Here is a 72,089-nt window from a genome sequence, read left to right as displayed (position 1 = left end):
TCTTTGTCTGGTTTTGGAATCAGGGTGATATTGGCCTTATAGAATGAGTTTGGAAGTACTCTCTCTTTTTTGATTTCTTGAAATAAATTGAAGAATATTGGTATTAGTTCTTCTTTGAAGGTCTGATAGAACTCAGCTATGTATCCATTTCGTCCTGGGCTTTTCTTGTTTGGTAGTCTTTTGAAGGCTTCTTCTATTTTCTCATTTGATATTGGTCTGTTTACGTTGTGTATATCTTCCTGACTCAATCTGGGCAGATCATATGACTTAAGAAATATATCAATGCCTTCACTGACTTCTATTATATTAGAGTATAAGGTTTCAAAATAATATCTAGTTATTCTCTGTATTTCTGTAGTGTCTGTTGTGTTATTGCCTTTTTCATCACATATGCTGGTGATTTGAGCTCTCTCTTTCTTTCTCTTCATTAGCATAGCTAAGGATCTGTCAATTTTATTCATTTTTTCAAAAAACCAACTTATTTTGTCAATTTTTTCAATTGTTTCATTTATTTTGATTTCAGCTCTGATTTTAATTATTTCTTGGCTTCTACTTCTTATGATGCTGATGTTTTCTTCTTTTTCTAGGGCTTTGAGATGTAGTGTGTGGTCATTTATTTGTTGAGTTTTTCTTCTTTTAAGGAATGAACTCCATGCAATGAATTTTCCTTTTAGTACTGTTTTCATATTGTCCCAGAGATTTGTATGTTTTGTGTCTGTGTTCTCATTTACCTCTAAGATTTTTTAATCTCCTCCTTGATGTCTTCTGTAACCCATTGTTCATTCAGTAGCATATTGTTCTGGCTCCATGTGGTGCAGAAATTTTATTTTTTATTTTGTCATTGATTTCCCACTTCATTCCATTATGATCTGATAAAATGCATGGTAATATCTCTACTCCTTCATATTTGCTAAGAGTTGCCCTGTGGCATAGTATGTGGTCTATTTTTGAGAAGGATCCATGTGGTGCTGAGAAGAAAATGTATCTACTTGATGCTGGTTGGTATATTTCCATATATGTCAGTTAAGTCTAAGTTATTAATTGTGTTATTGGGTTCTATTGTTTCTTTATTAAACTTTTGTTTGGAAGATCTGTCCAGTGGTAAGAGAGGTGTGTTAAAGGCACACATGATTATTGTGTTGTGGTCAATTTGACTCTTGAACTTGAGAAGTTCCCTTGAGTAGTATGTAATGTCCATCTTTATCCCATTTGATTAACTTTGGCTTGAAGTCTGTTTTATTTGATATGAGTATGGAGATTCCTTCTTGCTTCTGCAGTCCATGTGAGTGGTTTTTCCAAACCTTTCCCCTTCAGTCTGTGTATGTCTTTTCCTATCAGATGAGTTTCCTGGAGGAGAATATTGTTGGATATTTTTTAAAAAATACAATCTGCTAGCCTATGTCTTTTGATTAGTGAGTTTAAGCCATTAATATTTAGAATTACTATTGAGACATGGTTTGTATTTCCAGCAACATTTGTTTATTTTTGTTATTTTACTTCAACTGATTTTCTTCTTTGATTAGTTTTTCCTTTAGGTTACTACCTACCATCTGCTGATTTTCATTGTTGTTTTTCATTTCCCCTTCATGAAATATTTTGCCAAGGATGTTTTACATTGCCAGGTTTCTAGCTTTAAATTCTTTTAACTTTTGTTTATTGTGGAAAGTTTTTATTTCATCTTGAAATCTGAAGTTAATTTTACTGGATAAAAGATTCTTGGTTGGCACCCATTATCTTTCAGAACTTGCTATATATTGTTCCAGGATCTTCTAACCTTCAGAATCTGTATTGAAAATCTGCCTTTATCCTAATTGGTTTACCCATATATGTAATCTGTTTCCCTTCTCTTGTGGCTTTTAAAATCTCTCCTTATTCTGTATAATTCAGAAGTTGAGCATTTTAGTTATAACGTGTATTGGTGTGGATCTGTTTTGATTTTGCACATTTGGCATCCTGTAGGCTTCTTGGATTTGGATTTCAATTTCATTCTTCATGTCTGAAAAGTTTTCTGATATTATTTCATTGAACAGATTGCTCATTTCTTTGGTTTGGACCTCTATGCCTTCCTCTATCCCAATAACTCTTAAATTTGGTCTTTTTATGCTATCCCTTATTTCTTGGATGTTCTGCTTGTGGTTTCTTATTATTTTCACTGTGCTGTCTGCATTCTTTTCAACATGTTATACTTTGTCTTCATTGTCTGATGTCCTGTCTTCTAAGTGGTCTACTCTTCTTGTGATGCTCTCATTTGAGTTTTTAATTTGGTTTATTATTTCTTATATTTCAAGCATTTCTGTTTGGTTTTTGGTATAACCTCTATCTCCCTGTAGAGGTGACGTTTGCTTCTTGGATCTGTTTATGTAGCTCATTGGCAAAGTGATCTTTCATTTTCTGTATTTGTTATCTAATGTCTTCTTTAAGATTCCAAATTATCTGATTCATGTATAATCTGAAATCTTTCTCTGTCACTTTTTTCTGCTGTAGCTGTTAATTTTTTGTGTTGTCTTAAATTGTTTGTGGTACTTTCTTCCCTTGTCTTTTCATGTTGTTTGTGCTTCTTTCCAGCTCTGTGGAACTGGGGTGTTTTTGCTCATATTCTATAGACTTGTAGTGTTCTTGTGGAGTTCCAAGATCCCTCCTTTGTGGGGAAGGACAATGTTGATAGTTCCCAATATCAACAGTACATCACCTATGAACAAATTATTGTTATTAAGACATTTATAGTTAGTCTCAATGTCTAGAAATTTTGGATTCAATTATTATTTAAAATATAATCAGTAGTTTTATAAAAGTTGTACAGTTTCTGGTGGCAGACAGAGAACTGGTGGTTGGGCGTATGATGTTATATTAAGGGGGAAAGCTATGAGGGTATTGGATTAATATAATGTAGGAAATTTGGAGGAGAACTCTAATGAAGAGGGTTAGTAGCAGGGGAATAGACAGAAGGGTAGACAATTACAAAGAAGCACAGTAGAATGCATGAAAACAAACACATATATGTATTTAGGAAATTACAAGAAGTAAAAATAATAAAAATTAGTAGGTTGAAAGAGGAAGAGAGAAGGAAGAAAAATAAAAAGGAAAGAAGGAAAGAGAAAATAGAGAGAGAGAAAGAAAAAAGGGGTTTTTTATGCAAATCCTCTATATTATATTATTCTGGTGACTCAATTCTTAAAGTTCTATTTCATGCAATATTCTTAGTTTCACATATGTGGAGGTTGTGAGGACCAGAGTAGGAAAGGTAGAGGAGAAAGAAAGAGGGTAAAATAGAAGAGAAGAAAACACACAAGCATAAAACAAAAAAGAAGATACAAACAAACAAATAAAAATACTCTTAGAATTCTGTTTTCTTCTCTTTTCTTCCAGTAGTTGTAGCTGTCTCTTCCATGCTTGAGTCTCTGCCCTTACTGTGGTGTTGATAACCAGTGTAAGAAGACTTGAGCTCTCCCTCTCTTGCCTGGAACTTCCCTAATCTTGGTTTCTCTGAGTTGCTCCCAGTTTTTAGACCCATCTCCTCTATTGCTTATCAGGTCACAACTGAGGGACTTCTTGCTCTTCGCCCTTGGTTTGCACCAGGTGGGCAGTGCCCTGGTCATACTGCACACCTGTTCAACTGAGAGCTATTTTTGTGTTGGAAAGTAACTGTGCCAAATTATTACAGCTGGAGGGAGGGAGAGTTGGAAACCAGATACCTGTTCAGTCGCATATCCATCCACACTAGTAGCCATGCCCACCAAAAGATGGTGAGAAATATTTTCCAAGATGAAGCCATGTCTGTTTCCTGCCTAGGGGTGTCTGGTGGAGGTAACAGGGATGTCCTTGTGCTGTTGCTAGAAAGTTGTCTGGTGACCTGATTTAAAGCACAGTGTAGTCTGGAGTTCTGTAGCTCTACAGAGGTGCTGATTTGGTGTTTCTACTTCACTGCTTGAGAGCTGTGCATGTGCTCAAACTGCAGGATTTGGGACCAGAGTCTGGAGTCTTACCAGAAGACAGAGTCTCTGAGTTCTGTGTGGTGTTTGAAGCTCTGGTGGATTCCATGAAAATCCACTGTATGTGGTCCTGTCACACACTCTGAGATGTTGTATTCTGTCAAGGTGAGTCCCTATGGAGAAGCTACCCACAGCTGCAGCACACAGCAGCCAGAAACGGTATCTCTTCTACTCCACCATCTTGGATCCTTCGTGTTCCAATTTGTAGAGGGAATGCCTTCAAGTTTTTTCCATTTAGAATGATGTTGGCCTGGGACTTAGCATAGGTAGGCTTTATGATGTTAAGATATATTTCTGTTATCCCTAGTTTTTATAGCGTTTTTGAACTCTGTATTTTGTCAAATGCTTTTTCTATGTCTATGGAGATGATTCTTTAAGTCTATTGATATAATGAATTACATTTATTGATTTTTGTATGTTTAACTAACCTTGTATTCATAGGATGAATCCCACTTGATCATGGGGCATTATCTTTTTGATATGTTTTTTGTATTTAATTTTCCAGAATTTTATTGAGAATTTTTGAATATATATTCATTAGAGATATTGGTCAGAAGTTTTCTTTTTTTGTTGTGTCTTTGCTTGGTTTTGGAATCAGAGTGATATGTCTTTTTCTATAAGATGAGTCTTGTAGAGTGAGTTGGGAAATGCTGCCTTTTTTTCCTATTTCTGAAATAAATTGAAGAGTACTGGTATTAGTTATTCTTTAAAGGTCTTGTAGGACTTGACTGTGTATATGGTCCTAGGCTTTTCATGGTTGGTAGATTTTTGATGGCATCTGCATTTTGTCACTTGAAATTGATTTGTTTAAATTGTCTATATCATCCTGATTTAATTTGGGCAAATTATATGAATCCAGAAATTTGCCAATGCCTTTGATAGTTTCTATTTTATTGGAGTACAAGATTTCAAAATAATTTCTGTTTATCTTCTGTATTTATGTAGTGTCTGTTGTGATATTTCCTCTTTCATCATGTATGTTAGTTATGTGAATTTTCTCTCTTCTCCTCTTTGTTAGCATGGCTAAGGGTCTGTCAATAGTATTTATTTTTTCAAAGAACTCACTTTTTGTTCTGTCAATTTTTTCAATTGTTTCTTTTGTTTCAATTTTATTGCTTTCAGCTCTGACTTTAATTATTTCCTGTCTTCTGCTGATTTTGGTGTTGATTTGTTTTTCTTTTTCTAGGTCTTTGAGATGTAATGTTAAGTAATTTATTGTTGACCTTTTATTCTTTTAAGGAATGAACTACATGCACTGAATTTTCCTTTTAGAACTGCTTTCATAATGTGCTAGAGATTTTGATATGTTGTATCTGTTCTCATTCACCTCTAAAAATTTTTAAAATCTCTTCCATGATGTCTTCTGTAACCCATTGTTCATTCAATACCATATTATTTATTCTCTAGGTGTTGGATTGGATCTACCTTGCTCTTGGATAGGCAGAATTAATATTATCAAAATGACAGATCTGTTGTAATTTTTTACATTTGATGTCTTGTAAGCCTCTTGTATTTGATTTTTCTATTCATTCTTCATGCTTGGAAAATTTTCTGATATTATCTCATTAAAGATATTGTGCATTCTTTTGGTTTGAAACTCTGTGCCTTCCTCTATCCCAATAATGCTTACATTTGGTCTTTTGATGCTGTTCCATGATTCTTGGATGTTCCATTTATGGTTTCTAAATTTCTTCACTGTGTGATCAACTTTATTTTCCAGATTGTATACTTTGTCTTCATTATCTGATGTTATTTCTTCCAAGTGATCTAGTCTGTTGGTTATGCTTTCTATTGAGTTTTTATTTGGTTTATTGTATTCTTCATTTCAAGGATTTCTGACTGTTTTTTTTCATGGTCTGTATCTCTCTCTTGAAGTAATCTTTTGCTACCTGAATTTGCTCTCTTATCTCATTGTTGGAGTGATCAATTTTTGCCTGTGTTTTCACATTTAGGTCATTCTGTATTTCACAGATCATTTTATTTATGAACCTTTTGAACTCCTTCTCTGACATTTCATGAACTTTGCTGTCCATGGGTTCTGTTATTATAGTATCCTGGTTTGTTTGGGGCACCTTCCTCCCTTGTTTTTCATGTTGTCTTATGTGTCTTCCTTTCTTGCAGTGTGGATCTGAGATATTATATTTTCTTCCCTATATTCTTGTAGTACCTGTGAAGATTGTCTTATCTTACCTTGATTTTGGGCTTCCAGACCCTGCTGGTGTTCCTCAATGAATGCAACTGCATCCTGGATCTGAGTCCTGCATATATTGGAGTGGGTGGATATAGGCACTGGACTTGATCCCCCAAGGTTTTCTGCCAGTCAGAAGGGGCATTCCTGCACCTAACACTAGGCTCTGTCAGTGCCTGCCCCACCTTTGGAGGGGTGGACTGGGCCTTCTGAGAGCCTGGATCCCTTTTGGACTGGTGTGGGCAGTCTGGGCTGGCTCTTGGTTTCCATGGTAGTCCACTGGTTAGAAGGGGCAGTTCTGCACCAGAGGCTCAGCTCTGGCGAGTGTCTGCCCCACCAGGAAAGGCATGGACTAGGCCTGATATCCCCCCTGGGCCCCACAGATGGTTGTGAGGGTGGATCTGGGCCTCTGGACTTTATCTCCCATGGTAGTCTATTCACAGTCAGTTCTTTATGAGTAATTGGAGGTCTTGGAAATTTTGATAATCTCAATTAAATATCTTAATAACCCAGTTTTCAGGATGGTTGTGTTTCTGTGCCTTGAGAAAAGCATTATTTGGTAGTTAAATCTGAACAGTGATTTATATCCACTGTTTTGATCCTGGGATGTTAAGCTTTTGGGCTTAGTATTCATGGGAAAGCTGCAGCAGAATGTGTGAGGTGTGTGTGTGTGTGTGTGTGTGTGTGTAAAGATATACAGCAGCAGAATGTTTTCACATAGCTTTTTCCTTCTTTCTTCCACATTGCTGTGTTTCAGAAGACTTGGTGCTGACCCTGATGTGTAGAGACTCTGCAAATCCCTGATATGAGATCTGTGTTCTCTCATAGATTGATGGAAAGAACAGTTCCCAGCCTATGAGTGACTGTGTGCTTCTAGATGTTCCTCCTGTTGCCCTCATGGCTTCTGGCTTCTCCTTAAGTTCTCTGTGGTGATTCAGATGCTGGCATCACCAACAGTGTTACCATGGCAGAAGTGATGGTCACAACACTGGTACTGGTTCTCAAGGTTCTCCTGTCACAAATCTACCCCCCACCCCTCAAATCAGCCTCTGGCTCTTTCTCCTGTTTGAGGACGTGGGCTTGAGTTACAAGACTCATATTGAAGGAGGCTTATTCCCTCCTCAGCTCAGGAAACTCTGTGGCTGTGAGGTGGTGGGTGGCTGAGTGCTTTTAATTGGGGCAGGATGGGACTTTGCATGATTGATAACTCTCTCAACAGGTCCTATCACTCTGGATCCAGACTCTGCTCACAACAGGCTTTCTGTCTCATGAAAAGATGCATCTGACCTGGAAGGACCCCTGTATGTACTGTGATGAGAAATGCAGTGTGTTGGGACTTGAGGGCATCACATCAGGAAGATGTAACTGGGAAGTGGTTATAGAGAAAGGATGGTTCAGCAGGTGGACTCTGGGAGTCTGAAGCAAAGATGTGAAAAGAATAGGTTGGCATGAGGAATTACCAGGTAGGGGGGTTTAGGTCATTGGGAAGTTAAAAGATAGATATTGTGCCTGGACTGATCCTGTGACTTGGTTATCTCCTAGGCAAGATCCCTGCCAGGGTGGGGTTTTCCTGGACTACAGTTAAGGGGATGTCTCCTTCTATAACTTGATGGATGGTTTTCATATTTTCTCTTTCCCTCCAGTTTCCTTCTGTGGAACTCTCTTTCCATACTTCATGTTTATGTATGGAGATGTGTCCATGACAATTTGCTCCATGGAGAGTCTGAGGGGCTCCCTATACAGCTTGACAATTCATTTCCTTTGGAGGTGATCCTGAGCACCTCAATGGAGGGGTTCAACTCTGGCTGTGGTGTTGATGGTGCTCCCCCAGAGGCTGAATCTCCATTACTTCCCTGAAACTTTCAGGTTTTGTTCCCACAGGGTCCCTTGCTGTCATTGATCCTTCACTGTGGCCTTTCCTTTGGTTACAGACTCCCTGTGGAAAATCTTTTGAGATGATACTTGGAAGGCTCACTGGGCTTGTCCTCCTGCTCTGTGTTCAGATTTAATATGTATGGTTATGAGAGTTCTATTCATGTCTTATGGTCAGATAGCAGAAGAAAAAATTTGACTGTTTTGGAACTGGCTTAGGGAATGTGGAATTTAAGTATGAGGAGCCATTTTTTTTGTTAAAATGTATTTAAGACAGGTGTGGCACCACATACCCTGTGGTCCTAGCTACTGGGGAGGCTAAGGTAGGAGACCATGGAGACCAGCCTGGGCAGCATAGTGGTACCCTATCTCAAGAAAAAATCAAACAAATTGGACACCACATTACTGGACTTGAATGTTTGTAGAGGAACCTTGTGGTTCAGAATGGTCACTTGTTCTATTTCTCCAGATGATAGAAAGTTTATCATCCAGAAATTTCCAGAGAAATGAATAATGTGTTAGTCACATTTTTTTTTCTCTGTGAGAAAATCAACCTGAAGAAGAGATTTATTATCCTCACAGTCTTAGAGGTTTCAGTTCATAGTCACCTGGATCCATTGTTTCTGAGGCAGAATGTCATGTGATGACAGGGAACAGGTGATGGAGCAAGTGTCTCACCTCATGGCCGATAGAAGGCAAGGGTGCAGGGAGGCAAGAGCAAGAGAAACAGGGGGCCCAGGATAAGACAGTCTTCAAGGACACAGCCAAGTTACCTACTTCCTTCCTGTTTCCTAGTCCCCACCTCCTCAAGTTTCTACCACCTCCTAAAAAGGACACCAGCTGGGGACCAAGCTTTTAACACATGATCCTTTGGAGAATATTTCAGTTACAAACTCCAATGAATGATGGAGTTTTAAGAGAGGAATCTAACATTCTATATTATCTGCTTCCTATTTCGGATGAAGAAAACATACCTCTTATTCCATAACAAGGTAAATTTCTGGTACCATTGAGAATGTTGTGATATGGTAATCCAGGGAATTAAAGAAAAGGCAATAGACCCCCCTCCTTAAAAAAGCTATTAGTACATATTCATCATACAAAGTATTGAGTTTTATTTTTATATATTCCAGGCATGCATATAATGTACTTTGATTATATCCACCCTTCCTGCTACCCTCTTTGACTTTCCTCTCCATTTCCCTTTTGTGTCAATACTACAACTGAGAAAAGAGAAGTATTACTTGAGTAAACATAAATAAAAAAGAGACTTTTCAGATGCAAGATGAATTACAGCAAGCTTTGACCATAAGCTTGGAAAGTGATACTCCTGCCTCAGGGATTACAGGCATGGGCCACCATAGTGGGCTGTTTTTCTACTTATGGTGACAGGAATTTCAGAAACAGGTGAATAAATTGAAGAGTCATCTTGTGATTGTCAGTAAGTCATGTGGGCATACTTTTAAGTCCAAGGGGTACGCTTAATCTGTGGGGTCTCTGCTCATTTCTTAATTGAATTATAGGACACCCAGATATGTGCAGAGAGTTGGAGAATAACTTGGTGTGGAAAACTCTAAACATTTGGTGTCAGAAGTGTTCTGGAGTATATTATGAAAGAGGACACCTGGTTAGTTGGAGCATTACAGATACCTTTCAACCTTCCAGTGGGCCATAGTCCCATCTTCCCCATTGAGTTCTGCACCTCACTCTCACTGGGGACCCTATCGTACATTGTTTCCTTCCTTTGCTACTCTGCCTCATCCCAAGAGGTAGTATCTTCTTTCTATATGCCATTTCTGTATTCTTTGGAGCCTTCGTTTAGTTCTTTTAGTAGAAAACCACCTTTAATTGTTAATTCTTTTTACTTTTTCAGTGCTAGGGATTAAACCCAGGGCCTCAGGAATGAATAAGTCTATATTAACTTTTCCTTATTCAAATGATTTATGTGGTTTCTGGACTTTGATGGAATCATCTAAACCACAATAACTTAGTACCTGTTAAAGGAGGGTGCTGAATTGCTCACAGCATGTGAGAAAGAGTAACTGAGGCATTAATCAATTTAGTAAAATGGTTAACTCCAACAATAAGGAAAGGAGAAGGATGAGGATGGAAGCAATAGTGTTCATCTCTTCACTCCAAAATTGTTGTGCCCTCATCTCCCTCTCAGTCTACTTCAGAATTATATCATCTGATATAGAATGTGATGACATTAATGCTAGATCATGTTGCTCAGAATTTCTTGGCCATACCATTTTCAGCATGTTTTGCTTGTTTTACTTCACTGTTTCATCTTTCCTCTCAACTTACCTGTTGGTACTTGGAATATAGATTGGTTCATTATGGTGCCAAGTGGCAACATAGGGTTTACAAAATTGAGGTCAACTGAAGTCACATATGAAAGAACCCATGACCAATCTTTGTTTCCACTTGCTTCATTTCCTCATGTATTTTTATAATATGATTTTAGCTGTGATCAATGACTGATGTCAGAGAAACTGTGGTTGGAGTTAATATACACTACAGTGTCATATGATCAACCCAAACTGAGTCATAGAACATACACAATTTATACAGATCAATTTCAAGCAAGAAATTAGATGACAGCATCAAAAGCCTATCAAAAAAAAAAAATCCTGAGACCAGGCAGATTCACAGCTGAGTTGTACAGGACCTACAAGGAAGAATTAATACCAAATTCTCCTCAAATTATTCCATGAAATAGAATAGGAAGTAGTCCTTCTAAACTCACTTTACAAAGTCAGTATCATCCTGATACCAAAACCAGGCTGAGATACATCAAGGGAAAAAAATTTCAGACCAATATCCCTGATGAATATTGAGACAATAATTCCCAATGACATTCTGGCAAACTGCATACAAGAGCATATTAAACAAGTAGTACACCATGATCAAGTGGGGTTCTTTCCAGGGATGCAAAGTTGGTTCAACATATGAAAATCAATAAATATAATTGATCACATCAATAGACTTAAAGATAAGAATCATATGATTTTATCAATTGATACAGAGAAAGCATTTGACAAAATACAGCACCCTTCCATGTTCAAAACACTAGAAAAACTTGTAACAGTAGAAACATACCTCAACATTGTAAAAACTATCTATGCTAAACCCTAGGCGGACATCATTCTAAATGGCGAAAATTTGGAAGCATTGTTTCTAAAAACTGGAACAAGACAGGGATGCCCCCTTTCACCACTTCTATTCAATATAGTCCTTGAAAAACTCTGGCCAGAGCAATTAGACAGATGAAGGAAATTAAAAGGACACAAATAGAAAAAGAACTCAAATTATTATTTGTTGGTGACATGATTCTATACTTAGAGGGTCTAAAAAACTTCCCCCGGAAAACTTGTGGAATTAATGAATGAATTCAGCAAAGTAGAAGGATATAAAATCAATACCCATATATCAAATGCATTTCTGTACATCAATGATGTACTCTGACAGAGAAATTAGGAAACCTATCCCATTTGCAATGGCCTCAAAAAATATATAAAATCCTTGGGAATGAACTTATCCAAATAGGTGAAAAACCTCTACAATGAAAACTACAGAAAACTAAAAAATGAAATTGAAGGAGATCTTAGAAGATGAAAAAAATCTCCCATGGTCTTGGATAGGCAAAATTAATATTGTCAAAATGGCCACACTACCCAAAACACTATACAGATTCAATGCAATTCCAATTAAAATTCCAATGTCATCCCTTATAGAAATAGAAAAAGGGATTCCAACATGGCGGCGGGTGCGGAGAGATCAAGTCTCTGACCTCTTCAGCTGTGCAGGCATAGGGAGTCGTAAACAGACTAATTCTGTTTGCTCAGGATCACTAGGCAATGCTGAACTGACGTGGATCTGGGGCGAACTGTTTGGGCCTCTCAGAACACACACTGAACCTGGCTTGGCTGAATTCAAGCTCCCGTTCGCCTGCTTCCCACAGACAAACAGCTGTGACTCAGCACTAATCCATCCGGCTGAAACAACCCGTCAGCCCTTCTGATCCTACGGAGGTAAATGCCAACCGAGCCTTCATAGGTAGTGGCCACAGGTTTGAAACGGGGCTTGGGAGAGACAGTAAGGACCCACCCGTTGCACTGGTCACCCGGCAAAGGGAAACGAACTGTCGCCATTTGCAACAGATACCACCATGGCAGACAACTGACGTCATCAGACTGCGGCGGAGGAGATAACTTCATTGAAACCAGCGGCTACAGGTGTGTAATTCCCTAGCCTCCCCTCTCCACACATCGGGGAAACCTTAAGGGCCAATCTCAGCTCTCCTGTAAGGGCCCCTCCCAGCTCTCCCGTGAGCACGGTAGCCAGACCGAGGGAATTAGAGGTGGCGCGGGACCCGCGGCCCGGGACTACCGCTCCCACTAGTGCTGACAGCTGAGGTCTCTTGCACCAGCTACCGGGGGTGTGGCTACCAGGGGTGTGGCTACCGGAGGGGCAGTAAAATTCACTGAGGATTCTCAGCCCCAAGCTCTACAAACTTAGGGTCTGAGGGAATGGCAAACTGGAAGAGTGTGCCCAGTCATTCATGACAACAGGGCTCCCGGGAGCAGCAGACCTGGTGTGTACCCAGTATTGTGGTGAGCGGCACCCGTGAGAGGGGCCTGGCTAGAGGAAAAGTGGGGAAGTGACTAGACACAAGAGGACACCCTAGGCACCCAGGATTAGAGACTCGCCCAGTCTGGGAGGAGGAGCTGCTGCACAGTGATTGGTTTCCGCGTATTGATAGGAGAAACTTGGCCTGGTGGTCACAGTGCCACCTACTGGAAGAGAAGTTAATCAAACTCTAAGACTGCATTTATTAGTTTTTTTTTTGTTGGTGTTTTTTTTTTTTTGTTGTTGTTGTTTTAATTTTGATTTGGGGTTTTCTTTCATTTTCATTTTTCTTTCTTGTTTTTTTATATTTTTTTTACAATTTAAAAAAATTTTTTTTCTTCCAATTTTAATTTTTTTTTATTATTTAAAAAAAATTTTTTTCTTTTTTTATTTCCTATTTTTTTCTTCTTTTGTCTTTTAATTTCTTTTCAATTATCTTATCCCCCTTTCCTTGAATTCTAACTGCTTACTCTCATTCTCTTTAGTGACTTTTTCCCTTCCCTTCTAATACCTTTCCTCCCAAGCATCAAATAAATTTATAGGTGTAAACAGTAACTCATCAGTCAAACAGAACAAGAAGTAACATGAGCAGCTTCAAAAAGCAAGGAAGAAAAGGAGTACAAACAATGCAGGACAGCCTAAATATTCAGGAGGACTTAGAGTCATCAGAAAAATGGTCATATAAAGAACTCAAGGAACACCTTAGACAGATGGAATGGAACCTTAAAGAGGATACGAGACAGCAAATTCAAGCAGCGAAAGAACACATTGAGAATGTATTACACAAACAGATAAAAGAAGAAGTTAAGCACCTTTATCAGGAGATAGAGATTATAAAAAAGAACCAAACCATAATCTTAGAAATGAAGGAAACTATAAACCAAATTAAAAACTCAATTGAAAGTATCACTAACAGAGTGGAGCAAGTAGAAGCCAGAACGTCAGATAATGAAGACAAAATATTTCATCTTGAAAAGTGTCTAGCCAACTCAGAAAGGCTGGTAAAAAATCACGAGAAAAACATCCAAGAGTTATGGGATAACATAAAAAAGCCAAACTTACGAGTCATCGGGATAGAAGAAGGTACAGAGATTCAAACCAAGGGAATGAGTAACCTGCTGAATGAAATAATTACAGAAAACTTTCCAGAAATAAAAAAGGAAACAGATATACAAATTGAAGATGCATACAGGACACCGAGCACACAAAATCACAGTAGACCAACGCCAAGACACATTGTTATGAAGATATCCAATATACACAACAAAGAGAAAATATTAAAAGCTACAAGAGAAAGGAGACAGATTACATTCAGGGGTAAACCAATAAGGTTAACAACGGATTTTTCATCACAGACACTGAAAGCAAGAAGGTCATGGAACAATGTATTTCAAACATTGAAAGACAATGGATGCCAACCAAGAATTCTGTATCCAGCAAAATTAAGCTTCAGGTATGACAACGAAATAAAAATCTTTCATGATAAACAAAAGTTAAAAGAATTTGCAGCCAGAAAACCAGCATTGCAAAGCATTTTGAGCAAAATACTACACGAGGAAGAAATGAAAAACAATAACCAAAACCATCAGAGGGAAATGCCTCGGTAAAGACAGAGGGCGAGGGGAAAAATTATCATGGAGAAACAAACTAAAATTTTTTTTTAAAAAAAGGATAAATAATCAAACATGGATGGAAGTACAAACCATATATCAATAGTAACTCTGAATGTTAATGGCTTAAACTCTCAAATAAAGCGACATAGGCTGATATCATGGATTAAAAAAACAAATCCAACAATATGCTGCCTCCAGGAGACACATCTGATTGGAAAAGACATACACAGGCTGAAGGTGAAAGGATGGGAAAAAATATACCACGCACACGGTCCTCGTAAGCAAGCAGGGGTGGCCATCCTCATATCGAATAAAATCGACTTCAAGACTAAGTTAACCAAAAGGGATAAAGAAGGGCATTATATACTGTTAAAAGGAACCATTCACCAACAAGACATAACAATTATCAATATTTATGCACCTAATAATGGCGCTGCAACATTCATAAAACAAATTCTCCTCAAATTCAAGAATCAAATAGACCACAACACAATAATTATGGGTGACTTCAACACACCTCTCTCACCATTGGACAGATCCTCCAAACAAAAGTTGAATAAGGAAACTATAGAACTCAATACCACAATCAATAACCTAGACTTAACTGACATATATAGAATATATCAACCATCATCAAATGGATATACTTTTTTCTCAGCAGCACATGGATCCTTCTCAAAAATAGACCATATATTATGCCACAGGGCAACCCTCAGTAAATATAAAGGGGTGGAGATAATACCATGCATTTTATCTGATCATAATGGAATGAAACTGGAAATCAATGATAAAAGAAGGAAGGAAAAATCCTACATCACATGGAAAATGAACAATATGTTACTGAATGATCAATGGGTTACAGAAGACATAAAGGAGGAAATCAAAAAATTCTTAGAGATAAATGAAAATACAGACACAACATATCGGAATCTATGGGACACAATGAAAGCAGTTTTAAGAGGAAAATTCATCGCCTGGTGGTCATTCCTCAAAAAAAGAAAAAACCAACAAATAAATGAGCTCACACTTCATCTCAAAGCCCTAGAAAAGGAAGAGCAAAACAACAGCAAATGTAGCAGAAGGCAAGAAATAATTAAAATCAGAGCGGAAATTAATGAAATTGAAACAAAAGAAACTATTGAAAAAATTAACAAAACTAAAAGTTGGTTCTTTGAAAAAATAAATAAGATCGACAGACCTTTAGCCATGCTAACAAAGAGAAGAAGAGAGAGAACTCAAATTACTAACATACGGGATGAAAAAGGCAATATCACAACAGATGCTACAGAAATACAGAAGACAATTAGAAATTATTTTGAAAACCTATATTCCAATAAAATAGAAGATAGTGAAGACATCGATAAATTTCTGAAGTCATATGATTTTCCCAGATTGAGTCAGGAGGATACACACAATTTGAACAGACCAATATCAATGGATGAAATTGAAGAAGCCATCAAAAGACTACCAACTAAGAAAAGCCCAGGACTGGATGGGTATACAGCAGAGTTTTACAAAACCTTTAAAGAAGAATTAATACCAATACTTTTCAAGTTATTTCAGGAAATAGAAAAAGAGGGAGCTCTTCCAAATTCATTCTATGAGGCCAACATCACCCTGATTCCGAAACCAGACAAAGACACCTCAAAGAAAGAAAACTACAGACCAATATCTCTAATGAACATAGATGCAAAAATCCTCAATAAAACTCTGGCGAATCGAATACAAAAACACATCAAAAAAATTGTGCACCATGATCAAGTAGGATTCATCCCTGGTATGCAAGGCTGGTTCAATATACGGAAATCAATAAATGTTATTCACCACATCAATAGACTTAAAGATAAGAACCATATGATCATCTCAATAGACGCAGAGAAAGCATTCGACAAAGTACAGCATCCCTTTATGTTCAAAACACTTGAAAAACTAGGAATAACAGGAACGTACCTTGACATTGTAAAAGCTATCTATGCTAAGCCTCAGGCTAGCATCATTCTGAATGGACAAAAGTTGAAGGCATTCCCTCTAAAATCTGGAACAAGACAAGGATGCCCTCTATCACCACTTCTATTCAATATAGTTCTCGAAACACTGGCCAGAGCAATTAGACAGACGAAAGAAATTAAAGGCATAAAAATAGGAAAAGAAGAACTTAAATTATCACTATTTGCAGATGACATGATTCTATACTTAGAAGACCCAAAAGGGTCTACAAAGAAACTACTAGAACTAATAAATGAATTCAGCAAAGTGGCAGGATATAAAATCAACACGCATAAATCAAAGGCATTTCTGTATATCAGCGACAAAACTTCTGAAACGGAAATGAGGAAAAACACTCCATTCACAATATCCTCCAAAAAAATAAAATACTTGGGAATCAACCTAACAAAAGAGGTGAAAGATTTATACAATGAAAACTACAGAACCCTAAAAAGAGAAGTAGAAGAAGATCTTAGAAGATGGAAAAATATACCCTGTTCATGGATAGGCAGAACTAACATTATCAAAATGGTGATATTACCAAAAGTTCTCTATAGGTTTAATGCAATGCCAATCAAAATCCCAAGGGCATTTCTTGAAGAAATAGATAAAGCAATCATGAAATTCATATGGAAAAATAAAAGACCCAGAATAGCAAAAGCAATTTTAAGCAGGAAGTGTGAATCAGGTGGTATAGCAATACCAGATTTCAAACTATATTACAGAGCAACAGTGACAAAAACAGCATGGTACTGGTACCAAAACAGGTGAGTGGACCAATGGTATAGAATAGAGGACACAGAGACTAATCCACAAAGTTACAACTATCTTATATTTGATAAAGGGGCTAAAAGCATGCAATGGAGGAAGGATAGCATCTTCAACAAATGGTGTTGGGAAAACTGGAAATCCATATGCAAAAAAATGAAACTGAATCCCTTCCTCTCGCCATGCACAAAAGTTAACTCTAAATGGATCAAGGAGCTTGATATCAAATTAGAGACTCGGCGTCTGATAGAAGAAAAAGTTGGCTCCGATCTACATATTGTGGGGTCGGGCTCCAAATTCCTTAATAGGACACCCATAGCACAAGAGTTAATAACAAGAATCAACAAATGGGACTTACTTAAACTAAAAAGTTTTTTCTCAGCAAGAGAAACAATAAGAGAGGTAAATAGGGAGCCTACATCCTGGGAACAAATGTTTACTCCTCACACTTCAGATAGAGCCCTAATATCCAGAGTATACAAAGAACTCAAAAAATTAGACAATAAGATAACAAATAACCCAATCAACAAATGGGCCAAGGATCTGAACAGACACTTCTCAGAGGAGGATATACAATCAATCAACAAGTACATGAAAAAATGCTCACCATCTCTAGCAGTCAGAGAAATGCAAATCAAAACCTCCCTAAGATACCATCTCACTCCAGTAAGATTGGCAGCCACTATGAAGTCAAACAACAGCAAGTGCTGGCGAGGATGTGGAGAAAAGGGTACTCTTGTACATTGCTGGTGGGACTGCAAATTGGTGCGGCCAATTTGGAAGGCAGTTTGGAGCTTCCTGGGAAAGCTGGGAATGGAACCACCACTTGACCCTGCTATTGCCCTTCTCGGACTATTCCCTGAAGACCTTCAAAGAGCATGCTACAGGGATGCTGCCATATCGATGTTCATAGCAGCACAATTCACAATAGCTAGACTGTGGAACCAACCCAGATGCCCTTCAATAGATGAATGGATAAAAAAAAATGTGGCATCTATACACAATGGAGTACTATGCAGCAATAAAAAATGACAAAATCATAGAATTTGCAGGGAAATGGATGGCACTAGAGGAGATTATGCTTAGTGAAGCTAGTCAATCCCTAAAAAGCAAATACCAAATGTCTTCTTTGATATAATGAGAGCAACTATGAATAGAGCAAGGAGGAAGAGCAGGAAGTAAAGACTAACATTTAACAGAGTCATGAGATGGGAGGGAAAGGGAGAGAAAATGGAAATTGCATGGAAATGAAGGGAGACCCTCATTGCTATACAAAATTACATATAAGAGGTTGTGAGGGGAATGGGAAAATAAACAAGGAGAGTAATGAATTACAGTAGATGGGGTATAGAGAGAAGAAGGGAGGGGAGGGGAGGGGAGGGGGGATAGTAGGGGATAGGAAAGGTAGCAGAATAAAACAATTACTAATTGGGCATTATGTAAAAATGTGGATGTATAACCGACGTGATTCTGCAATCTGCATTTGGGGTAAAATTGGGAGTTAATAACCCACTTCAATCTAATGTATGAAATATGATATGTCAAGAGCTTTGTAATGTTGTGAACAACCAATAAAAAAAATTAAAAAAAAAGAAATAGAAAAAGCAATTATGAAATTTATTTGGTAAAATAAGAGACTCAGAATAGCCAAAGCAATCATTATGAAGAAGAATGAAGCAGGAGGCATCACAATACCAGTCCTTAAACTATACTACAGAGCTATAATATCAAAAACATCATGGTATTAGCATCTATATAGACATGTAGACCAATGGTACAGAATAGAGGATACAGAGACAAACCCAAATAAATACAGTTATGTTATACTAGACAATGGTACTGAAAAGGTAGCCTCTTCAACAAATGGTGCTGGGAAAACTGGAAATCCATATGCAGCAAAATGAAAATAAACCTCCGACTCTCTCCATGCACAAAACTCAACTCAAAGTGGATCAAGAACCTAGGAATTAGTCCAGAGACCCTGTGCCTAATAATGAAAAAATAGACACAAATCTTAATCAGGTCAGATTAGGCCCTGACTTCCTTAAAAAAGAGTCCTAAAGCACAAGAAATAAAATCAAGAATTAATAAATGGGATGGACTCAAACTAAAAAGCTTCTTCTCAGTAAAAGAAACAATCAATGAGGTGAAGAGAGCCTATGTTTTCAGAGCAAATTTTTGCCATGTACATGTCAGATAGAGCACTAATCTCCAGGATTTATAAAGAACAAAAAAATAAATTACAAAAATTAAATTACAAAAAATTGAAACAAACAAACCAGACAATCCAATCAACAAATGGGCTAAGGAGCTGAATGGATACCTTTCAGAAGAAGATATACATTCAATCAACAAATATATAAAAAATGTTCAACATTTCTAGTAATTAGAGAAATGGGAATCAAAACTACTCTATGATTTCATCTCACACCAGTCAGAATGGCAGTTATCAAGAAACACATAATAATAAATGTTGGTGAGGATATGGGGGGGAAAGGTACACTCATACATTGCTGGTGGGACTGCAACTTGGTACACCCACTCCACAATAGCTAAACTGTGGAGCCAACCTAGATGCCCTTCATTGGATGAATGGATAAAAATTAAATAAAATTTTACTCAGCAATAAAAGAGAATAAATCATGGCATTTGCAGGTAAATGGATGGTGTTGGAGAAGATATTGTTAAGTTAGCCAATCCCCCCCAAAAACTAATGCCAAATGTTTTCCCTGATATAAATAGGCTGACTCATAGTGGGGTAGGAAGGGGGAGCATGGAAGTATCAGATGAATTCTAGATAGGGGAGAGGTGTGGGAGAGAAAGAGAGGAGGCAGGGGATTAGCAAGGATGGTGGAATGTGATGGACATCATTATCCAAAGTACATGTATGAAGACATGAATTGGGTATCAATCTACTTTATATACAAACAGAGATATTAAAAAATGTGGTATATATGTGTAATAAGAATTGCAATGCAAAAAAAACCAAAGTACATATGTAAAGACATGAATTGGCATGAACATACTTTATATACAAAGATTTGAAAAATTGTGATCTATATGTGTAATAATTGTAATGCATTCCACTGTTGTGTATTTAAAAAATAAAATCAATTAAATAAAAAAATTGGTGCAATCAATATGGAAAACAGTATGGATATTACTTAGGAAACTTGGAATGAAACCACAATTTGACCCAATCCTTTGTCTATACCCAAAGGATGTAGTAACACAGCCACATCATGTTCATAGCCGCTCAATTCACAATAGCTCAATTGTGGAAGCAACCTAGATGTCCTTCAGTAGATGAATGGATGAATAAACCATGGTATATACACACAATGGACTATTACTCAGCATTAGAAGAGAATAAAATCATGGCATTTGCAGGTAAATGGATGGAGTTGAACAATATCATGCTAAGCGAAATAAGCCAATTCCAAAAATCCAAACGCCGAACGTTCTCTCTGATAAGTAGATACTGGTCCAAAATGGGGAGGGAGAGGCATGGGGAAAATGGAGGAAATTTGATTGGGTAAAGGGGAGGGAGGGTGGAGAAAGGCCATGTGGGCAGGAAAGATGGTGGAATGAGATGGAAATCATTACCCTAGGTACATGTAAGACTGCACATAGGGTGTGAGGCTACATGGTGTACAGCAGAGAAATGAAAAATTGTCCTGCAATGTGTATAATGAATCAAAATGAATTTTGCTGTCATATGTACCTAATTTAAAAAAAAGATACACTACAGTGAAAAATTGTGGAGATAGTGACTACTTACATCATCCTGAGAACCATGACCATAACAGTATATAATTTTGTATTTGAACAAGATAGTATTTTTACCATATAAAGTATTTTAAAAAACCCAGAAGAATATTACTTGTCATATCCTTCCTTCCATTTAGCCTGTACATTTATGAACTATATTATTTTTAAAGGAGCTACAGGCACACTTTTTTTGAAACAGAAAAGATGGTATGCAGATAACATGATTTTATCCATACAAAATAGAAATAAATCTTTTTAAAAGTGGACCAGCTCATATAAAACCAACTACTTATAGTACAGCTAAAGTACATACACACAAAAAAGTTACTGGAATGCTCAGAATAAGATTTTTTTTCTTTTTTTTTTGCTGTTGTTGTTTTTGCCTTTTTTTTTTTTTTTACAATTTCTTTTCTCCTTTGAGATTATAATGGACATGGTCACATCACAAGTAAAGTCATAATTAGGACAGAGAATGCTCCAAAGGCTGGTTTGGTCATCTGAGATCATTAAAAATGGCTGATCCCTAACAATATGTACAAAATTATAAAATGCAAATAAAAAATATAAACAAGATTTCCTTTTGCAAAGTACTTTTAAGAAAAAAAGCAGGGCCTTGGGGTATTGGTTCTGTTTTCCTCTCCTGTTGCAAATTCACGTTGTGGTTTTGGTTGGGTGGTGAAGAGCGCATGTCATCTGCTGGTGGCACTGCCCAAGGTGGGTGAGCGGGTGGGCGGGCCTCTCTACTGGAAGGTGACCACGTTTAGATTCTGAGACGGGAAGTGGAGGGTGAGTAGTTCATGGTGGCCTTTTATTTTTAGTTTAACTTTTCCTTTTTTGCTGTCCAGTCATCCTCATCGGTCTTCTTCTTGGTATCAATATCATCCTCATCATCGTTAGTTGCCCGTTTGCCTGTAGCTGCCTCAGCCTCCTCATCTTCATCTGCATCCTCTTCCTCACCATCACCTTCCTCCTCCTCCTTTTCCTCACCACCCTCTTCCTCTTCTTCATCTACCTCATTGTCAGCCTCCTGCTCCCCATTTTCCTCTTTAGCACTCCCATTAGCAGGGGGTCTCTTCCATTCTCTTCCTCCACAACTTCCTTCTTCTTTAAGTACTTGGTGGTGATTTCAGAGCTAGTCTCCATGGCCACGTCTGACATAGTGGGGCATGCCAGTGATCCCATACAGTGGGTTAAAAAGGAAACTAGAGTTCAGGGACTGTGGCGATAAAGCTGCCGGAGTCCGTGGCTGCAGAGGAGGTGCGCAGAGGTGGTTGTGGCAGTGGGGAGCTGTACCCAGGAACAATGCAAAGATGGCTTTTCAGAGCAGCCAGTCGAGATGAGAGGGTTTGCTCCAGCATGTTCTCCCCCATGATGAGCTGAGTCACCCCAAAGCATCAGGGCAATCCATGTGATCAGTTATATTTGCTGAACAAATATTTATTAAATAGCCAGGATATGACAGGCTCAGTAATCCCAGGCTTTGGGAACACATGGACACCACCATGAAATTTATATTCCAGAGGAAATTTGGACATCAATCAAATAATGAAGACTAAAACTGTAAGCTGAAAAGGCTTATGTATGATTAATGTGTGTTAAAAGGATTTTCCAGGGTTACTTTTACCATACGTAAGTTTTACCTGCATAAAAGTTTGTGTAAGGTGAATAGCTTTTTTTCTTACCCTCTCCCAAACACACACTCTCTCTTTCTCTCTCTCTCTCTCTCTCTCTTTCTCTCTCTCTCTCTCTCTCTCTCTCTCTCTCTCTCTCTATATATATATATATATATATATATATATACACACACACACACACACACATATCTCACTGAGAATGTGCCTCTGGGATTAAGCACCCGTGTGTTCAATCTCTACTTCAAATGTGTGTGTATGTGTGTGTATATATATATATATATATATATATATATATATATATATATATATATATATATATATAGAGAGAGAGAGAGAGAGAGAGAGAGAGAGAGAGAGAGAAGAGAAAAAAAACTATTCACCTTACACAATGTTTTTACGTAGGTAGAAATATTTTTCTAGTAGGGATGGAACCAAGGGGTGCTTAATCACTGAGGCATATTCCCAGCCGTTTTAATTTTTTATTTTGAGACAGAGTCTTGCTCAGTTGTCTAGATCCTTGCTAAATTGCTGAGTCTGGCCTCCAATTTGTAATCCTCTTGTCTCAGCCTCTTGAGCTGCTGGATTTATATGTGTGTGCCACTGTGATCAGCTTTTTATTTTTCTTGAATGCACTGATCTTTAGTTTCCAGTTACACAGTTTCTATGTGTGTATACCTGAGGAAGCACCCAGTTGAAGATATGAAGCTTTCCCTCACCCCAGGAGGCACTCTGCTACCTCTTCTTGTCTTAATTATCTCCTCAGCCTGCCAAGGAGCTCCTCATATGACTCTGTCACCACAGCTTCCATCTGTCTATTCTTTAACTTCACATATTTGGAATCCTACAGCATCTGGCATTTTATTTATGTCTTGTTTCCTTTAATCCCTTCCACATTTTTAAGATTTCTTTTTTTAAAACTTGATTTTATTCACATGCTTTTTTAATGTGGTGCTGAGGATTGAACCTAATGCCTCGCACATGCTAGGTAAGCTCACTACCCCTGAGTCACAACCCTAGCCCCACAGTTTTAAGATTTCTTGTCTGCACGTTCATACCTCTCTGTCTTCCTTCTGGAAATTGCTTTCTCTCTGCCACATTCTAGCCACAAGGGGGCAGCAGAAGCCGAGGAAACTGGGTGCTACTGCATGGGTGGCCTTTCCATTGGCCCAAGAGTGATCTGGCATCCATGGTGCACCCTATTGCTGGATCTTGTCATTCCTTCCTCTCTGGGAGGGAGTTTCCAAATGGTTCTGGACATGCCTTCCTTTTTTTAAAAATTTTTTTTATTTGTCAATGAACTTTTATTTTATTTATTTATATGTGGGGCTGACTGTTGGACTAGGTGCCTCACACATGCTAGGCAAGTGCTCTCCCACTGAACCACAACACCAACCTCACATGCCCTCCTTAAAAGTTATGTATTTTGAAAATGCAGCTAACAAATATGTACACATATTATTCAGCGTATAAGAACAAATAGATATAAGGGTAAAATTTTTATGATAGGTGTTCTGATGTACTCTTTTCCTTCCCTTTTGCCCCCACCCACCAAGTCCCTGGAGCATTCCAAGTGCTGGTAACCCCAACTCTTTCAGATTTACACTGTGCCTTGGGTCAGACCTGCCCCTGTCAGTGTTAGTCCATGTGACCCTGTGACCTTGGATAGCTTCCACTATTGTAGAGACACCATCCTTCAGCTCTAGAATGAGGACAGTGAGAACCCACCTCATGGTATTGTACTAAATCATCGTGGGAATGAGGTATAAAATGTTCAAGGTAAAATGACCCTCAGTGAATGGCGTGCCTAAGTATTTCTTGGTGGTTATTGGAGAGCAGAGGCCCTGTCTGTGCCTGAGAGGAGGAGTCTCTGTGACAGGACAGGAACAAGGTGTGCACCATTCTAGGGAGTGTTAGAATGTGCCTCTTGGGGCTAGACAGGGCCTCTCTTACCCTGGGCCCCCCTCTACTTCTCTGAGGGGCAGAGGTCAACCTTTGAGACCTCTAGGCCTTTTTCCATGATCCAGTTCTGAAATCCCTCCACTGGGACTCACCTGTTTCACCCTTGAACATACATGGGCCTGACCTACCTGGGATTGGGAACATCAGTAAATTCTTTCCAGGTCACTGATGGGTCACACATATGGTCAGTGCCTATGCTGGCTCAGCTGATCTGACTTGGAGTAACTGGGGAACATGTTTCAGATACTCTGGGCCAATGTGTCCATTCTGGTGTCACATCTCCAAATAGGCAGACCAAATGCCAGGTCTGACCTTCCAGCCTTCCTTTTCTTAAAAAAAATATTTTTAGTTGTAGATGGACACAATACCTTTATTTCATTTACTGTTATGAGGTGCAGAGGATCGAACCCATGTGCTGGCCAAGGGCTCCACCACTGAGCCACACACTCAGCCCTGCTCCTTTCTTTTTATGGTAGCTTTCTCTCAGTTGGCTGTCTTTTCCTTTTAAATTTTTATTTATTGTTTGCTTTTCATTAGTCTAATACATTTCACTCAATTTTCTATAGGCACGTATATTTTTCTCCCTCTAGCCTCACTCCCTTACCCTTCTCTATCTCAGGGCTTTAGTGGAGGGATACTTTATGTCCCTGGAATCTCAGATGAGGAACGGGTGAATCGCTCTTGCAGAAGGTGGTGGGGCAGGTGCTCCAGCCAGGAGGGCTCAGTAGCTGAATTCAGGGTGGGGCTGGGCCAGGGCCTGGCTCCACTGAGAGAGAGAGGCATAAGGAGGTCTCTCAGATACTGGTGGTTGGATATTTCAGGATGTGTTCAATCCGCAGTATGAACTGAATTGGGGGTATGGGAGAGTTAAATACTTTATATCAACTGTCACATTTTTAGAATCTCAATGAATTTAATAAATTTTACATTAACCATTGTTTTATGGTTTTGGCAATTATACAAAGCTATTTAGAAAACATTTAATATGGGAAAAGATAAGAGGTATTTATTACATGTTGGTCATAAAAGAAAGTTAATATTAACCTCAGTAGTATTAGGATCATTTAGGTTTATACAAGAAAATTATTTGTGGTTTACTGAATAGTGTTTCTTGTCAAAGCAGGTGAACGGTGATCCTGATGAGCTGGGAGAGGACAGTGCTGATGTCCGGTGTCCCCTGCCAGTGCTGGTCAAGGATTCTGCCAGTGTTCTTTAAGGAGACCTGACCTGCACTTTGTCACTGCTTCTACCCCCTCCTCCCCAAATGGAGGACATAGGGCAACCTTGGGAGGGAGAATGCTCAGGTCAGGGTGAGATAAGCTTTCTGGCTCTGTAATTGAGGCTACTAAGAGTCCAAGGTCCCTTTCAGGATCTTGCTCACTTGAGTTACCTTGGGCAGGGGGCTGGGCTGGGCTGGAGATGTGGTGGTGGGAGGCAGTCTCCTGGCACATCTAGCCTCTCCTTCCTCTAGGAAGTTACTAGATTCATGTTATCAGATGGCAGGGCTCATGGCTTTATCTCTGCAATTGTAATAATGAGAACCATAAGTAAAATTTATGTAGCACAATTCTAGATACTTAGTAGGGATTTGATATAATTTTGTTTTCTTATTTTTGTATCATGTCCCTAACATTTCCAAGTTAGAGTTCACCCTTAGGGCAGGGATTGGTGGTGGCATTGTTGGGTGGTTGTGGCATTTCACCTCTAAGTGGGTTGTTCTGCAGTGTTCCAGGAAAATTGTGGGTACCCTCTTTTTGCTGCTCTGCTGTGCTGCTTTCTTCCTGGTAAAGGGAGCGATGTCCAGAGGGCAGGGCACACTCTGCCCAAGATCCTTTTGCAAGCTTTCACTTTAGATGTTGGAAGGAGCAGAGAGGGGTTGCTCCTCTAACTGGGAGGGCTTAGTGGGGGCCCCAGTGTCAGAGACTCTGCAGAGACCACTGCAACTTATGTATGGCTCTGCTTTTTCCCCCTATTCCTGGGGACCAACTGCCTTTTGGAAATGAGGAATTTGGGCCCCCAGCATTGGACTCAGAAGCAGAGGGTAGGGCTCTAAGTGTAGTTTGGGGCAGCTGCAAATTCTGAGGGCAGCTTTGGGGCCTGCTGGGGTCCTTGTGACTCTGACCTATCTCCAGCTGCTGTGTTTAGAGACGCTCCAGGAAGTCACAGCCTTTCATAGGTGGGAGAACAGAGAAGCAGGTAAGTCGGCTTTGAAGACACCTGTGACCTAAGAGGAGGAAACCAGGGAGAAGCTGGTGGCAGAAAGAAGCTGCGGATGAGCTGGTGTGAGAGGCAGTGGGAGTGGGCAGGTGGGACAATCTTGTTCTAGGAAGAACCAGGAGAAGCTTAATGAGGGTTGTTCCTATATTCATTTGTTTTAATGATATTTCTGTAACATTTTCTGGGCCCAGGCCCTGTTTTAATTACATGTAGTGACTACAAATTCACCTCATTTTCATTACAAACTTGGGGGGTAGATGTTGTAAGTATGCCCATCATACAGATAAGGAAATGGAGGCCAAGAAGTTCATTTGGAGAGTGGCTGAGCCTGGAGGACAGCCTAGAAGTTGGCTCCCAGACTTTGTTCTTCCCAATACCACAGACTGCCTTCTCTCTGCCACTTCCAAACAGTAGGTGATTTGGGGTCTTTTCTCTGACCAGGCCTCATTAGCTCTATGCTCTGTCTCCAGGAAGGGTCCCTTACCTCTCAGGATAAAATATTTCTTGAAGAAACAGAAGGCAAGGACAAACCTATTGGTGGGGATATGTGCGGCCAATGAAGCATCATGTCCTGAGCCCACATTGGAAGGGATTGGTGAGATTAAGGTTTAGGTGAACTCCCCATCTAAAAAGTCAGGGCAGGGTTCTGGGCTCCTGTGATGGGCACCACAGCCTCCTTGAGGATGTGTCTGTCTCTTACACTGTCCAGGCCAAACCTGGACATAATTAGGGGGCAGAACAAGAGAGAAGCAGGAGCTGGATGTCCTTCCTGATGAGAGCCCTGAATCTGGGCCCTCCTTTCTGGGGGGTCATGAGTGGTGTGTGAATAACGGAGAGATATAGGAATGGCTTCCACCACAGTGCTCCAGGTATGGGGAATGGAAGAGCCTGGTGTTCTGGGATGAGTAGAGCTGCCCTGAGTTGGCCTGGGAAAGAAAGGAACATTTTCTTACCAGGGAATTCTAATGGTTTCCTGATACCACAATCTTCTCAGAAGAGCTGGAAGGATCCTGGGCTCAGCTGTTTGTCAGTATCAGGGTTGTGGGGGGCCTAGCACCCTGTTAGTATGATGTGCCACTAGGAAATGCTTTGCTCCAGCAGGGGACTGCTGTCCAGTCCTGAGCCCTGCACTCTATGCTGAGATGCTGGAGCTCTGGGCTGGACCTGCCTCCTGCCTGCAGGTCTTGGCCCTCATCCTGTCTCTCTCCCCAGCTCTAAAGATATGGAAGGGCGCTGCAGTCGCTCCTTGCTCTGCTGTCTCACTTCCCTGCTTCTCCTTGTCCAGCTGTCCATGGGTGAGTGTCCCCATTGGTCTTACTTTGTGTTTTTAAACCATTTGAAAGTATATTTTTCCTCAATTTTTGTTTTCTTGCCTTTTTGTGTGTGTGTGTGTATGCTGCAAGTGTTAATTCTTTCATTTTATTCCTGAAATATTAATGAAATGTTGATTGTTAGGTGGAATTCTATGAAAGAATCAGACAGAAATTCTGTCATAAAATTTGCCTTCTAGTTGGAGAGAGTGAGTAATAGTAGGTAGAGAGGCCTAAGTGTGTTGGAGGAGATGACCATGATGGGAAATGCAGCAGGGCAGGGTGTGGGCAGTCAGGGACATGGGAGGCAGGTGTGGGCAGGCAGCAGTGTTCAGTGAGGTGGTGTGTAGATGGGAACATAACCCTGGAGAAGGAGGAGTGAGCTGTAGAACCATTTAGAAGAAGGATTCCTGCAGGAGGAGGTCATGCAGAGCTGGCAGTGTGCTGAGGTGTGAGGAAGCACAGAGGCCAGTGTTGTTGAACTAGAGCCCATGGGGAGAGAAGCAGCACGTGAGTTCAGAGGGGTCTTGGGAAGCAGGGTCCACCTTGTCAGGCCTGGGGAGAAGTGGAAGTCATGTGGTGGCTTTGAGCAGAGCAGCAGCATGGATAAGCTCACATGTTAAAAGGATCACTGAGATCAGGAATGTTAGTCATCCTCCAGTTGAGATTTAAAGGTGGCTGAGACCAGAGTGGAGAGACCCAGGGTTTGAGAGTAGCTCTTTGGAGGCCCATTGCAGCATATCCTGCAGAGGAGTCATGTGGTAGCCTCAGAAGCCCAGGAGCACCAAGGGGGTGGAGAGTGATGTGAACTTGCTTCTTGAACATGCAGTGATGGGGGTTTCTGTGAATGAGAGCAGGATCTTCACAGCAGTATGTAGCATTTGACTCTGTGTTTTAAAGTGCATATGTATTTCTCTCCTCCCTCAGTGGAGGAGAAAAATATAGTCTGAAGTAAAAAATTTAGAATTGGAAGAGGGGAATTTCCTGGGTGTGGCTGAATGACCAAGGAGAGTTGACCTTTGGTCAGGTGTGCTCTTTGTCAGTTTTGAGGTTTGTCCTGAGACAGGACAAGTTTGACATGGGATTCACAATGTGTGATCCCCAGACCACCCTTGGAACTTCTTGTACATGTACATTCATTGGCCCACCCCAGATCTAGTGAAGGAGATGCTCTGCAGTGGGGTCCAGGGTTGTGTGCTCTATAAGGCATCCTAGTGGCTCAGGGGCATGAAAGCTTGAGAACCACTGAATTAGAGATTACTTCATGGAAGGGCCTGGGACCAGGAGCAGAAGAGAGTGAGGGAGTGTCCTTGACATCATTTCTGTCCACATCATTATGATCAGAAGATCTCTTCCAAATCTATCAGACTGGAGGGCTCATCTCATGTGGCCCCTGTCCCAGCTTTCCTAGCCTTCCCACCTGGTGGTGTGTGTTCTCTGTTTTTTTGGTCTGTGTCTCTCTAACTTCCTTCCCCCTATGTCTGTGTTCACAGAGCAGTTCCAGGTTGTTGGCCCTCAACACCCCATTGTGGCAGTGCTGGGCGAGGATGCCATACTGCCCTGTGCCCTAGTCCCAGCCATGAATGCAGAGAACATGGAACTGGGGTGGTTCCGCACCACACTCTCACAGGCAGTGTTCATCTACTGGAACCAACAAGAACAGACTGAGGAGCAGATGGCTGAGTACAGAGGGCGGACCTCACTGGTGAGGGACTTCCTTTCAGAAGGGCAGGCTTCTGTGCACATCCACAAGGTCCAGGTTTCTGACAATGGAATGTACACCTGCTTCTTCAGACATGGAGGCTTCTATGAAGAGGCTGATTTGGAAGTGAAGGTGGCAGGTTAGTTTCTTGATGTCTATTCTAGAGACCTTGGGAGTACTGGTTTTGGTTGGAATATCAAGAATTATCCAAATTAAGCCTCACATTTTATAGGTGAAATGAAAGAAAAAAGTGGCTTTCTTTTATTCATTGATTCAATACAAGCACTGTTTAGGGGCATCTAAAATATGTGAGGACTTATCCTGTGCCCAGAGATATATCAGTGTAACAGAGATCCCAGCCATGAGGAGTTTACTTTCAAGATACAAAGGAAGAAAAATTATAATAAATAACTCAGTATAAGATGTGATAAGGTGATAATTACTTAAGACAAAAGACTAAATAGAATTAAGAAAGGGGCACAGGATGTGGGCTGAGAAGTTAGGACAAGCTGTAGTGTTACATAGGGGCTTGGGCAGAGCCTTATTGACAGTCTAAGCAAGGCTCAAAGGAAGTAGGTATTTAGCCAGGTGGATATCTGTGGGGCCAGAGTTTAATGCAGAGGGATCACCTGATATGAAACCTTTGAAGTAGGAGTATGGTTGATTATTTTGGGTATAATGAAGCCATCATTGTTGGTAGGAGGAGTGAGGAAAGTAGCAATACTGGAGTAAAGAGATGGTCCTGTATTAACACCACTCACAGGTGTCAGGATGAGATCATTAGGAGTGGACACCTGGGCTGGCACAAGAGCCCTGGATGTTGATGGGCTGGAAGGTGAAAAGGCAGAGGACAGACAACATGGTGATTGTGGCTACTTGCATTTGAACAGATAGTTCTTGGGATTGATTATGTGGGCCCTGAGGGTCTCAGATGGTGGAGTTTGGGGACAAGTGTTGGAGAGTAAGGCAGTTACCAGATCAGTAAAGGTTTTGTGTGCTGTGTTATAGATTTTGGATGCAGAATATGGGGAATCCTAAACAGAGCCATGCTGGGAATGCTCATGTTGGCAGCTGTGAATGGGAGGATTGGAGGTGGGCAAGAAGGAGGCATGGAGTGCAGTTATGATGTGGAGAGAATGAGTGCCTGACCTGAGGCATGGCAGTGGGATGGGAGATCAGGGGTCAGACAGGTTTAGAAACTAGAGACAACTGAGTAGATTTGTGGGCACAGAGTTTGTAAGGGGAGGAAAAGAGTTCAGAGACTTCCAGGATTTCATTTGAACCATTTGTTGTTTCGTGGCAGGACTATTGATAATTATGCCGCAGTTCTACTGCTGTGATAATGCTGTGTAACAAACAGCCACAATCTCAGATGATTTGGCAATCAAAATGTATTTAATTCAGGCACTAAGTGAGTTCAACTAATTAGGGCTGAACTTGGCTTATCTCACCTGGGTTTACTCACATCTTTGGTCATATTTCAGAAACATAATTACAACCAGAATATCCCTTCCATGCTAAGAGAAAACACTTTTATTACTGAATAAGCATCAAACCAGAGTGTGATTCATAGTATGGTGATCTGTGAATGGATTACACAACCAGAAAAATAATTTCATCATTCTCTTTAGAGCCAATCATATATAATCTCCTGTATATTTGTTTTCAAGATGAACAATGAGTAATCCTCAACTAAGACAGCTCAAAGCACTGTTGTTCCATATAACTCATCCTAAATTTACCTGGTAGTTTGGGAGACCTTCTGTGTCATCTAATAGGCTTTATCTGGAAGCAAAATAAACTCCTCCAGCTTTATGACAGGAAGCAGTTTTACATCTTGGAGCAAGATACCCACATATGTTGGGCTCCTATCTTTCCACAAAAAGGGGGCAAAGTGTTGCTATCTTCCCTGATGTTTACATTTCAAAGAAATGGTTCCCAGGGCCTTGAGAAGGGCATTTCTGAGCCACAAAGCTGGCAGAAAACCTAACCAGTTTTCAAAATCATATATAAACATTTCAAAAGAGGAGAAAGTACCTATTTGTCATTGACATTTCCTAAAGCAAATGGTATAAGAAAAAAGAATAAAATTTTTTATTCAACAGGGAGAATTAAGCTTTTTACTTGTAATTTTTATTCTTAAGTCAGCTGAAAAGTTCACCAGGTGTGTCTTGGTTGGGTGTGCTCATGTTTTAGGTGGTCATTTGGCTGAACTAGGGCAGCTGTAGCAGGTTGACCAGGCAATGTCATAGGAGCCAATTCTCCACTGGGTAGCCCAGGATTGTCCTCCTGTGGAAATGACAGAGAGTAAAACCAAGGTGCAAGTGCTTTTCAAACCTCTACACAAGTCACATTAGCTAATTTCTCATTGGGTAAATCAAATCCCATGCCTGGGCCCAGAGGCAGAAGGTAAAGGCTGTAAAAAGTGTGTGGAAGTGGGAGAACTAGGTATAAAGAAGGGTGAGGAATTAGGGAGATTTTAATTTTTGTTTTATCACAAGTGGTCCAAGTTTCTGAATTCAGTTTAGAGTTTTGAGTTTGAGGTATATGTGAGGGAACTGAGTAAAGATAACTCATGGGAACATGGGTGTAGGAGAAGAGAATTCAGGAGACAAGGTGGTCACTCAATATAATTTTGGACATGATATACAGAGAGGCAGATGTCCCAGGAGAGTGTGTGAGGGTGAGAAGAGTGAGATTCAAGGAGGGAGTCCTGGGACCAAATTCTTCCTGTTTGCCTTGGCTTCACAGTTGGGGAGAAGAGCCCACTGCCCTGTGTGAGTCCCTGTGCTCCTTCCTTTCCTTCCCTCTTCCCATAGAATTCCCAGAATTCAACATGAATCCTTCCCTCTGAAGTTTTGTGATATCTAGTCAACTCTGGGGTCTCAGGGCCCAAGGTGGCCTCCTGGGGCTCCACAGCTTTCTTCCCACAGGTATGGGCTCTGACCCCCAAGTGCACATAGAAGGGCCAGAAGAGGATGGAGTGCGTGTGGTGTGCAAAGCCTCAGGATGGTTCCCAAAGCCCCAGGTGCAGTGGAGAGACCTCAGTGGAAACAAGTTCCCAGCACTTTCTGAGGCCCACACCCAAGACACTGAGGAGCTGTTCAGTGTGGAGGCCACTCTGGTGGTGAGAGACAGTTCTGTGGGGAATGTGACCTGCTCTGTCCTTAACGCTGTCCTGGACCAGGAGAAGGCCATGGCTATTTACATCCCAGGTCAGTGCTGCTGGCCACTCCCAGCAGAGCTGTGGGGAGGGCTGGCCTCTCTGAGTGTGCTGGCTCTCCTGGGTGTGCCCCTGACCTGCTGTCTGCCTGGCCACAGAGCCCTTCTTCCCTCAGGCTTCTCCCTGGAAGCCAGCATTTGCTGTGATCCTGACCATGCTGGGGCTCCTACTCTTGGGGGCTGGCTATTTTAACAGAAAAGAACATTCCAGAAGGATGCAGGTGAGGCAGGAAAAGGAGGATCTGCGGCGGCTTAAGAAGGAGGAACAGCAGGCAAAGGAAGAGGTGCTGAAGGCCATTGGTAAGACCCCACAGGGCAAGTGCAGACCTGGTGGTGAGTGGGACAGCTGACAGGGGCCAGAGTCTGGGGTCCAGCTCTCCAGGGAGACCCATGGTCCTGGGCCCAGAAGAGGTGACTGAAGAGATCAGAGTGGAGAGTTAGAGACTGGTGGGGTTGGGTGGTTTTGTAGTTAGAAATTCTAGTGAACAGAAACATTATTCCTAGGTTTTTCCAGGCACAGTCTTTCCTTTTCTTGGGGATGGGTGTTCATACTTTTTTTTCATTTTTTTTTAGATGATCTCCAGGCAGACCTCAGTAAGTTCCTCTTTCCTTTCTGAATTTTCTGTGTCCTTGGTAGCACATGTTCTAGTTCCAAGCTCCCTTCTTTCTTATTTTTCAGATCAGAGGAAAGCTGCTTATCTGTCTGGTAAGTGACTCTCCAGATAATGCTTGTTTCCTTATGTTATCTGTGTCCTGGTGTCCCATGTACTTGTTTCTGTCTAGGCACAGACATGTGGGGCCCCATCCTTGGGAAGCTAGTGGAAGCCAGAACACTGGTCCCTGGACTTTCTTAGACCTTGGCTGCTATTTCCTACCTAGTGCTTGGCAACCTAGGTGTGATGGTGACCCATGGTGTGTCATGTATTCTGCATCTTATTTCAACCCTGGATTGCCCATTATTTTGTTTTTTTTTTCATTCAATGCATCTAGCTGTTGGACTCCACCTAAAAGATTAAAGGCATATAGTATGATTTTATTAAATGATCTATATAAATAAATGGTGTCATTAAGTTTAGAAGTGTGACCTTCTGTTTGTGTCCCCACAAATTGCCAGTGAGGGATTATGTTTTCTCTAGCTCCTGAAGGTGCTAATTCAAGGGGGCTGCTTATCACAGGTGGAAATGTGGTAGAGTGAACCAAGTACTTCCTAAAAACTGGTTCTTATTGTCTAGAAATATTTGCCAAAGTGAAAAATTGGGCAGTTTTACCCCAGAACTCATTGCTGTCTCTAAATCATTCTTCATATTTGGTAATCTCCCAAGTGTCTTTTCAAATTTAAATTTTATTTTTTTTCATTTTGTGGTGCTGAGGCATGCACCTGGAGCCTCGTGAATGCTTCACAAGCCCTCTACCACGGTGTACATCCCAACCCCTTTTCAAATATATCTTTGCCAGAAAAATCCTGGATATAATAATAATACCCCTGACAATTGCAGAGTGAATTATATTTTATTCTCTCAAATATTTTTAAACATAGCATAATTTTTATCCTTAGTGGCAAAACTGAATAAAGACAAATAGAATATGGACTTTTATGAGTTTTGAGACAGATGGTTTTCTGACAGATAGAAATCAGTGGGGCAATGGCAGTAAAGCCGCTGTCTTGGCCTGTAAAGCCGCTGTCCTCATCTGTGGACCAGGGGATTTCCCACAACACCCTGCAGTCCCTGTATGCTGCATGAGGCCATCTCTTTCTGACTCTTCCTGTGGGTAGTCTCATCTTTAGAATGGAGGGGAGGCCAGGGCAGGTACATTCATGCTGAGAAGACTTGTTTTAGCTGTGGTCTCACCACCGTGTGTTCCCTTTCAGCCTGGAGGAAGGCCCCCCTGTATGCAGGTAAGTGACTCTGATGTGTCCTTGGCCTTCCCTCCTCCAGGCTCCTCCTCTGACCTTCCTTATCAGTGGCCTCTACCTCAGGATGGGATGAGGTTTCCTGCTCTCTCTTCTTTAATTTGTTTCCCACCCCTCCCAGTTAACACTTTTAACTTCTCTTGTTTTTTTTTTCTTTCATAATCATCACACATTAATCTGACCCCTGCCCAAACTAACCAAAGCCAAGCACAATAGGAAAGCAAATTTCTCCTAAATGGAGAAAATGATTTTAACTTGCATTGGAAGACCACAGAGACTCCTTCTGTTTGGATCAAAGAAGTCACCTCATATTCCTATCTTTTAAACACTCTTCAGTTTTTTAAACATTTTTTTTAGTTGTAGATAGACACAATACCTTTATTTTATTTTTATGTGGTGCTGAGGAACAAACCCAGTGCCTCATGCATGGTAGGTGAGCACTCTACTTCTGAGCCACAACCTCAGCCCTCAATTATTCTTTATTTTTTGTAATTTCCCAAATGTCTTTTTTAATTTTGATTTTAGTTTTTCAATTGCATTTAACTGTTGGTACAGTGACACTGGAGAGTTCAGTTGTGAGCAGAGCCTGGATGGAACAGGGTTGGAACTGGGGATAGAAATTGCTGGTCTCCAAACTGTCTTTGACAGTTTAGGAATTTTATCTTCCTAATGTGGTGCCTTGGTTCTCTATGCTCTTTACCCCAAATTCCTACTGTTTGGGTCCAGGTTTGGTTTTCTTGTTTTTTTTTTTCCTGGTCCTCTGGATATTTATCTTCTCTCAGCCACCTCCTACTCTGACTTGCTGTCCTAGCTGGGTTTCTTCCAAGCACTCTGAGAAATGAGTTTCTGGTGTTCTGAATTTTGGGTCCAGGATGTTTAGGGGATCTGTCAACCATGTGAAATTATATTCAAAGTCTGCATTTGTATATAAGGAACACAATGCAATTTATGATGTTCACTATAATTTTCTTTGCTTTTAAGAATTTTTTAATTTGTGTGTTGGTCTTTGAATTTTTTTAAATGTGTGAAGATCATAAAAAGAGAAACCTGGAGAGTTTAATATTGTTTACCTGAGAAAGGTTTGGAACAAATCAGAAAAGAAAGGATGAGGTGGGAGGAGAGAGGAGGTGAGAAAGAAAGTAGAGTGCCCAAGATTCACATAGATATTTTGGGTGTGCTGAAGCAGTGAGAGATGGAAAATCCCATCCAAGGTGGTTAGAGTTGAGTGTGAAGAGGATTTGTGGGTTTTTTTTGTGTGCCTGAAATGTAACCAACTCCTTGATACATCTTTGAGAGTTTTCAGTGAATACATTGTGTGTGTGTGTGTGTGTGTGTGTGTGTATGAATTCCATCAAGCCATTTCTAAGTAATCATCTCATTGAATTTGTGATAATGAGACCATCTGTTATAATGAGACCACCTCCACCTTCCAGTAGCAGTCAGGACAGGCATATGCTAAGGTAGTTTCCTATGCAATGAAAGATAATCCAGAGGACTCTTTAACTCTGGGGGTGAGTTTAAGATCTGTGCCATCAGAATTTGTATAATATGCCCTTTTCCTGCTCTGGATGTTTCTTTTTGGCATCAGAGATATAGACTGTGAGAGACAGAGAAGGATGACTCATGGCATCAAGGAGTCTTTGGATTAAAATATCTGAGGAACACTCTTTGAGAATCTTAATGATTTTCCTGGGGACATGTTTATTAAAAAAGAAGGATCACATAGTCTTTTTTAACCATCTCCCCATTTTCTGCTGAATTAATGTCTATAAGTTTTCATGCATAACTTGCATACTCTTTTATTTTGTAAGGATAAACACCATTGCTATACTAGAATCAACACTGTCATATTGACAGGTGCATAGTGTGAGGTGGACAAATCTCTACTTCATCTTGTTTATGAAATTGTAACAATGAGTTATAAATTAAAATTTTCTGTGGGAATTATATGAAGGCTGCATTAAGGTGCATAGCATGGTACTTGACACACTGGAGAGTCTCAAAAGGTTTTCTCTTTTAGTCCTTCTCCATTTCTCCCTCGTCTGCTTCCTTTTCCTCTCTTTTCTTCTTCTTCGATAATCTCAGTCAGTTATTATATAGAAAATTATAATTGAATTTCAACTAATGTCTTAGTAAAAAATGAGCAAAGTTTACTTTTCTCCAAGGGTCATTTGGGTCTGCTCAGCCATTTTATATGATCTAGTTTCTATCAAGCAACTCAACAAAGATGGAAATACCCATGTTGGTGATTGAACATATATTAGTGGAAATGGGGAGAACAAATTTAAACAAAAATTTTAAGAAATAAAAATATTGTTTAGTTATTATGTTAATCATTCTAATCTTGTTCCTAAGACTCTACCATGTTGGAAGCAAAAGCTTTCCAGTTGAAGACATTTTGGAGTGTGTGACATATGTAGACTTTTCTTTGGTCAACTACCTTCCTGACCTCTTCCCAAAAGGGAGTGTGGAGGTTTTAGGAGTCTTATGTGGCCTTGGGACCATGGGGAAAGAGGGACCATGTGTTTTCTCTTAGTTTTTTCAGGTCCTCATCATTAGGAGGCTACACTGAACTGGTTCATAAGACTCTTGGGTTGGTGTCTCCTGAGAAAAGGCAGGTCTCATCTCATTGCTTGGTCCCCCTTCCCCGACCCTGAGGTAAAGTCCAGATTCTTGGTTACCACTGGACTTTTTCCTCTGATCTTTAGACCTTTTCTGGTTCACTGGCTCACTGGGCCCCTGTCTTTTCATCATCTAGCAGAGAATGTGAGATTTTCCTGGTACTCAGCTTCCTAAGTGCAGGAGACAGGGAGGTTCATAGTTTCTGTAAGCACATTTATCTGCCAGTGCTTTGTTCCACATGGGGTGTGTTATCTATGTGGGCATGTTAGTTTTCTATTTGCTGCCAAGTTACTACAAAATTAGCAGCTTGAGTCTGGGGATGTGGCTCAGTGGTAGAGTGCTCGCCTAGCACGTGCGAGGCTCTGGGTTCAATTCTCAGCACCACATAAAAAATAAAAGTATTGACAACTACAACTAAAAAATAAATATTAAAAACAGTTAGTAGCTTAAACCAACACAAATATATTATCTTACGTGTTTGTAGGTCAGAAGTCCAAGAAGGTGTGGACAAGGCTGTGTTCCTTTCTGGAGGCTGTTGTCTTGTGCAGTTTCTAGAGGCCATCTGTATTCCCCCATTTGGGGGCCTGTTCTTCCATCTTCAAATCCAGCAGCACAGCATGGTTTTGACCTTGTTTCTGTGATTCTATCTACTTCTCTGATACAGCCAAGAAAGATCTCTGTTTACAAGGGTTCATGTGATTAGTTTGAATTGGCCCAGAGAATCCAGAATAATCTCCCCTGCTCAAGAACCTAAATCTTAGTCACATTTGTAAAGTGGCCTAGTCATGGATTTCACACATTCACAATTTATGGAGTTTAGGATTATGGGTTCTATCATAGCTGGAAGTTTTGAAACTCTTCAGGCAATTCTTTTTGGAGGCAAATGAGTAGGTCCCATATTTTTGGGTTCCCCCATATATGTAGGGATGTTTTTCTCTTATTGGTCTTTCCAAAGTAGAAGAAAAGTCACTAGTATTGACCTCTCACTGGATATATTTGTTTCCTGCTTTGAAATTCTTTCTCTCCGATCTTAAAACCCTCTCATTGCAACCTAACTGGGTAAGACTTCTCTGAGTTCCCTGTACTCATGATTTATTGTCATCCTCCAAGTTCAGCTAAGCTAGATGTAATTCTCTACTCATGGCTTAGAGGTAACCTTATAAGTTCAGCACAGTCAGTTCTTTATAAGTAAATGGAGGTCTTTGAAATTTTATAACCTTAATTGTATCTCAAGATAACCCAGTTTTCAGGATTGTTGTGTGTCTTTGTCTTGAGAAAGCATTATTTGGTAGCTAAATCTGAATAGTGACTTTTCATATTTATATCCCACATTTTTATCCTGAGTTATTAAGCATTAGGCTTAGTCTTCATGGGAAGTGTGGGGTGTGTGTGTGTGTGTGTGTGTGTGTGTGTGTGTGTAAGAAACAAATACAGAAGCTGAATGTTTTCAAACAGATTTTTCCTTCTTCCTCCCACATTGCTGTGTTTCAGAAGACTGGGTGCTGACCCTGATGTGTAGAGACTGCAAATCCCTGATATGAGATGTGTGTTCTCTCGTAGATTGGCGGAAGGAACGGTTCCAAGCCTGTGAGTGACTGTGTGCTTCTAGATGTTTCTCCTGTTGTCCTCATGGCTTCTGGCTTCTCCTTAAGTTCTCTGTGGTGATTCAGGTGCTGGCATCACCAATGGTGCTGCTGTGGCAGAAGTGATGGTCACAACACTGGTACTGGTTTTCAAGGGTCCTGTCACAATTCTACCCTCGAAATCAGCCTCTGGCTCCTTCTCCTGGTTGAGGATGTGGGCTTGAATTACAAGACTCATATCTCAGGAGGCTTATCTCCTCCTCTGCTCAGGCAGCTATATGGCTGTGAGGTGGTGGGTGGCTGTGTGCTTTGTTTTGGGGCAGGAGAGGACCTTGCATGACTGGTAATTCTCTCAACAGGTCCTGTCACTCTGGATCCAGACTCTGCTCACCACAGGCTTTCTGTCTCTCATGAAAAGATGCATCTGACTTGGAAGGACCCCTGTGTGTTCCTTGATGAAAAATGCAGTGTGTTGGGTCGTGAGGGCATCACATCAGGAAGATGGTACTGGGAAGTGGAGATAGAGAATGATTTACACAGCAAGTGGACTCTGGGAGTCTGTAGGATAGATGTGAAGAGAAAAGGCAACTACTCTGAATCATCACTAAGGGGATTTTGGGTCATGGGGAAAGTTAACAAGAGTTATTTTGCCCTAACTAATCCTGAGACTTGGTTATCTTCTATGCAGGATCTTGTCAGGGTGGGGGTTTTCCTGGACTACAGTAAAAGGGAGGTCTCCTTCTATAACATGATTGATGGGTCCCACATTTTCTCTTTCCCTCCAGCCTCCTTTTCTGGAGCTCTGTTTCCATACTTCATGATTATGTATGGACATGTGTCCATGACCGTCTGCTCCATGGAGGGTGGGTCTGAGGGGCTCCCTGTACCCCTTAACAATTCTCCTCCTTTGGAGGAAACCCTGAGCAACCCAAGGGAGGGGTTCATCTCAGGTTGTGGTGTTGATGGAGCTCCCCCAGAGGCTGAATCTCTGTTACTTCCCTGACACTCCCAGGTTTTTCCACATAGGGTACCTTGCTGTCTGTGATCCCTCACTGTGGCTCTTCTGGGGCCATAACTCCCTGTGTCAAAAGACTGTGATATGAGACTTGGACTGTTCAGTGGGCTTTTCCTTCTTCTCTGTGTTAAGACTTTAGATAGATGTGTGGTTATGAGAGTTCAGTTCATATCTTATATTCAGATAGCAGAAGATAAAATTTGGCTCTATTTTAACTGGTTTAGAGAATGTGCAATTTAACTGAGGAGCCCTATTTTTTGGTATTAATAAGTATTTCAAGCAGCTGTGGCAGCATATACCTATAGTCCCATCTCCTGGGGAGGCTAAGGCACATGGATCAATTTGTCCTACACGTTTCAGACCAGCCTGGCCAACATAATGATACTATGTTTCCAAAAACAAAACAAAACAAAATAAAAAATCAAACAAAGGAGAGATTACATTACTGCACCTGCATGTGTGTAGAGAAACACTGAGGTTGAGCATGGTCCTCAGTTCTATTTTTGCAGATTTGGACTATCAGATGACAGTTCATTATCCAAAAATTTCCAGTGAAATGGAGAGGTGTGTTATTCATTTTTTTGTCTCTGTGATAAAATACAGAGAAAATCAACCTAAAGGAGGAGAGATTTATTTTCCTCACAGTTTCAGAGGTTTCAGCCCATAGTCACCTGGCTGCATTGTTTCTGAGGTAGAATGTATGGGAGCAGGTGGTGGAGTGAGTGGCTCACCTTATGGCAGACAAAAGGCAAGAGAGGGAGAGAGAGAGAGAAAGTGAGGGGGAGAGAGGGGAGGGAAGGAGAAGGAGAGGAGAAAGAATGAGAGAGGAGAGAGAGGGAGAGAGAGAGAGAGAGAGAGAGAGAGAGAGAGAGAGAGAGAGAGAGAGAGAGGGAGAGAAATAGATAGATAAAGGGCCAAGACTTAGTCTTCAAGGACACAGTCACAGTTACCTACTTCCTTCCTCTTTCCTAGTCCCCACCTATTGAACTTTCTACCACCTCCCAAAGGGCCACCAGCTGGGGACCAAAGTTTTAACACATGAGCCTTTGGGGGATATTTCAGTTCCAAACTACAATGAATGTTGGGGTTTTAAGAGAAGAGTCCAACATTTTATGTTATCTGATTCCCATTCTGACATGAATATAACATGCCTATTTTTCCATAATTCAGTAAATTTCTGGTACCACTAAGAGTGTTGTGATATGTTAATTCAGGATAAGACAATGGGTCCCCTCCTTAAAAAGCTATTAGTACATATTAATTGTATAAAATATTGGTTCTTATTGTGACAGTTTCATACATGCATATAGTGTACTTTGATCATATCCCCCTTCCTGCTACCCTCTTTGAGTTTTCCTTACATTCTCACTTTGTGTCTATATGACAACTGTAAGAATAAAGGTGTGTTCACTCTACCAAGTGAAGAATCGTGACCAGTTGTTCTGACTGGGGAAGAGACAACACAGTTTGGGATTTGAAAGATAGATAGAGAGTACATATAACTACACAGTCCTTCTAGAAACAAGGACTTTAATAGCTTTGTGTATTTTCTCTTGGCTTGTGGTATATATGTGTATATTTGTGAATTTTGACCATTTTGTTTCTCTCTTCTTATATTTATGATTTTCTATACAAATTTTTATCTTTTAGGTAACAGTATATTCATTGAGACTGACTGAATCTAAAGAGTAGATAATATAGCAGTGTAATGTACAGTGCCTGGGAGTGCTTCTTTCCTCATGTGGGGGAACAGATGAGAACCCCTTCATTTGTCAGGTGGCTTTGTCATGGTAGATTTGTTGTCTTATGGAAGTTCAAATGTTTGTAGAATGGTGTAACATGTATGCATACATAAAGATTAAAGTCAAAGGTGTGGACAGAGTCCAGTATCATTTCATTGCATTTCTGTTCCAAATCCACTCCATGGTGGTTTTCTTTGTGTTCTTGGAACTGGACCTTGTAAACACTTCTTTGTCATCTGACACAATGTGAGGTTGTTGGTACAATGCACTGGAATGACCATTGCAAGGCAAATTAATTCTCTTTCTTTCTTTCTTTCTTTCTTTCTTTCTTTCTTTCTTTCTTTCTTTCTTTTTTCTTTTCTTTCCTTTCCTTCCCTTCCCTTCCCTTCCCTTTTTTCCCTTCTCTTTCCTTTCCTTTTTTTTCTTTTTTGTTACCAGGGATTGAATCCAGGGATGCTTAATCACTTAGCAACAATCCTAAACTATATTGTTTAAAAATAGTTTTCTTTAGTAGTGGATGAACACAATACCTTTATTTAGTTTATTTCTTAATGTGGTGCTGAGGATTAAAGCCTGTTCCTCACACTTGCATCAACAGTGAGCTACAATCCCAGCACACAACCCCTGCTTTAAAAATTTGAGACAATCTTATCCTACATTTCCTATGTTGCTTAGGGCATGGATAAGTTGCTGAGGCTGGCTTTGAACTTGTGATACTCCTGCCTCAGCCTCAAAAATGCTGGGATTACAGGCATGGGCCAGCATACTGGGCTGTTTTCCCTTTTTGTTGCACCTTGTGGAGGTGTGCAGAAGGCCCACCTTTTGGTGACATAGTAAGAAATGTCTATATTGATGTATTTATCTGTATTTTTAGTCTCTGTCCTAGGTTCCTAAAAAGTGATTTCTCCCCCTGATTCCTGAAAACATCTCTTAAAAACCTTGGAATTTTCTGTTTAGATGAAGGGAGAGTCTATTGTTTTTAATAATAAGCCCCTTTCAGCCATCTGAGTTTATGTTAATAAGACAATTTTTAGAAAGCCCCTGGGTCACCTCAGGATGGGGGCAGGTTACCAAAGGAACAAATTTTATGAATAAAAAATGAAAGAGGGGACAAAATAGAGCTGAAGGTTGAGTTAATTAATTGCAAGCAGTCAATGATTTTATCAATCATAATGACACAGTGAAATATCCATAAAATATTGAGGGAGCTTTTGAGTTGATGAACAACAATGTATTCATGTTTATGGGGTTGCTGCCTCTCAATCTCCACCACAGGCAGGTATTCCTGTGCAGGGTTTTCTGGGCCTCATCCTATATGCATTTCATCTGGCTATTCATTGCATCCTTTACAAGACCTTTTATAATAAATTGGTTAGTAAACAAAGTTGTTTCTGTTGATTTTCTGAGCCCATCTAGAAAATGGCTATGGAAAATCACCCAATCTAACAATGGATCTTGGGAATGGAAGATGGTTATGTGGAATGAGATAGAAATTTAGGATACTACAAAAAGACTCTAAAGGAGAAATGTGCCTGTTGGGATGTGGAACAATAACTTGTGAACTGCTCCTGACCTGGACAAAGAATATTAAGCAACAGAAAGAGACCAAAGGTAAAAATGTACCAAACAATATCAAAATTTACTTTGTAAGTTTTCAGTTCTGTATAAATTTTCTGGAATGCAGCAAAGCAGGAAGAAGATTTCAAAAGAAAGACACTACTAACCTCATAAAGCTAGGGGCTAACATTTGATTGGATCAAATACCTGATCAAATATCAGATGAAAACAACATAGCAGACTAGATTTCCTATTGGGAAAACATGTTACTCAATATTTCCCAGTCTCCAGGGAAGTCCTGTCCCTTTGGATCCTATATTCTACCTTTGTACCCTATAAAATAACCTGACCTTAATTTCTGGTGTTGTGGTTCTTCTTGCTCTTGAGATTGCCCACATTATTCTCTGAGGGTTTCTATATTCACTTTTCACTTTCTAATGATGCTCTTCCTCTCTTTACTAAAGCCAGAGACATCCTTACATTCTTTTCTGTGGTATGGGCAAGGGCCTGAAAGTCCTGAGTAGAGGTTTTCTTTGCTACTGGAGAGACTACATTGGACCTCCTTACAGTGACAGGAACTTCAGAAACAGATGGGTAACATGAGTAGCCATCTTGTGATTGTCATCTGAAGTCATGGGGACATACTTTTAAGACTGTGGGGTCCACTTAACCTGTAGGACTCTCTTGTAATTCCTTAATTGAATTATAGGACACGCTGATATATGCAGAGAATTTGTGTGGAAACCTCCAAACATTTGGTGTCACAAATGTTGGAGCAGGGGTATTATGAAAGAGGACACCTGGTGAGTTGGAGCATTACAGATCCATTTCAACCTTTCAGTGGGCCATGGTTCCATCTTCCTCAATGAATTCTGCACCTCAGTCTCATTGGGGACCCTGTCATACATTTTTTTTCCTTCTGTGGCTATTCTGTCTCAATTTAGAGGTACTACTATCTTTTCCCTATATATCCCATTTCTGCATTCTTTTGAGGCTTCTTTTACTTCTTTTAGTAGTTAACTCCTTTTTTATTCGATTCTTTTTCTTTTTTTCTCTGTGCTGGGGATTAAATTCAGGGCCTCAGACATGAATAAGTCTATGTTAAGTTTTCCTTGTTCAAATGATTTATGTGGTTTCTAGACTTTGAGAGATGCATCTAAACTACAATAACTTAGTACTTGTTAAAGGAGTGTGCTGAATTGCTCACAGCATGTCAGAAGAGTAATTGAGAAATTAATCAACTTAGTAAATGCTTAACTCTAACAATAATGTTATATAAATATGTTGATTTTTTGGTGGTTTTTTAAGTATTTTCTACATGTAAATATATTACTTGTCAGTTTGCTTCAGAATTATATTGTCTGACTTAGAATGTGATAACATTAATGCTAGATCATGTTGCTCAGAATTGCTTGGCCACACCATTGTCACTGTATTTTTCTTATTTCATTTAACTGCTTCATCTTCCTTTTCAACTAACCTGTTACTACTTGGAATACAGATTGGTTCTTTATGGTGCCAAATGGCAATATGGGGGTGTTTGATTCAACAGAAATACAAAATTGAGGGCAACTGATGTTGTTCATGAAAGAAGCCTTGATCAAGCTTGGCTTTCTGTTGAGAACTACCATTTAGGAATTGAGTGCCCCTTGACCTTGAATGATGAGAATGTGGAAATGTGGCAAGCCAGCCATGGGCTGTGTGTGTGTGAACTATGAGCACTGAGCACACAAAGTGGACTGAACCAACATTGCCCAGCTGTTTGGGCTGGCCTCGCTCTGGTCTTTTTGCTTGCTCTGCCATGACCCCTATACAGCTCATGAGATGGGCATGACCTGCCCAGATGTCAATCAACCTGCTGACACCAGACATCATGTAGGTAGACTCAATCCCTGAAATCTGACCCCTTGCCTCATTTCAATGGCTTCTTCCCAATAAAAGTGTTCAGCATATTCTCTCTCTCTCTCTCTCTCTCTCTCTCTCTCTCTCTCCATGGACCCCCTAAGGTTGGAGGAACTTTCACAAGACCTAATGTATTTCTCTGTCTCTGTGTGATTATTTCATGCAGCCCAGTTCACCTGGAGTGACCCTAAATATTTATTCATGAAATGCAACAATTTCCATTTGTTTTGTTTCTTTATATATCTTTAAAGTATGATTTTTAGCTTTGATAAATGTCTGAAGGCAGAGAAACTGTGGTTGGGGTTAAAATACACTACACTGGCATATGATCAACCCAAACTGAGTCAAGAGGACATACACCATTTATACAGATCAATTTCAAGCAGGGAAATAGAAGATACCATCAAAAGCCTACTAACCAAAAAAATCCCAGGACCAGACTGATTCACAGCTGAGTTCCACAAGACCTACAAGGAATAATTAACATCAACACTCCTCACATAATTCCATAAAATAGAAAAGGAAGGAACTCTTTCAAACTCATTCTACAAAGGTGGTATCATACTTTACGAAAGCCAGGCAGAGACAAGGAAAGAAAGCTTCAGATCAATATCCTTGATAAACATTGGTGCAAAAATTCTCAAAAATGGGACCGGGGTTGTGATTCAGTGGTAGAGCACTTGCCTAGCATGTTTGATGTACTGGGTTTGACCCCTGGCACCACATGAAAATAGACAAATAAACAATAAAGGTATTGTGTCCATCAACAATAAAAAGTATTTAAAAAAATTTCAATAAAATTTTGGCAAATTGCATACAAAAACGTATTTAAAAAATAGTGCACCATGATCAAGCGGGGTTTATTCCAGGATTGCAAAGTTGATTCAACATATGGAAATCAATAAATATAATTCATCACATCAATACACTTAAAGATAAGAATCATATGATTATATCAATTGACGCTGAGAAAACATTTGACAAAATACAGCACACTTTCATGTTCAAAACACTAGAAAAACGAAGAATAGTAGGAACATACTTCAACATTGTAAGAGCTATCTATGCTAAACTGAAGACCAACATGATTCTAAATGGCAAAAAGTTGGAACAAAAAACTGAAACAAGACAGGAATGCCGTCTTTCACCACAATATAGTCCTTGAAAAACTCTGCCCAGAGCAATTAGACAGATGAAATGAATTAAAAGTATACAAATAGAAAATGAAGAACTCAATTTTTATTTATGGTGACATGATTTTATACTTAGAGGATGCAAAAACTCCACCAGAAAACTTAGTAGAATTAATTAATTCAGCAAAGTAGCAAGATATAAAATCAATACCATAAATCAAATGCATTTCTATATATCAGTGATGAATCCTGACAGAGAAATTAGGAAAACTACCCCATTCACAATAGCCTCAAAAAATATATGCTTGGGATTTAACTTAACAAAGGTGAAAGACCTCTACAATGATAACTACAGAACACTAAAGAAAGAAATTGAAGACGACCTTAGAGGATGGAAAGATCTTCTATGCTCTTGGATAGGCAAAATTAATATTGTCAAAATGGCCATACTTCCCAAAGAGCTATACGGATACAATGCAATTCCAATTAAAATCCCAACATCATTTCTTATAGACATAGAAAAAGAAATCATGAAATTCATTTGGAAAAATAAGAGACCCAGAATTGCCAAAGCAATCCTTATCAAGAAGAGTGAATCAGGAGGCATCACAATAACAGAACTTAAACTATGCTACAAAGCTATAGTAACAAAAATGGGATGGCATTGGCACCAAAACAGACATGTAGACCAATGGCAAAGAATAGAAGACACAGAGACAAACCCATAAAAATACAGTTATTTTATACTAGACAAAAGTATCATAAAAAAATGAATAAAAGATACCCTCTTCAACAAATGGTACTAGAGAACTAGAATTTCATATGCAACAAAATGAAAATAAACTCCTGTCTCTCACCATGCACAAAACTCAACTCAAAGTGGATCAAGGACCTAGGAATTAGTACAGTAACCCTACACCTAATGGAGAAAAAAGTAGGCTCAAATCTTAATCAGATTGGATTAGGCTCTGACTTCCTTAAAAATAGTCCTAAAGTGCAAAAAATAAAATCAAAAATTAATAAATGAGATGAACTCAAATGAAAAACTTTTCTTCTCAGAAAAAGAAATAATCAATGAGGTGAACAAAGAGCTTTGAATTTGGAACCAAATTATTGCCACACACATGTCAGATAGAACACTAATCTCCAGGACACATAAAAAACTCAAAAAACTTAATACAAAACAAAACAAAACAAAAAACAACCAAAAAACCAAATCAACAAATGGGCTGGAGCTTGACAGACACTTCTCAGAAGAAGATATACCTTCAATGAGCAAATATGTAAAAAAGTGTTCAACATCTGTAGTAATTAGAGAAATGAAAATCAAAATTACTCTAAAATTTCATTTCACACCAGTCAGAGTGGCAGTTGTCAAGTACACAGACAACAATAAATGTTGATGAGGATGTGGGGGGAAAGGCACACTCACACATTGCTGGTGGGACTGCAAATTGGTGCAACCACTATAAAAAAGCAGTGTGTAGATTCCTTAGAAAACATGGAATGGAACCATCATTTGACCCAGCTATGCCACTTCTAAGTCTACACCCCAAAGACTTAAAATCAGCACATGACAGTGACACAGCCATATCAATGTTCATTAGCAGCTCAATTTATAACTAAACTATGGAAGAAACCTAGATGCCCTTCAATATATGAATGGATGAATAAACTCTGGTATATACACACAACGGAATATCACTCGGGATTAAAAGGGAATAAAATCATACATTTGAAGTAAATGGATGGAGTTGGAGAATATCGTGCTAAGTGAAGTAAGCCAGTCCCTAAAAACCAAAGGCCAAATGTTCTCTCTGATAAGTGGATGGTAATCCAAAACGAGGAGGGGAGAGGCATGGAGAGAATGGCAAAATTTGATTGGGCAAAGGGAAGGGAGGGTGGGGAGGGGTTATGGAGGCAGGAAAGATGGTGGAATGAGATGGACATCATTAACTTAGGTACATGTAAGACTGCACTTAGGGTGTGCTGCTACATTGTGTACAACCAGAGAAATGAAAAGTTGTGCTGCAATGTGTACAATGAGTCAAAATGCATTTTGCTGTCATACACCTAATCAAAATTTAAAAAATGATACACTACAGTGAACAATTGAGGAGTCAGTGACTACCTACATCATCCTGAGAACCATGACCATAGCAGTATATAATTTATTATTTGAACAAGATAGTATTTTTACCATATAAAGTATTTAAAAAACAACAGAAAAAATATTACTTATCATATCCCCCTTCCATTTAGCTTCTATCTTTATGAACTATGTTATTTTTGAATGAGCTACAGACACACTTCCTTTGAAACAGAAAGGATGCTATGCAGATAACATGATTTTATCCATACAAAATAGAAGTAATCTTTCTAACAAGTGGACCAGCTGCTCAATCCCAGAGAGAATGCTTAACATCCTCACTATTGGTAAAGGTTTGTTAACATTTCTCTGATTTATAAGTTACCTAGGTAGACATCTTGCAATGAATTTCTCTTGGAAAGTTATACTGATCAAGGTTGCAAAGTGTTTTTCTGAGCTTTTTAGTTTTGTTGTAGGGACATGTTTGATTTTACAGAGGAAGACTTTTTTTCTGGCTACATTTATTACATCTAAATCCATGTAGATCCTTGAAACCCTGTTCTCTTTGTTTTAAAGCAGAGATCACTTCTCCAGAAGATTCTTGGTGCTTCTGTACAGGCCCAGGTTCTTCAAAGTCCCCCAGACTTCAGAAGGGAATGTGAGCTTAACCCCACAGGCCAGCTCCACTTCACTGTTCACATAGATTGGCTGCTCTAGGTCCTTGTTTCAGCAGTCCTACTCAGTCTCTGATTGTTTTTGTCATGGTTTATTCCTATCTTAGTACTATCTCAGTATTATTCAAGGTATCCACTCTTTATGTTGTCAAGGAAAATTATTTAAAACATAATAAGTTTAATAAGTTGGGTTTTATGTCCTTTCAGTGTAATACTGGAGCATTAATAGGCTATATGTATTACCTGTCTGTATGTGTACATATGTGTTTATGTTGTGTGTTTGTTCATATATTCTCTTAATCTATACATCCATCCATGGACACCTAGGTTGATTTGCCAGTCTGGCTGAGCACAAATAACCGAGCCACCACAAAGCCTTGTAGATTCAAACAGCAACTCTTTATTCCCCAATTCTCACCGGCACTCCTTACACCACACGGGACCACACTCCCTCCACCAGGCTCTGTCCAATCTCCCTGAACCCCGGTGAGAACTCCATGGGAACTCCAAAATAGCGGGCGCTGGAGGCAGTAAAGGTCAAATATACAATACAATCAATCCAGCATCACAGAAATAATATATAGCTTAACTTAAATCATCATCTCAATGGTTCGCTGGCATTACCTTTCAACCATTCCCTCTGGCAAATGCCAGGCATCATTCTGACTGGGCTGTGGCTCTCAACATTGATTCCATATCTTAGCAATTGTGACTAGTATCACAATGAATACAAGTTCAGATATCTCCTTGCCACACTGATTTCCCTTCCTTTGGATATATTACTAGGCATAGGATTGCTGGATCATAGCATCTTTAATTTAAATTGTATTTCTTGTTGCACAATAAAAATTTGTTCCTTAAAATACTCTCTGAATCAGCGTAGAGTAATACTGATTCTAATACTAATTAATTAATTAAATAATTTCTTTGATTTCTATACTTGTCCCAGAGTCTTATTTATTTAATATTTTAGTATTAGAAAATATTTACTAAAAATTTCTTGCCCCTAACTATATAGTATGTGATACTGAATGACCATTCATTAAAACTGGAGGGAAAAAGAAAAAAAAATATCTAAATGAGTAAATGTGGTTTGACTGAGGAAAAAAATACATATATAAATAATTTTCTTTTTTCCCATTTTTATTGGTGCATTATAATTATACATAATAGTGGGATTCATTGTTACATATTCACAAATACATGTGATATGACTTGGTCAGTATTGTTCCTCAGTAAGAAAGATATTTATGACTATGAGAACTATACAGTATTTTATTGCTTTCAATAGATTTTATTTATTTATTTATTTATTTATTTTTATTATTATTTTTTATTGGTTGTTCACAACATTACAAAGCTCTTGCTTTCAATAGATTGATTTTATAAACTTTTATACTAGTTGTAAGTTGAACATTTTTATATTAGGGGTTTTATGATAAACACTTTACAAAATATCTTTTTATTAATTTGCAAATATCAAACATTGAAATTTAAGTTGCAATATACCCAAACATTTTTTTCCACTGCAGAATTGACAAGAAGAGTAAAGAGAGGAAGAGACTTTTCTGGATCATCCCCACAGGACTGGAACTCAGATCCTCTATTCTAACTTGAAAGCTGCTCATCTCATAACCATGGACCCCCTTCTCATTCCCTTACCTTGGTCGTCCCCACAGCTGAGTACCTTCCAGTTTCCACTTCATCACAAAGTCCTTGGCTAATGTTTTCTTTGCCTCATTCTCTGTATGAACCTTTGCTTGTTGTCCGTCACCTTTGCCACTCGCCTTTCTGACTCTCTCTCTGCCTCAGTGATGGGGACATGTGATGAAAAGCAGAGTGCTTTAGCCAGAGGAAGGGGGAATCTCAGAATGGCCAAAAGATGTTTGGGAGAGTTAGTTTCTCTTCTGAAGAGTCATCCTCCCCAAATGGCTTTTTTTTTCCCTTCTTTGGCACCTCCTATGGGTACTCCCACCACAGAAAGCTCTGGAGAAACATCAGAGTCTCTTGGGTGAAGCCCAGACCAGGATATTTCAACACTGGTTCTGAAGGAGTTCAATAATCTTTAACTTCCACTGTGTCCTTTATTTTTTCCTTCTTTCTTTCCTCTACTGTTCTTTTTTAAGTTGATTTAATTTTTTGAATACATGACGGTGGAATGCATTACAATTCTTATTACACATATGGAGCAAAATTTTTCATATCTTTGTATATAAAGTGTGTTCATGCCAATTCATGTGTTTATATATGTACTTTGTTTTTTTAATTATAATTCCTATTACACATATATACCAAATTTTTCAGATCTTTATTTATATATAAAGTATGTTGACACCCAATTTGAGTCTTCATACATGTACTTTGTATAATGATGCCCATCACATTCCACCATCTTTTTTAATCCGATGGCCCCTCTTTTTTCCCTCCCACTCCTATTTCCTATCTAGAATTCATCTATTCCTTCAAGCTCTCCCTCCCTACCCCACTATGAATCAACCTCCTTTTATCAGAGAAAGCATTCAGCATTTGCTTTTTTGGGATTGGCTAACTTCACTTATTATTTTCCCCATTGCCATCCATTTACCTGTAAATTCCATGATTTTATTCTCTTTTTTTTGCTGAGTAAAATTCCATTGTATATATATGCCACATTTTTTTTTTATCCATTTCTCCACTGAAGGGTATCTAGGTTGGCTCCACAGTTTAGCTACTGTGAATTTTGCTGCTATAAATATTGATGTGGCTGCGTCCCTGTAGTATGCTGTTTTTATGTCCTTTGGGTATAGACCAAAGAGAGGCATAGATGGGTCAAATGGTGGTTCCATCCCAGATTTCCAAGGAGTCTCCATACTGCTTTTCATATTGGCTGCACCAATTTGCAGTCCCACCAGCAATGTCTGAGTGTACCTTTCCCCCCACATCCTCCCCAACACTTATTGTTGTTTTCTTTACTGTTCTACATTGACTAGCCACATGGCTTTTCCAGTGGGGTTGGAGGGATACTCTAATAATCCTATTATGATCCAGACTATTTTCTCCAGTACCACAGGATATTTTAACAAAGTTTTTCTGAGCTGAGCACCATGAGGAAGGGCACACAGCCCACCTGTTCCTTTATCAACTTACCTATAAAGGAGCAAGGGCAGAAGAAAGTTAGGCCCCTGCTGCACTTATTCTCATTCCCCCTGGAGATTGCTCCTTTGACCTGGACTTTGGCATTTTGCCCTGGTCCACACCAGGAAGTGTTACAAGGATGATCTGACTGGACTCATTGTTGAGTGTATTGTGGGTATTTTGCTTGCTCTATTAAGTGCTGTGTCTTTTTTAGTGAGGGATGACAGGGGTGGAATCTCTCTGTTCTTACTACCAGGAAATAATGGAGTAGTACCATGCTACTATGGTTTGGGTCTTAAATGTCTGCACATTTAAATTTTTGGCTCCCAGCTTGGTGCCAATGGGAGGTGGTGGAGCTTTTAGGAGGTGGGGACTAGCAAGAGGTTTAAGTCATTGGGGGTGTGCCCTTGAAGGAGATTTTAGGACACTTTTCTCTTAGTCTTTCTCTCTTCTTAGCCATGAGATGAGAGGTTTTGCTCCTGCATATGCTCCCACGATGATGAGCTGAGTCACCCCAAAGCATCAGGGCAATCCATGTGATCAGTTATAGTCACTGAACAAATATTTGTTAAGTAGCCATGATATGACAGGGTCATATCATGTAATCCCAGGCTTTGGGAAGACATGCACATCACCATGAAATTTATATTCTAGAGGAAACTTGGGCTTCAATCAAATAATGAAGACTAACTGTAAACTGAAAAATCGTATGTATGCTTGATGTGTGTTATAAGGGTTATTTTGACCATACTTAAGTTTTACCTGCCTAAAAACATTGTGTAAAGTGAATAGTTTTTTTCTCTTCCCTCTCCCGTAATCTCTTTCCTTATGTATGTATGTATGTAGCAAATGGAAACCTAAAACAAGGAGTAGTAGCAATAACTATATCTGATAAAATAGATTTTAGGACAAAAAATATAAGAAGATACAAACAAGAACACTATATAATGACCCTTCATCATTGTTTATGGTAGCACAATTCATAGTAGCTAAGTTATGAAACTAGCCTAAGTATCCTTAATCTTTTTATTTTTTTTCATATATTTGTTAGTCATTTGCATGTCTTCTTTATGGAAAAGTCTGTTTAGCTCACTGTCAATTTTACATCTCAGAGCCCTAGAAAAGAAAGATGACCCTTCATCATTATATAGTGGCCTTCTTTGTCTCTTATAGTTTTTATCCTAAAGTCTATTTTATCAGATAATATAACAATTCAACAGATGATATAATAATTATAAATCTATATTCACCTAATATTGGAGCACCTAGTATTACCAAATATATGCTATTAGACCTAAAAAGGGATATGGACTCCAACCTAGTAATCACAGAGGACCTCAACACCTCACTTTTATCAATAGAACATCCAGACTAAGAACAAATAAAAAAAGCAAAACAAAACAAAACAACAGAATTGGGGTTGTGGCTCAGTGGCAGAGCACAAGCCTCACACATGTGAGACACTGGGTTTGATCCTCAGCACCACACAAAAATAAAACAAAATAAATATATTGTTTCCATGTATAAATAAAAAAATATTAAAAACAAAACAACAATATCAACAACAAATATCAGGTTGAACTACATTGTACACCAAATGTACATAACAGACATTTATAAATCATCCCATTCAACAGCTACAGAATACATATTCTTTTCATTGGCACATGGAACTTGACCTAGAACAGGTTATATATTAGGCCACAATACAAGCCTTGACAAATTAAAAAAATGGAATCACATCATGTATGTTTTCTGATTACAATGAAATAAAACTAGAAGTCAACAAAAAAGAAAATTTTGAACTGGGTTGTGCATGCCTGTAATCCCTGCAGCTTAGGAGGCTAACCTAGGAGGATAACAAGTTCAAATCCAGTCTCAGCAACTTAGTGATGCCATAGGCAACTTATCAAGATCCTTTCTCAAAATAAAAATAAAGAATGAACTGGGATGTAGTTCAGTGGTTAAGTGTCCTTGGGTACACACACACACACACACACACACACACACACACACACACACATATATATAATTATACAACTGCATGGAGACTGCATAACACACTTTTGAATGAACAAAAGATAATTGAAGGAAAAAAAGATTAAATTTTTTTTTTTTTGGAAAGAACAGAATACACCAAAATTTATGGAATATAGCAAATGCAGTACTAAAAAGGAAGTTTATAGCAATACGTGACTATATAAAAATAGAAAGATTTCAAATAAACAACCTAATGATGCATCTTAGTAATTTAGAAAAGCAAGAAAAACCAAACTCCAAATTAGTAGAAGGAAAGAAGATCCTCAAAGATTAGAGCAGAAATAAATGAAATATAGAAAAAAAGTCCAATAGAGATGATCATTGAAACAAAGACTTGGTGTTTGAAAACATAAACTAAGTTAACAAACCTTTAGGTAAACTAACAAAGTAAAGATCCAAGTTAATCAAAGATGAAAAAAGAGACATTATAACTTACTTCACAGAAATACAAAGGGTCATTACAGATTATTATGAGAAACTATATAAAAAACAAATTGGAAAACCTAGAGGAAGTGTACAGGTTTCTATATACATAGGACTTACTAAAACTGAACCACAAGGACATAACAAACTTGAATAGATGAATAACAAATAATGAGATAGAATCAGCAATAAAATAATCTCCCAACCAAGAAAAGCCTAAGACTGGATGGCTTCGTTGCCAAAATTTACCCAAATTTTAAAGAACTCATGTCAGCTTTTCTGAAATTATTTCAAAGAAATTAAATAGAAGCAACTCTTCCAAACTCATTCTATGAGGCCAGTGCTACTCTATTACTAAAGCAAAAGAAAGGCAAAGCAACAACAAAGGAATCTATAGACCAATATTCTTAATGAACATAGATGCAAAAATTCTCAATAAAATGCTAGCAAATTGAGTTTAGCAGTTCAACAGGGCATCAAAAGGATTATTCGCCATGAACTAGTTGGTTTTATCCTGGGGATACAAGGATGATTCAACATATACAAATCAATAAGTAACATAGCACATTAACAAAATTAAGGATAAAAAACCACACAATCATCTCAATACATACAGCAGAAGCATTTTAATAAGATTTAATATATCTTTATGAAAAATCCAAGAACAAATTTGATATAAAAGGATTGTACCTTAACAATTAAGGTACAATCTTAATAAATACATATGATAAACTTAATGAGTATATATGACAAATTCACAGCTAACATTGATGCATGGAGAAAAGCTGAAAGCATTTCCTTGAAGATTAGGAACAAGCCAAGTGTGTAGAAGATTACTAGTCTTATTCAATTATGACTAATACTATTTTTTGCCAGAGCAATTAGGGAAAGAAATAAAGATGAAAGAAAGAAAGAAAGAAAGAAAGAAAGAAAGAAAGAAAGAAATGATATATGAGTACAAAGGGAGGAATTCAACTTATCCCTGTCTGCAGATGAGAATTCTGAATATAGAAATACTTTTTGATGTGTCTTTGCCTGGTTTTGGGATCAAGGTGATATTGGCCTCATAGAATGAGTTTGGAATGAGTGCCTCTTTTTCTATTTCCTGAAATAAATTGAACAGTATTGGTATTGGTTCTTCTTTAAAGGTCTTGTAGAATTCAACTGTGTTATCCATTCAGTCCTGGCATTTTCTTGGTTGGTAGGCTTCTTATGGTGCCTTCTATTTCATCACTTGATATTGGTCTGTTTAAATTGTGTATATCATCCTGACTCAATCTGGACAAATCATAGGAATTAAGAAATTTGTTGATGCATTTAATGTCTTCTATTTTATTGGAGTATAAGGTTTCAAAATAATTTCTAATTATCCTCTGTATTTCTGTAGTATCTGTTGTGATATTACCTTTTTCATCATGTATGCTGGTAATTTGAGTTCTATCTCTCCTTCTCTTCATTAGCATGGCTAAAGGTCTGTCAATTTTATTTATTTTTTCAAAGCGAAAATGTTTCTTCTCAGCAACAGAAACAATCTATGTGATGAACAGAGAGCTACATGCTAGGAGCAAACTTTTACCCCTCGCACATCAGATAGAGAACTAATCTCTAGGGTATATAAAGAACTCAAAGAGGTAAGCACCAGAAAAACAAATAACACAGTCAACAAATGGGCCAAGTACCTGAACAGACAGTTCTCTGAAGAGGATATTCAATCAATCAACAAATATATGAAAAAATGTTCATCATCTCTAGCAATCAGAGAAATGCAAATAAAAACTACTCTAAGATATCATTTCACTCTAGTCACAAGGGCAGCTATTATGAAGACAAACAACAGTCAGTGTTGGTGAGGATGTGGGATAAAACGTACACTCATACATTGCTTATGGGGCTGAAAATTGGTACAGCCAATATGGAAAACAGTATGGAGATTCCTTGGAAATCTAGGAATGGAACCACCATTAGATCCAGCTACCTCTCCTCGGACTATACACAAAGGACTTAAAAAGAGCATACTACAGGGTCACAGCCACATAAATATTTATAGCAACACAATTCACAATAGCTAAACTGTGGTAAAAATCTAGATGCCCTTCAATGGATGAATTGATAAAAAGATATGGCATATATACACAATTGAATTTTACTCAGCATTAAAAAAGAACAAGGGCAGGAGTTCTGGGCTGAAGCAGTAGCATGCTCACTTGGCATGCATGGATCGCTGGGTTCGTTCCTCAGCACCACATAAAAATAAAATTAAGATGTTGTGTCCACTGAAAACTAAAAAATAAATATTAAAATATTCTCTCTCTCTCTATCTTTCTTTCTCTCTCTCTCTCTCTCTCTCTCTCTTTAAAAAAAAGAACAAAATCATGGCATTTGCAGGTAAATGGATGGCTCTGGAGAAGATAATGCCAAGTGAAGTTAGCTGATTCCCCCCAAAAACAAATGCCAACTTTTTCTCTGATATAAGGAGGATGACTCATAGTGGGGTAGGGAGGGGGAGCATGGGATGATTAGATGAATTCTATATAGGGAAGAGGGGTGGAAGGGAAAGGAATGGGACAGGGGATTAGCAAGGGCAGGGGAATGCAATGGACATCATTATCCAAAGTACATGTATGAAGACTCAAATTGGGTGTCAACATACTTTATATATAAACAGAGATATGAAAACTTGTGATATATATGTGTAATAAGAATTGTAATGCAATAAAGTACATGTAAATGCATGAATTGATGTGAACATACTCTATATACAATGATATAAAAACTTGTACTCTATATGTGTAATAAGAATTGTAATGCATTCTGCTATCATGTATTTAATAAAATAAAATCAATAAAAATTATTTAAAAAAATTCAAAGACTTCACCAAAAGTAAAGTAGAATTGGTTAATAAATTTACTGAGTAGCACAAATTCAAGTAACAAAAATTAATAGCATTTTTATACATATAATGAATTTGCTGAAAATAAATAATAAAAGCAATCCCATTCACAATAGCAAAAACCCCAAACCAACCAAATAAATAGGAATAGGAATAAAATTAACCAAGGAAATGAAATTTGTCTACAATTAAAAGTACAAAATACTGATGAGAGACAATGAAAATGACACAAAAAGGTAGAAAGACCTCCCATGTTCATGAATTGGAAGAATTAATACTGTGAAAATATTGATACTATTCAAAACAATCTGCAGATTCATTTTAGTCCCCATCAAAATACCATGACATTTCTCACAAAACTGGAAACATCAGGCATAAAATTCATATGGAACACAAAAGATCCTGTATAGACAAAACAGACAAGGAAAAACAACAAAGCTGGAGACATCACAATACATGCTTTTAAGACATACTTCACAGCCACAGTGACCAAAACAGCATAGTACTGGTATAAAAACAGGCATATAGACCAAAGGAACACAATAGAGATTTCATGAATAAATATATCTATCAACAGTGTTCTTGACAAAGGCAGCAAAACATACATCCAGAGAGGGCAGCTTCTTCAGTCAGTGGTGCCAGGAAGACTTGAAGCCCACACACAGAAAACTGAAACTCGATCTGTCTCTTACCCTGTACAAAAATAAACTCAAGATGGATTGAAGATCTATATTTAACTATATATAAAATTACTAAAAGAAAGCATGGGGGAAAATTTTCAAGGCATTAATGCAGGCAATGATTTTCTGGATAGAATCCCCAGAGCACAGGAAGCAAAAGCATAAATTGACAAATGAAATTACATCAAAAAATAACATTCTGCACAGCAAAGGAAATAATCAACAGAATACAGAGACAACTTACAGAATGGGAGAAAATACTTGCCAAATATTTATCTCAAAGATAGTTCACATTAAGAACATAAGGGATTCAAAAAACTTAACAAAAAGAAATTTGATTTAAAAATGGGCAAATGATCTGTGTAGATCTTTCTCAAAAGAAAAATTTAAAATGGCCAACAAATCTATGAAAAAATGCTCAATATCATTAGTATCAGAGAAATGTAAATCAAAATTGCAAAGAATTACTATGTCATCCCAATTACTATGACTATTGCTTTAAAAGAAAAAGCAACAACAGATGTTGTTGAGGATGGGGTGAAAAAGGAGCTCTTATACACTATTGGTGGGAATGTGAATTAGTGTAGTTATTATAGAGAACAGTATGGAATTTTCTCAAAAATCTAAAAACAGATATACCAAGTGATATTTTCATCCAACTTCCAAATATATGTTCAAAGAAAATGAAATCAGTATGGCAAAAAGATACCTGCACAACCATATTTATTGCAGCACTACTCAAAATAGCTAAAATAAGGAACCAGTATAGATGTTAATTAATAGATGAGTGGATAAAGAAAAATGTGGTAAATATACACAATGGAATAGTATGCATTCATTAAGGAAAAAAAAACCCTGTCATTTGCAACAAAATGAATAGAACTAGAGGACATCATTTTAAGTGAAATTAGCCAAACACAAAGAGAAGTAACACATGTTCTCTTTTAAATTCGGGGGTGGGTGGTAGAAAAAAGGAGGTTGGCGGGGATCCAACATGGCGGCCGGCGAGGAAGCAGCGATTCCAATGTCTCCACTTTAACGGGATAAGAAAGACCCACTGGAACAGCTGCAGCCTACCTATGGAGGAACTTCTAGCAAAACTCCCTTAAGAGGAGAGCTGCTGTGAACTGGTAGGTTTATTGGAAGTGACAGTTTGTCCCAGAGAAGTGGAACTTGGCCGGCCACGGGGGCACAGAGGTCTAGTCCCGCAACCATCAGCCGCTCCTGCAAGCGTCTCCCCCTGGAGGCCCAGCTCTCGCTCTGCGAGGGGCCGCCCCACTCGCCAGGTTCTTAACCACGCGGCCACAGCTACCCGGCTCCACAGGCGGCCCGTGGCGGGTGTAAAAGTCAAGTCCTGCAGCCAGCAGCCGCTTTTGCAAGCGACTGGCACCCGGAGCGGCTTCGCCCGCTCTGCCTGAACTGGCAGTTGGCCTCTGCCATCCGGGCTCTCACGGGAGGCCTAGCTCTCGCTCTGTGAGTGGCCGCCCCACCTTCCCCGGTTCTTAACCACTCGGCCGCAGCTACCTGGCTCTACAGGTGGCCCCGCGGCGGGTACAGAAGTCAAGTCCTGCAGCCAGCAGCCGCTTTTGCAAGCAGCCGGCACCCGGAGCGGCTTGGCCCGCCCTGCCCGAACCGGCAGAAGCCCATGAGCGGCCACCACACCCACCCTGCGAGCGGCTGCCACACGCACCTGGCTATTAACCAAGCAGCCACAACTGCCCGGCTCTACAGGTGACCCCCTGGTGGGTGCAGAGGTCCAATCCCGCAGCCACCAGCAGCTTCTGAAAGCGGCGGCGGCCTGGAGCAGAGTGGCAGCACAAACCGGCAGACGCCCCTGCCATCCCGGCTCTCCCGGGAGGCCCTGCTCTCACTCTGTGAACAGCCACACCACCCGCCCAGATCTTAGCCACGCAGATGCAGCTGCCCCGCTCTTCAGGCGGCCCCCGGTGGCCCGACTCGGCTAGAAGGGTCCCCGCATGGCCCAGCACATGGCCATGCCCTCCGGGCTCTACTAACAGCCCCGCCCACCTGGCGAACAACCGGGAAACTTCAAAATCTCCTCGTGGGCGTGACTGTAAGGACCAAATGACTCTCGACCCCCAACCCCCCCTACTGCCAGAGTCAGGCAGACCTGAGACCCACCAGCAGAACAGGCCTAGAGGCCTGCCAGCATGGTAGACACGTCACTCCAATTGGAGTAGGGGTAGAGCAGAGCAGCCACCCGCATCCGGATCAGGCCCAACGACCCGAGGGGGTGGTAGTCACGTTACCACAATTGGAGTGGGGGCAGAGCAGAGCCGCCACCCGCACCCGCAGGGTGGGCAGACCTGCCAACAACCGCCAGAGCAAGCCTAGCGGCCCACCAGCGCGGTAGACAGATCACCCCAATTAGAGGAGGAGCACAGCCACTACCCGCCCTGCAAGGGAGATTTTTCAACTATACAAGAGCAATATAAATAATTAGGGGGAAAATTTCATAAACACAACAGTTTCACCAAGCAGAAAGAAACGCGAGCAGTATGAAAAGACAAGGAAAGAAAGGACCACAAGCAATGCAAGTCAACTCAACTTTAGAAGAGGTAATAGCTGCAACAGAGGGAATGTCAGAGAGAGAGAGTTCAGGATATACATGCTACAGATGATCTGGAATCTCAAGGAAGACATGCGACAGCAAAATCAGACAATGAAAGATCACATTGACAAGGAACTACATAAACAAATCCAGGAAGTAAAAGATCAATTTCACAGAGAGATAGAGATAATAAAAAACAAACAAATAGAAATCCTAGAAATGCAGGAAGCAATAAACCAACTTAAAAACTCAATTGAGAATACTACCAGCAGAGTAGATCACTTAGAAGATAGAACATCAGACAATGAAGAAAAAGTATTTCAACTTGAAAAGAACATAGACAGCTCAGCAAGACTGCTAAGAAACCATGAGCAGAACATCCAGGAATTATGAGATAACGTTAAAAGACCAAACTTAAGAGTCATTGGGATACAGGAAGGCACAGAGCTCCAAACCAAAGGAATAAACAATCTATTCAGTGAAATAATACAAGAAAACTTCCCAGACTTGAAGAATGAGACAGAATCCCAAATCCTAGAAGCCTACAGGACGCCGAATGTGCAAAATCATAAGAGATCCACACCTAGACACATTATAATGAAGATGTCCAACATACAATATGAGGAGAGATTTTTAAAAGCTACAAGAGAAAGGAAGCAGATTACATTTAGGGGTAAACCAATCAGGATAACAGCTGATCTCTCAACACAGACTCTGAAAGCTAGAAGATCCTGGAATAACATATTTCAAACACTGAAAGAAAATGGGTTCCAACCAAGAATCGTGTATCCGGCGAAATTAAGCTTCAGGATGGAAGATGAAATTAAAACCTTCCACGATAAACAAAAGTTAAAAGAATTCGCAGCTAGAAAACCATCTCTCCAAAAAATCCTTGGCAAAACATTACAGGAAGAGGAAATGGAAAATAAAATTGAAAACCAACAGTGGGAGATAGGACAGTAAAGGGGGGAAAGTAATCAAAGAGGAAAACAAATCAGGTCTAGTAACATTAATAAACAAATATGGCTGGAAGAACAAACCATATCTCAATAATAACCCTAAATGTTGATGGCTTAAACTCACCAATTAAGAGACACAGGCTAGTAGAATGGATCACAAAACAAGACCCAACAATATGCTGCCTACAGGAGACACATCTGATAGAAAAAGATATACATAGACTGAAAGTGAAAGGTTGGGAAAAATCATACCATTCATATGGACTGCGGAAAACAGCAGGAATGTCCATACTCATATCTAATAAAATAGATTTCAAGCCAAAGTTAATCAAAAGGGATAAAGAAGGACATGTCATACTGCTCAAGGGAACCATACACCAACAAGACATAACAATCATAAATATATATGCCCCAAATAATGGTGCAGCTATGTTCATCAAGCAAACTCTTCTCAAGTTCAAGAGTCTAATAGACCACCATACAATAATCATGTGAGACTTCAACACACCTCTCTCACCACTGGACAGATCTTACAAACAAAAGTTAAATAAGGAAACTATAGAACTCAATAACACAATTAATAACCTAGACTTAATTGACATATATAGACTATACCACCCAACATCAAGTAGCTACACTTTTTTCTCAGCAGCACAGGGAACCTTCTCAAAAATAGACCATATATTATGTCACAGGGCAACTCTTAGAAAATATAAAGGAGTAGAAATAATACCATGCATCTTATCTGATCATAATGAAATGAAACTGAAAATCAATGATAAAAAAAGGAAGGAAAAATCAAGCATCACTTGGAGAATGAACAATAGGTTACTGAATAATCAATGGGTTTTAGAAGACATCAAGGAGGAAATTAAAAACTTCTTAGAGTTAAATGAAAACACAGACACAACATATCGGAATCTATGGGACACATTGAAAGCAGTTCTAAGAGGAAAATTCATTGCTTGGAGTTCATTCCTTAAAAAAGAAAAAACTAACAAATAAACGATCTCATACTTTATCTCAAAATCCTAGAAAAAGAAGAGCAAAACAACAACAAAAGAAGTAGAAGGCAAGAAATAATTAAAATCAGAGCTGAAATTAATGAAATCGAAACAAAAGAAACAATTGAAAAAATTGACAAAACTAAAAGTTGGTTCTTTGAAAAAATAAATAAAATCGACAGACCCTTAGCCATGCTAATGAAGAGGAGAGAGAACCCAAATTACTAGCATACAGGATGAAAAAGGTAATATCACAACAGACACTTCAGAAATACAGAACATAATCAGAAATTATTTTGAATCCTTATACTCCAATAAAATAGAAGATAGTGAAGGCATAGATAAATTTCTCAAGTCTTATGATGTGCCCAGATTGAGTCAGGAGGATATAGACAACCTAAACAGACCAATAACAATAGAGGAAATAGAAGAAACTATCAAAAGACTACCAACTAAGAAAAGCCCAGGACCGGATGGGTATAGAGCAGAGTTTTACAAAACCTTTAAAGAGGAACTAACACCAATACTTTTCAAACTATTTCAAGAAATAGAAAAAGAGGGAGAACTTCCAAATTCATTCTACGAGGCCAATATCACTCTGATCCCTAAACCAGACAAAGACACTTCAAAGAAAGAAAACTACAGACCAATATCTCTAATGAACATAGATGCAAAAATTCTCATTAAAATTCTGGCGAATCGGATTCAAAAACATATCAAAAAAATCATACACCATGATCAAGTAGGATTCATCCCTGGGATGCAAGGCTGGTTCAATATACGGAAATCAATAAATGATATTCACCACATCAATAGACTTAAAAATAAGAACCATATGATCATCTTGATAGATGCAGAAAAAGCATTCAATAAAGTACAGCATCCCTTTATGTTCAAAACACTTGAAAAACTAGGAATAACAGGATCATACCTCAACATTGTAAAAGCAATCTATGATAAGCCACAGGCCAGCATCATTCTGAATGGAGAAAAATTGAAGGCATTTCCTCTAAGATCTGGTACAAGACAGGGATGCCCTCTCTCACCACTTCTGTTCAACATAGTCCTCGAAACACTGGCCAGAGCAATTAGACAGATGAAATAAATTAAAGGCATAAAAATAGGAAAAGAAGAACTTAAATTATCACTATTTGCAGATGACATGATTCTTTACCTAGCAGACCCAAAAGGGTCTACAAAGAAACTATTGGAGCTAATAAATGAATTCAGCAAAGTGGCAGGATATAAGATCAACCCGCAGAAATCAAATGCATTCCTGTTTATCAGCAACAAATCCTCTGAAATGGAAATGAGGACAACTACTCCATTCACAATATCCCCCCAAAAAATAAAATACTTAGGAGTCAACCTAACAAAAGAGGTGAAAGACTTATACAATGAAAACTACAGAACCCTAAAGAAAGAGATAGAAGAAGACCTTAGAAGATGGAAAAATATACCCTGTTCATGGATAGGCCGAACTAACATCATCAAAATGGCGATATTACCAAAAGTTCTCTGTAAGTTCAATGCAATGCCAATCAAAATCCCAATGGAATTTCTTGTAGAAATAGATAAAAGAATCATGAAATTCATATGAAATAATAAAAGACACAGAATAGCAAAAACAATGCTAAGCAGGAAGTGTGAATCAGGTGGGATAGTGATACCAGACTTCAAACTATACTACAGAGCAATAGTAACAAAAACAGCATGGTACTGGTACCAAAACAGGCGGGTGGACCAATGGTACAGAATAGAGGACACAGAAACCAATCCACAAAACTACAACTATCTTATATTTGATAAAGGGGCTAAAAGCATGCAATGGAGGAAGGATAGCATCTTCAACAAATGGTGCTGGGAAAACTGGAAATCCATTTGCATCAAAATGAAACTGAATCTCTTTCTTTTGCCATGCACAAAAGTTAACTCTAAATGGATCAAGGAGCTTGATATCAAATTAGAGACTCGGCGTCTGATAGAAGAAAAAGTTGGCTATGATCTACATACCGTGGGGTCGGGCTCCAAATTCCTCAATAGGACACCCATAGCACAAGAGTTAACAACTAGAATTAACAAATGGGACTTACTCAAACTAAAAAGATTTTCTCAGCAAAAGAAACAATAAGAGAGGTAAATAGGGAGCCTACATCCTGGGAACAAATCTTTACTCCTCACACTTCAGATAGAGCCCTAATATCCAGAGTATACAAAGAACTCAAAAAATTAGACAGAAAGACAACAAATAACCCAATCAACAAATGGGCCAAGGACCTGAACAGACACTTCTCAGAGGAGGACATACAATCAATCAATAAGTACATGAAAAAATGCTCACCATCGCTAGCAGTCAGAGAAATGCAAATCAAAACCACCCTAAGATACCATCTCACTCCAGTAAGATTGGCAGCCATTATGAAGTCAAATAACAACAAGTGCTGGCGAGGATGTGGGGAAAAGGGTACACTGGTTCATTGTTGGTGGGACTGCAAATTGGTGCATCCAATTAGGAAAGCAGTATGGAGATTTCTTGGAAAGCTGGGAATGGATCCACCATTTGACCCAGCTATTCACCTTCTTGGTCTATTCCCCAAAGACCTAATAAGAGCATGCTACAGGGACACTGCTACATCGATGTTCATAGCAGCACAATCCACGATAGCAAGATTGTGGAACCAACCTTCATGCCCTTCAATAGATGAATGGATAAAATAAATGTGGCATTTATACACAATGGAGTATTACTCTGCATTAAGAAATGACAAAATCATAGAATTTGGAGGGAAATGGATGGCATTAGAGCAGATTATGCTAAGTGAAGCTAGCCAATCCTTAAAAAACAAATGCCAAATGACTTCTTTGATATAAGGGGAGTAACTAAGGACAGAGTAGGGACAAAGAGCAGGAGAAGAAGATTAACATTAATAGGGATGAGAGGGGGAAGGGAAAGGGAGAGAGAAGGGAAATTGCATGGAAAGGGAAGGTGATCCTCAGGGTTATACAAAATTACATACAAGAGGAAGTGAGGGGTAAGGGAAGAATAATACAAGTGGAAGAAATGTTTTACAGTAGAGGGGGTTGAGAGAGAAGAGGGGAGGGGAGGGGAGGGGAGGGGGGATAGTAGAGAATAGGATAGAGAGCAGAATTCATCAGACACTAGAATGGCAATATGTAAATCAATGGAAATGTAATTGATGTAACTGATGTGATTCAGCAATCTGTATACGGGGTAAAATGGGAGTTAATAACCCTTTTGAATCAAACTGTGAAATATATCAAGTTAGATGTAATGTTTTGAACGACCAACAATAAAAAAAAAAAAAAGAAAAAAGGAGGTTGGATTTTATCTGTGCATGCTATTTACATGTATGGAAATATCACACTGAGTTCTATTACTATGTGTCAATAAAAATTAAAAACATAATACATATAAAATTAATATACAAAAATACTGGCACACTAAATAAAAGAAAACCACCAATTTGAATAAAAGATTAATTTACAGGCGACAACATGCAAAATATCAATAAACTTATGAAATGATGCTTGGTCCCTCTACTAGTCAGAAAATACAACTGAATGATATTTTGAATTTGTTTATCTAGCTCCTTGTCAAAATGATCTTTCACTGGTTGTATTTGCTCTGTTATATCATCCTTGAGTTCACAAAACATTTTAATAAAAACTTTCCATGATAAACAAAAGATAAAAGAATTTATAGCTAGAAAACCAGCACTGCAAATCATCCTTGGCAAAATATTCCATGAAGAGGAAACAAAAACAACAATTAAAATCAGCAGAGGGAGGTAGAACTCTAAAGGAAAAATTAATCAAAGAAGAAAATCAAGTCAATTTAAATAACAAAAATAAACAAATATGTCTTGGAATACAAACAATGTCTCAATAATAACCCTGAATGTTAATGGCTTAAATCCACCAATAAAAACATATAGGCTAGCAGATTAGATTAAAAAAAGACCCAACAATATACTGCCTCCAGGAGACTCATCTAATAGAAAAAAAAAAAAAACATACACAGACTGAAGGTAAAAAGTTGGGAACAATCATACCACTCACATGGACTGTGGAAGCAAGCAGGGGTTTCTATCCTCATATCAAATATAGTAGACTTCAAGCCAAAGTTAATAAAAAATGATCAAGATGGACATTACATGCTGCTCAAGGGAACCATAAACCAAGAAGACATAGCAAGCATAAATATATATGCTCCAAACAATGTTGCAGTTATGTTCATCAAACAAACTCTTCTCAAGTTCAAGAGTCAAATTGACCACAACACAATAATCATGGGTGACTTTAAAACACCTCTCTCACCACTGGATAGATCTTCCAAACAAAAGTTGAGAAAAGAAACTATAGAACTGAATAATATAATTAATAACTTAGACTTAACTGACATATATAGAATATTTCAACCTGCATCAAGCGGATACACTTTATTCTCATAAGCACATGGATCCTTGTCTAAAATAGATCATATAATATGCCACAAAGCAACTCTTCACAAATATAAAAAAGTAGAAATAGTACCATGCATTTTATCAGATCATAATGGAATGAAATTGGAAATCAATGACAAAATAAAGAAAAAAATTCTCCATCACTTAGAGACTAAACAATTTGCTACTGAATGAACAATGGGTTGCAGAAGACAAGAAAAAGGAGATTAAAAAAATCTTAGAGGTAAATAAGTAGATAGACACAATGTATTGAAATCTCTGGGAGACTATGAAACAGTACTAAGAAGAAAATTCATTGCATGCAGTTCATTCCTTAGAAGAAGAAAACCTCAACAAATAATGACCTCACATTATATCTCAAAGCCCTAGAAAAAGAAAAACACATCAGCAGCAAAGGCAGTAGAATGCAAGAAATAATTAAAATTAGAGCTAAAATCAATGAAATTGAAACAAAATAAAGAATTGAAAAGGTTGACAAAACAAAAAGTTGGTTCTTTGAAAAAAATAAATAAAATTGACAGATATTTAGCTACACTAACAAAGAGAAGGAGAGAGAAAACTCAAATTACCAGCATACATGATGAAAAAGGTAACATCACAACAGACACTATAGAAATACAGAGGATAATTAGACATTATTTTGAAAATTTATACCCCAATAAAACAGAAGACATTGAAGGCCTTGACAAACTTCTTAAATCATACAATTTACCCACATTGAATCAGAAAGATATACATAATTTAGACAGACTATTATCAAGTGATGAAATAGAAGACACCATCAGAAGCCTACCAACCAAGAAAAGCCCAGGACTGGATGGACACACAGCTGAATTCTATAAGACTTTAAAGAAGAAATAATACCAAAACTCTTCAATTTATTTCAGAAAATAGAAAAAGAAGCAGCACTTCCAAACTCAGATTCTAGGAAGCCAATATCACCCTGATTGCAAAACCAGGCAAAGACACATCAAAGAAAGAAAACATTAGACCAATATCTCTAATGAATATAGCTGCAAAAATTCTCAATAAAATCTGGCAAATCTAATACAAAAACATATCCAAAAGATCATGCACCATGATCAAGTGGGATTCATACTACTCAGGTATGCCAGGTTGATTCAACATATGGAAATCAATAAATGTAATTCATCACATCAAGAGACTCAAAGATAAGAATCATATAATCAACTCAATAGATTCAGAAAAAGCATTTGACAAAGTACAGCAACTTTACATGTTCAAAAACTAGAAAAAACTAGAGATAACAGAAGCATATCTCAACATCATAAAGCTATCTACACTAACCCTCAGGCCAACATTATTCTAAATGGAGAAAAATTAAAGGCATTCCTTCTAAAAACTGGAACAAGACAGGGATGCCCTCTTTCACCACTTCTATTCAACATAGTTCTTGAAACAGTGTCTAGAGAAAATAGACAGATGAAAGAAATTAAAGGAATACATATAGGAAAATAAGAACTTAAATTAGCATTATTTGCTGACAATATGATTCTATACCTTATGGACCCAAAATATTCCACAACCAAATTTCTAGGACTAGTAAATGACTTCAGCCAAGTAGCAGGATATAAAATCAACACCCATAAATCAAAGGTATTTCTGTATATCTGTGGCAAACCCACTGAGAAGGAAATGAGGAAAACTACCCCATTTTCAATAGCCTCAAAAATATCGAGAATCAACTTAAAGAAAGAGGTGGAAAATCTATACAATGAAAACTCCAGAACCCTAAAGAAAGAAACCAATGAAGACCTTAGAAGATGGAAAGATCTACCTTGCTCTTGGATAGGCAGAATTAATATTATCGAAATCACCATACTTCCAAAAGCCCTATACAGATTTAATGCAATTCCAATCAAAATTCCAATGACATTCCTCATAGAAATAGTAAAAGCAATCATGAAATTCATCTGGAAAAATAAGAGACCCAGAATAGCTAAAGCAATCCTTACCAGGAAGAGTGAAGCAAGTGGCATCCCTATACCAGACTTGAACTATACTACAGAGCATTAGTAACAAAAACAGCATGGTATTGACAGAAAAACATACTGGTAGTTCAAGGGTACACGATAGAGGACACAGAGACTGACTCTCAAAATTACAATTATCTTATATTAGACAAAGGTGCCAAAAACATGCATTGGAGTAAAATTTTTACCTAGGAAGCTTACTTTTCTTGGGGTAAGATTAGCATTTTAATATTTCTCTGTATGTTTGTGTTTGTTTTTTTGGGAGATGGGAGGGGGTCCATTTAATTATGGTGTAACATCTAAACTTGTCTAGAATTGTTAACCTGTGCAGATTGATTGGAATGTTTAGGGTTAACTGGATGATAAACTCATCTTTTGAAAATGGGTGGTCCCCTATAAATTTAGGCTGCTGTATTGTCTCTTTAATTCTCTATGAAAATAGAAGGATTTTTAAAAGTCTTACTAAAATTATTTTTTAGGCATTCTGTTTGCCTGTAGGATTCTATTTGTCTCTAGGGAATTGTCTATGTCCCAGACAAACCATCAGGCCTGTTCCCATTTGTGTCATTGGGAAGTGGCCAAAATAAATTTCCTTTAAAACCGATTTTAAGATAGCTCTCTATTTTAAAGTTTAGCTAAGTAATATCATAATCCCTCTCTAGATAAGATTAGACATCTAGCAGAAATTTTAAAATATATGTGAATTTAGATTCCTTGAAAATCTCCCTGTATTTGTTTTGGTCTATATTAAGTTTGAGAGGTCCCCTTTGATTTTAGTTTCTACTAGTCAATTTTCTAAGGCCTTCTTTGTTAATAGTAAATGAGGCAGATATGAAGATGAGATAATTTTTATTGATTATTGTAATTTTCCAGTATATAGACTAGTTGATCCATCCTAATAATTTAAAAAGAACCCTCAATTTCTTTTTGAGAAAAGGTCTCAAATTATTTCAATATATCAGAATATTATCCTTTAATTAGGTGTTTCTTAACTGTCTTTTAGAAAATATAATTCAGGTTACTTCCCAGTGTAGGGAGTAGTATATAAATCTTACCATTTTTTATGGATAATAGGTACAGTCAGAGAACTTATATAATACCAATGAATTTCCAATAAACTTTCTAATTTTTATTGATCAAAACAAACATATGACTTTAATTTGGAGAACATGAATGCTAATAAAATGTTCTCCCAAATCTCATAACTATCCAACAAACAGAAGTAATATGCAATAATCAAATTTTGTCTCCAAGGAGAAATGTCAAAATTGGAATTTAGTCAGTTGTTTAAAATATTTATTGTTTAATTAAGGTTGTTAATTTTTTCACTAAAATTAATCCTTGATTAAATATTAAGAATAAAATAGGCAAATAAAGACCTTCTTAAATGAAATAAATGTAACATTTGATAGGTCTTCATCCTATCAAAATATGGACAAAATCTTAGTTCAAATCAGCATAGTAAAATCAAGGAAATAGCCTGAAATGTCCTTGAATTAATCAGTTCAAATTTTTATAATCAGTCCAGTTACATATAAATCTCTTTTTCAATTGTTTTGACTTTCTAAAGCATCTGTGTAGATAATTATATAAAGTTTTTCCTACTTAGGAAAATACTTTTATTATTAAAATCTAGAACATAAAGATCTTGTTTTACCCAAAGATGATTTTCTTCTGCTTAGGACCACCAATGTGTGCTTCCTCTCAGGGGAAGTGTCTTCTTTTCCTCTAGAATTTTTTCTTTTGGTTATACTAGGGAATAATTTCTATAAATCTTAGAATCTATACAAATTATTGTACCTTGCTAAGAAGAAATATCTTGATGAAAATACAGTTAAAGCACTTGGATATTCCTGTAGACAGAATTTTACTTGTTTATCATCTTATAAAGTTTGTACAATAATTTGAGAATTAAAGATTACTTTATTATCTATTGAAAGTAAATTTATAGTAAAATACATTTATGTTAAATATTTCTAATTACAAAAAGCAGAGCATCAGATAAATGTATACATAAATTATTGGTTTTCTGTCGAAGAAAAATGATTATATAAATATATGTTAATTAAACAATTAGACATATATGTTAATTATTTTATGAATTGACAATAACAGGTTATTCAAATACCTAGAAAATTATGTACTAAGAATTAGGCATAACTCATAATTGTATTAACTTTATGTAACCATGTGGTTCTTAAGATATTTGAATCCACTTTAATTTTCTTTGGATTAGTAATGAATATTTTTATATTTGTGACATCACATAATAAGATCCTTGTGTATACATTTATTTATTTCTTGTAATTATATAATCAGGAATGAGGATAAGGATTTTTTGTTCAACCACCTTTGTTCCTGTGGCAAGCAAAATGTATCCTTATAACCTCCAAAGTTAAAACAAATTACAAAGAAGCATGTGTTTGATACCTTTCATCGATAAAACTTTATTTACTGATATTACCATAAAGAGGAAAAGGAAAGATTTTAAAGGAAGCTGTTGAGGGATGAAAAAAAAATCAAGTTATTTAACTTTGAGAACAAGTGAGGCTTAGGGCTGCAATATAGAAACCTGTGGAATCAATTGCCTGAAAAAGATATCTTTCATTAGTCTTTACAGGTGGGCAGTCTTAAAAACGCAGGCTCTGTGTGGTTTTAGTAGCAGGTCTGTGTGAAACAGGAAGTACAGGTTAGTGGCTAGAAGGCCAGATCAGAAGTCCTGTCTGAATGACAGTGGGAGGATCAATGGGAAGCCTGCAAAATTGCAGGAGGCAGGACCAGGAAGCTGGCCAGTCCATGGTGGTTATCATGGTAATGGAAAGAACAAAGAGCCCAC

The 72,089-nt window shown here is 38.6% G+C and overlaps 1 protein-coding gene and 1 pseudogene across 1 annotated transcript; both read left to right on the top strand.

Moving 5' to 3' along the window:
- Window positions 1–10,155: 10,155 nt before the first annotated feature.
- On the top strand, window positions 10,156–10,533 carry LOC101969921 (protein cornichon homolog 4-like; annotated as a pseudogene).
- A 15,817-nt stretch (window positions 10,534–26,350) lies between these two features.
- LOC144366261 (butyrophilin subfamily 1 member A1-like) lies at window positions 26,351–39,991 on the top strand. Its single transcript, XM_078020234.1, has 9 exons — window positions 26,351–26,608; window positions 27,842–27,924; window positions 29,433–29,780; window positions 32,575–32,856; window positions 32,963–33,163; window positions 33,543–33,569; window positions 34,734–34,760; window positions 38,958–38,984; window positions 39,340–39,991. Exons 2-9 carry the CDS (start codon window positions 27,852–27,854, stop codon window positions 39,981–39,983), a joined length of 1,629 nt encoding a protein of 542 aa, XP_077876360.1. The 5' UTR covers window positions 26,351–26,608; window positions 27,842–27,851; the 3' UTR covers window positions 39,984–39,991.
- Window positions 39,992–72,089: the final 32,098 nt, after the last annotated feature.

The sequence above is a fragment of the Ictidomys tridecemlineatus genome, chromosome 8 (assembly GCF_052094955.1).
Source record: "Ictidomys tridecemlineatus isolate mIctTri1 chromosome 8, mIctTri1.hap1, whole genome shotgun sequence".
Taxonomy (NCBI): Eukaryota; Metazoa; Chordata; class Mammalia; order Rodentia; family Sciuridae; genus Ictidomys; species Ictidomys tridecemlineatus.
This window is presented reverse-complemented; position numbering and strand designations above follow the sequence as displayed.

What these genes read in the sequence shown, in the direction of transcription:
- LOC144366261 (XM_078020234.1), top strand. Translation starts at nt 27,852, where the DNA reads ATGGAAGGGCGCTGCAGTCGCTCCTTGCTCTGCTGTCTCACTTCCCTG. An exon ending in CATGGCTATTTACATCCCAG is followed by an intron (nt 32,857 to 32,962) that starts GTCAGTGCTGCT and finishes GCCTGGCCACAG; the next exon opens with AGCCCTTCTTCCCTCAGGCT. An exon ending in GAAGGCCCCCCTGTATGCAG is followed by an intron (nt 34,761 to 38,957) that starts GTAAGTGACTCT and finishes GTTCTCTCGTAG; the next exon opens with ATTGGCGGAAGGAACGGTTC.